Genomic DNA, 72,089 nt, shown 5'->3' on the forward strand with positions numbered 1-72,089 from the left:
AAGGAAACTACCACACTTTCATCTGAGTGCGTCTTCTTTAAAAAGGGGATAGCTGTCACAGGTAAACAGTCTAAATCAAACTGTAACTGAATCGTTTGAAATGCTCAGATAAATCCTTTATAAACGTCTTAATGACTGATTAATGATGCACCGTGCTGTTACGATGCTTGCTTGTTTGCAGCTTTAGAGACTGTGTGCATGTAATCGACAGACTGTGAAGTTAATTATTGGTCTATGAATCAAATACATGTGTTGAGCTGTACCGTTCATTTTAATACAGTTTCCCAGACAGTTAACAAACTAAGAGCAGGAGGATGGACTGTTTGACCAAATTCAAAGACGAGTCGACTGTTTCCCAAGGTTGTGGTGCTTCTCTGGCAGCCGGACTTTACATCTCCATCTGTCATATGACTTTCTGAATAAAAAAAAAAAAAAAAAAAAAAAAAAAAAAAAAGGCTGAGTAAATTAGATAGAGAGCACAGTGGTGACGCAGGTAAGTCAGTAATGTTATGGAGGCAGCTTCTTTAAAACTGAAGAAATAACTATCAAACAGTTTTTTTCTTTTTGCTTTATTAGGAAGTTGACAGCAGAGTGAGGCAGGAGAAATGAGTGAGAGGAAGAGAGAATATCATGTGACTGCGGTCTTATGTTGCATTGAACCATTGAGCCCAGGTTATCTTAGAGAATTAACAGCAGGACAACACAAAAATATAATCCACTGTGAATGAAGCGCTTCATTAAAGAGAAACACCTCCGTCCCGCCAGGAGACAGGGAGCTGCTGTGACCTGCAGCGCTGTGCTGTGGTGGAGCACGATCTCATCCAAAGCACCTTACAGCACTATGAGTGCAAATACTGACAGGAATAATACTATAATACAAGGATATAAACAAATAAAAATACAGCCACAGATAATAAATCTGTAATATGGGACCTTATAGTTAAGGGTGTGAGAGCTTGAATGCCATTATTTATACTTTTAGACAGAAGTTCACAGAAGCTAATATGTTAAATGTTTCAAAATCTGAACATTTTAATGTCAAAAACTATGACAAGGATTAAATATTTCCTCTCATAAATTTTGCTCCTGTGAGGTTGGAAACGCCTCTGAATTAACATGTAAACCTGCGTGGGACTTTAAAACTCTCTGCTCATATCCTGACTTGTGAGTGATGCATCTTAGTTATTCAGTGGTAAAGAGACTCTGGGCTGCATTACTGCCTTTACATAAAACTTACAAATAACATTACTGAGCATCTAAAGGAGACGTGATGAAAACCAAATGTAACGGCAGGTTTTATAGGCTCTTTTATAGCTTTGGTCATGGAGGAGCCTCAGTGGTAAAGGAGGCGGATGACACTGACGTTTAATGGCTCATCAACCTGATATATGAGCAAACCAGTATGCTGGTCTACTCAGATCAAAGCAGTTCTTATTCTGGTGCTAAAAACAAGTGCCATCACAGTCAGCCCACTCAATTGCAAAATTAGACAAAATGATGTCATTTTCTTACTCGTGGCCACCAACCAAAGAGCCCCTGCCTGTGTTTTGTCCCCCAGCGGCTGGTGAAGATGTTCTCCAGGTGGTTGCTGAGTCTGGCTCTGCTCTCTGGCACCCTGACGGGCTCAGCGCTCCCCCAGCGAGGCCGTCTGACCCTCGCCCCAGCCGGCGGGGTCAGAGTTCACCCGGGGGCAGAGCTCACTTTGAACTGTGGGGACGGACAACAGGCAGGTCAATGAAGACACACAGCACAAACACACACACACACAGTCAGACTATTTTAATTTTATATGAGCCTCTCCTCTTTGTTGTATTTTCATCTCTTGCAGTTGGTATTCATCTTAAAGGAACACTCCAATGTTTTGGGTAAAAACCTCTGGACGTCCACAGGAGAAAATGGCGTCCAACACCTGGTCTCAGTCTGTCAGGAAAAGGCTATTTTGCCCAAAATGCTGGAGTGTTCCTTTAACACTTTCACCTGTGACTGGCCTTCCTTTATCCACAGGTGTGGTCCAGTACTGGCACACACCCCTCGGGGACCTCCACAGCCCTGGTATCCATGGTAACCCAGACACAGTTGTGATGCGGCCTGATGGCAGGCTGGTGATCAGCAGTTCCAGGCCTCACCACAGCGGCCTGTATTACTGCCTCCTGCAGGGCACAGAGGGAACGACGCTGTGGCCTTACCAGCTCCAGGTCACGCCCGGCCAGCACACCCAAATCAACCAGCAGGACAGCAGCTACAGCGAGGTCAGACTCAGGAGGGACCTCAGTGCTCTTGGGCCTGAGCACCAGAGGCAGGCAGGCGTCTCCGACGGTCAGTTTGCAGCGGCTGTGGCGGCGTCAGTGGTGCTGACGTTTCTGCTGGGCTTCAGCGCCGGAGCTTTAAGCAGGGCTCACGTCCTCAGGTGGGCTCTCCTCCCAGCTTTTATTTTACCACCAGAGCATGACAGCCAGGTGTTTCTCTAAACGGACAGCTGCTCGTTTGCAGACCTTAGAAGCTAGAGCTAGTGCCCAAAAAATGGCTGATTGGTGGATCAAACAATATTCAGTTTTCGATTAATCTGACTTGGCCCAAAACAGGCAAAAAGTAGCAGCACACAATTCATCTTAAAAAGCACTGCCCTTCAAATGATCATTGCTGCAGCTGCACAAGGCAGATTTGAAAATTGGTGTTCCCATATGGCAAGGGGTAACCACTTGAAAAATTTGAACTTCAATACTCAGAAATCTGTTTACCGACCTCGCAGGAAAGCAAAAAGACAAGAAGAAAGAAAGAGAGAAAGAAATACATAAGTAACAGCCAGAGATAGTGAGTGCATCGTCTCTGCACGCTGCTCTGAAGAACTCAGTCTCTCAGGTTTAAGTTTCCTTTAGTGACTTCCTGTGGGCAGAGAGAATAAACAAACTCAATTAAATTACTTTTTATTTTTGCAGCAGTCACTGTGATGTAGCCTGATCAGACAGCTGTGGTTTTACATGGAAACCCTGTAAGATGCAGCTCTAAATGCTCATCTGGCTGCTCTTCCTTCAGATTCACTGCGAATGAAATGTTGTTGATGTCATGTAAAGCTGCATGAGTGTGGGGCATCCGACTGTGCAACCTTTTGCTGTGACAACCAGATATTTTGGTTCTATATTTTCCAGCTTTGTGCCGTCTACTTCCAGCACAACCAGTCCTCATTTCTTTGACACGGTTACCAAAATGATGCTGCACTCTTTCCTCTCAGGTGCTTAGCGGCGGCTGCTAAGTGGGTGCAGTCACTACGGCAACGGAGACGCCAAACCGACACCGCGGGCCACGGGTGTGAGGTTACCATGACAACCCTGCCGCCCATGCATGACAGCGAGGCCTTCCGGGTGGAACGGGAGGCAGATGATGGCACTGAGGACAGCTCGGCGCTCAGTGTAACCATGGAGACGACAGCGTCGACCACCACCTCCCCTTCTCCTCCCGCCAAGCCTCAGAGAAGTTTCCGTCAAAAGAGGGAGGAGGAGCTGGAGGCCGCCGCTCACCTGGAGGGACGTGACGTGATGGCAGCGGACGAGAGAGGGGAGGAGGGGGAGAAGGAGGCGGGGAGAACACAGGAGGAGGGAGGGAGCGAGTCAGGAGGAGGAGGCATCAAATCTCCGCAGACGGCGACAGAAACAGATGAGGAGAGGAGTGAAGAAAGAGACAGAGAGGGGAGGAAGGACAGCAGCGAGGAGGAGGAGGTCAGGAGACCAGGTGAGGAAGAGGACGAGGGAAAAGAAGGACGAGGTTCCAGCGTCAGCGCTTCAGAAGACGACAGCAGCGACTCCCTGCACTCGTCTGAAGACACAGACGAGGAGGAGAAGGGAAGAGAAAAACAAGAAGGGAAGAAACACAGCAGCGGAGGAGGAGGAGGAGAGGAACCCGAGGAGGCGGCGTGCTCAGCGCCTCCCCGCCCCGAGCCGGCCCGGAGGAGCCGGGTGATTCGCCTGTACCAGTACGACGAGGAGGGCCAGCGGTACAGCCACCTGGCAAGCCCCGCCCCCGACGAGCCAGTCCCCGCCCCCAGGCTCAAACAGCGCTCTCTCTCGCTGACCCGCCTCAACGCCATCATGGCCGCCGCCTCAGCGGGCCCCATGGACTCTCCAAGCGGGGAGGCAGGCGGGGAGGAGCGCAAAGAGAGCCCGCTCTTCCACGTGGAGATATGACACATGAAATATTACAGGCAGCGGACAAAATATTGGAAACACCAGTAGCTGAAAAATGACTTGCATGAAAAATGACTTTTGTGCCCTTTAATTCCCTCTGTCACATCATGCACCCGCTTGACCTTTGACACCAAAAGTGATTGAAAACGTTCTTGTAGCATTTTTAGGCAAAACATTTCAGTTCTTATCTAACAGAAAGTCTTAGGTGGTGACCTCATTATGTACTAGGAGGTGTAAATAAAAACTCAAACCAATAAAGCATCACAGATTTTTTTAACAGCCCTGCCTCTTTCTCTTCCCAACAAACTCAAATAAAACTTCTTTTCTCTCTGGTTTTAACTTCTGAATGATCCACCCCTGCGTTGTGTCCCGCCACAACGTCCTGTTTCAACAGGAAATACATCACGGGGGCGAGGTGATGTCAAACGCCATTTTACTGTGACTTTAAACTGTTACACAGGCAGCACAGGTGAATCATATCAAACTGAGAGCTAATTAGAAATGTTGCCTTTAAGCCTTTGAGACCAGAGCAGGTTGGTTTGATTTCTTTCAAAAAATATGGAAAAAAGACAATGAACAATTTAACAAGAGGTGACTAAAAAATAGCAAAAAGACCTGAAAATTAGCCCAAAAAAAGAAATATTAAAAACAAAAACCAACAAAGGAATTACCTGAAATCAAGCAAATTAAATAAATTAAATAACAAAAATAAAAATACATTTTTTAAAAAATCCTTAAAAACAAGACTGCACTTTCAAAGCTGATTTCCAGATCATTTGCTTGTGACCTTTAACTAATTTCTTGCAAATTTGGGGGGTAATTCCTTGCTAAGTTGCTCATTGCCCTTTGCCCCATGATTTTGAAAGAAACTGAGCCAACTAGCTCACGTTTCACAGGGTTACACGCTTTTGAAAGCATTTAAATACAAAAAAATGGGATGATGATCCATGCAGGTTTGAGAGGGTTAATTTAGAGGTCAGACAGCAACATGAGGCGACAAACTACCAGAGTTCAAAACACGTTAAACCGAGTCTGAACTGCAGAATCCTGAGCCTGGACCGTTCAGCAGAGAGAAACACACTAAAGAGCTGTCTTCCTGTCTTCCTGTCTTCCTGTTTTCCAGTACACTTGGAAATCAGGGGGATGCAGCAGGAGTTATTCCTACTGAGCATTATTAGGGGCCGGGCAGCCTACATAAGCTGCCAGGTTCATCTTTTATTCCTGTGTGTTCTTCTTCTTTCTTCCTTCTTTCTTCTGAGGAAGACCTACTTCCCATGCATGAAAACTAACCAAACTTTGCATAGTCCTGATGGTGGCGCTACAGCAAGCCTCTAAATTTCAAAACTTTGAAAATTTATAATAAATCAACCATATGTGCTACAGCTTTGCAACTTTCATCAAAATGTAGCCCCAATACCGAAGAAACCTTTGTACACTTTACACTTAAACACCAATTTATCACTTATGGAGCAAATCAATCATTGTTAAAAACAAATTTCCATTGTCTCCATGCTGGCTAGATGCAAGATGTGTATTGTCAGATTTTTGTCTTGATGACTGATTTTTTTTTTTTTTGTTTTTTTTTTTTGTTACAGTGGTTTAAAATCTGCCTTTCCATGCATAGGCGGCTGCTGTCATGTGACTGGCTTAGTCAATTTGTGAAGCCTCACATGAATTGACATTTGCCAGTGAGCTCAGTGAGACAGAGCCTTGTCCTTTATGCCAGAAATTGAGTTCAAGCCTCAACTGCTGCAAAATGCACATTGGAATGCCACCTTTCTTTTCATCTTCCTATTCTCCACTTGTTGCTCAGAACTGCCTAAAATTGCCTAAATTTGCCCGGCCCTGACCATTGCTGCGCAGCAGCTATAATTAGATTATGTTATTAATGTTATGACACATCAGTAGGCAAAAAGGTTTCTTTTTCTTTTTTTAAGTGAGAAGAGAAGAAACACCCATTTCTGGAAGTTGACAATACCAAGAGAACTTTCTGAGTTGGTACAACCACAATCCAATGCATTCCTCCTCCACCTGGATGGGAGCAAGAGGACCGGCTCCATCATGAGGTGTGGAGGTGCTGTGCACGGCTGCAGGACCTCTGAGGAACAGGAACAGGTGTGGTCCTGTGGTGCAAACTCCTCCTGCAGCAGGTTCATGCATTTATCAGCAGAAATAACCACAACATCCTGCCACACACTGAAGAACAGAACAGCTTAGTCCTGCAGACTGTTGGTGCATCTGACTAGAACAAGCATCCAGCAGATGGAGCTGTTACATATTTGCAATCAATAATTAGCTTGATCCCACACCCATGAAACACACAAACACCTTCTGAATAATGGAGTGGGGTGTAATAGAAATAATGGAGCCTTAAAATCAGGCTAATGAAATGTGGCAGTAACAGTGTGCTCACTGCACCCTGACCAAACTATCCAGGCCTCTGGTGACACATCAGGGAGGAGAATTCATGCCGTCAATGCTTCCCGATCAGCAAAAAACAATTAATACACAGTTGGTACCTGAGGACGACTGATCACTGCACATATTAGAAATAATGATCACAAAAAAGCTGAATTTACACAACTTAAGCCATCAATGAACTAAAATTCCCGTTTCAAGAAATGTCAAGAAGGTACACAAATTCTACAATGTACACGTGGTTTTGTAAATGTCGAGATTTCATTTCAAAAGAAAAATGAAACAAGTCGTTACAATTCCATTTCCTCTTTCTTTATTTCTCCAAAAACAATACAAGTTAAGACTGAAAAAAAGAATTACAAATAAATTCTGCAGCTGGTCTTAACACTGAGTATAAACTGTGGCCACAAATGAAATATGAAAAAAAAACAGTCCCTCCTCTCACTTCATTTTTTAATTTTTATATCATTTTAGGAACTTTTTTTTTTTAACTCCCCCCAAATTAAAACTGTAAAAAGTCTCTTTGGTGAGAGAAAAAGGGCTCCAACGACCGGCTGAGGATGCAAACAGGCCGGTTCTGCTGAGGAGTGTGTGTGTTGTAGTCCATGGGAATGGTTATGTACTCCAGAGGTGTGTGTGTGTGTGTGTGTGTGTGTGTGTGTGTGTGCGCACATGTTTGCAGTCCAGTAGCGTGGATGAGAAGTGTAACCATTGTTTTGCTTTTTTTCAAATTTAAAAAAACGACAGTGGAGAGTGTGTTTTTTTTTTTTCGTCTCGATCTCCTCTCCCTCTTTCTCCCTCTTGGTGGCGTGGCACTGAGACGCCGTCCGCTACGACACCGACCGAGCCTTCTGCCATTCCACAAACTCGTCTAGCAGCACTGGCCCTGCACAGAGAGAGAGAGAGAGAGAGACGTGCTGTTGGCCTGTCTTCTGTTGGACAGCAGGACCCGGTGGGACAAATTCAAAGTTGGCCTCTCCTCCCTGGCTAAGCTAAATGCTGGCAGCAAGTTTTCATTTCCTAGGATGGCAATGGAATGAAATGACCACCCAAAATGTAAAACATCACTGCCGGCGGTTAATGTCGCCATGGAGGAGGGGGCAACTTTGACTGCTGTAGTTAAAAACCAAAACCGACAAATCCTGCTCATTCTGCCTTTAGATATTTGAATGGCTATTACTACACATCTTTTATCTGACCACGTTACACTATACAGATACAGTGGGGCCTGATTTCTGAAAAATTCTTAATGTTAGACTAGTTGTTACATACCAAATTGCCATTTAAATACAATCTTTTGTCATTTCTGCTTTTTTAATAGGGCCTGGTTTCAGATTCGAACCCGGGCCGCTGCAGTCAGCCCCTTAGCCTTGACAAGTGGCATGTGCTCTATCACATGAGCTGCCAGGGCGTCCCGCAGAACTCCTGTTTAAATGTCAGTGAAATTAGTGAAAATGCACATCATCCATACTCACAAGCTCCGTCTTCATCGTAGTTGCTGAGGTCCTCCTTGATGGTCCTGCTGAACTCCAACACATTGTACCACTGGTCTTTGTTCATGCCCTTGTACTTGGATTGCTGTGGGAGAGAGGAGGGGAGAGAGCGGTGTCTGTAACTGGATGCCAGTTCAGCTACACTGCAGTGTTTACACAACACGATTTATGTGGGAGGGCTGCTCAGCCACATCTGCTCACACTGATTTTAGCCTCTTAGATTCTGCCCAACTTACAGAACAATTCAATAAGAAAATATTCAAAATGTAATGAATATCAGTACATATGCAACACAAAACTGCACTTTTTAAAAACAAAAAAGTGCTTCAATAGTTCCTCCTTGGTGAGACACAGACAGACGGCAGTCAGGGGACAGAAGCTGCAGCAGTGTGCCCGTAAATGACGCCAAAACACAGTACACACCCTCAGCACAGGTTTGTTTTGTTTTTGCTCGGTTTAATAATTAATATAATGGCAGGGAAACCCCTGATTTTTTGAATAACTAGTTACTGATTTTTTTTTTTTTATAAACTGTATCTGACAAAATTCCATAATATTCCATGATTTTTGAAAGTGCTTGACTTTCTCTATCTGGAATGTTCTTCCCTGGACAGGGAGAGGGAGAGGGAGAGGGAGAGGGAGAGAGAGAGAGAGAGAGAGAGAGATACCTCCAGAAACTGCTGGAAGACCGGGAAGAGAGGCCAACTCCTCTCCAGCAGCAAGGCCAGCATGGACTTGGCCGTGTCCATGTCCAAACTCCTCTGGCTTTTATCCTGAAGGGGGGGACACGAGAAGAGGATGGAGGTGGGGTGTGTGTGTGTGTGTGGGTGGGTGTGTGGGCAGGGGGGTTAAAACAACAAGTCAGTGTGAGAGTGAGCAGGAGGCGGGTGGTCAGTCTAATTCTCAGGTTTTCAGGATCTCTGCAGTGTTTGGGCTCTGCGGAGCTTTCCCGGACACTGGACAGATGTGCAGTGAAAAGTGTCCACATCCATTATCATTTTCTAAGAGACCCTTTGCTGAATTGTACCAAAACAGGTAGAAGCACAAAGAGAACGTGTTTGCCACATCACAAGGAGGCCGGATGTCACCACAGGGGTGAATGTTACGATTCATGATCGCTCATGTATAAGAAGATTCACTGAATGTCATTACTGAGAGACTGACAAACCAGTTTAGCTCAGATGAAACGCTCACCCTGGCGAAGTCAAAGGCATATCTGTAGATGTTCTTGAAGACTGCGGAGTCGTTGAGTTCACAGCGCAGGTAGTCCATTTTGCTCCGTAACCTCTCTGTGCAGTCGCACCTGCAGGGCGACCCGGTTAAACAGGTGTCACAAGGCAACAGTTTCTCTCCTGTGTGCTGACAGCTGGGAGGACACCATGTCTGACAGCAACATCAAACTACTGGCTGTCATGTTGCGAGCTAAGCTCAGGTTTAACCCCTTTTCTCCATATGACCCGTTTCAGCCTTAAACATGTCCTCACCAATCCCACTCACAGGTGTGTCTCAGGTCCATCACATGTGCTGCTTCTGTTTACATTTCAAGTCAATTTTCTCACCTTTGACATGGGTCTCAAATCATCTCTCACTGATTTATTTACTGGTCAAATTAACGTGTCATCGACAAACATCCTCATGACATGTGAGAACTTCAAATGTAACACAAACAATGGAGACAAGGGATTGTGTGTGTGTGTGTGTGTGTGTGTGTATGAGGAAGACATGGTGGGTTTCTGATGGACAGTATTGAACCAGATGGTGAGTTAGTCCTCGCTGAGTCAGCTTTATTTCCTCCAAAACAAGACGATCAGACTGAGCTTGTCAAAAGAACAGTTGGCAGGAAACACATGAAGAAGTGTCACATGACCAGAAACGAGGTGGTAAAATAAAGGCTGACTTACTGTAGTAAGGTCATTCCCCTGAGCCACTCCTCTTTTGTGAAGAAACCCATACTCGCTGCTTCTAGCAGCCACGCTAAAACTAACATGATAATCTGCAAGAGAGACAGACACAGGCAGGTGAATTTCATTCTGGCCAAAACATAAAATCAACATCTGGTGTGTGGGGGTGAGTGAGAGAGATTATCATTCACTCCTGGAAAAACATCATCACACTGCCTACTCCTTTCCAAAAGGTTCCCTGAATTGTAAGTGAGCTGCTTTGAGAACATAAAAACAGCGGTGATGCAAATGCAGGAGCAACAGAATGTGATTTGGAGCAACTTGCACATAAATAAATAATCATATTAATTTGATTTCAGAAGACCTCTGCAAACAACAGGATTGCAGAATGCCGTGGATTATATTTCTGGGGGTCATTATCCTTTAGGTGGTCAGAAAAAACAGTGGGCTTAGCAAATCAGAAGTTAAATATAGCAGCAACAAAATCAATGTTTCCTCTCCTTTCATTCAACAATGGTGTACAGGAAAACTACACACACTGCTCAGGACAATGTGACAAAAACACTCACTAATTTCCCCCTCCAGACATATGAAGGAAATCCCCAAAGGGCATGGCTTTAAAGGGTACAACTCACATGATAACCAAAACAGGGTCAGACAAGTAACAAAAAACAGAAGCATTTCGTTCACAACATAACAATACAGTATGGAGTGGACGTGTCTGAGTCAGGGCACTCACGTTCTCTGGTTCCACGCCAATGTCCTCACAGAACTTCTCCATACCCTCTGGACCGACTACATCGTCTGGGCCAGCGTACTCGTGGAACCAGGCCAGGCACTTCTTATTGGAGAACGGCTTCTCTCCGCTGATCAGCCTGGATCCACGGATCTGAGGTCGTGTGAAACTGGAACACAAACCACAGCTTTCATTCCACCTAGAGCAGGGGAATCACTCTTCAGCTCATTTTTGCAAAACAGTTTCAACTATTAGATAAGAATGAGTGATAAAACCAAAACAGACAGGCAACTGCTGCATGTTATGGGACTGACAAACCCTTCAGATGATATCACCAAACATGTTGTTGTTGTTTTTTTTTACCTACCAGAGAGTGTAACATTGAAACTTCCCATTTTATCTGTATTGTTAGCACAGAATTATGAAAATCTTGTCACTGCCATACAGTGTTTCCTATTCATATCAACACAGCAGCGTGGTTGAAGCGGCAGCCATTTTTACGTGCATCGTTGCCACTGCAAAGAGCAGCAGCCATGGAAGTGGGCTAACTTCTGGATTTCAATTGGTGGCAAATATTAATGTTGATTGTTTTTTTTTTTTGTTGTTGTTTTTTAAGCAAGCAGCCACAAGGCAAGGTAAGTTTATTTATATAGCATCTTTGAAACACAAGGTCATTCAACATGTTATACATAAAATTTAGGAAGACAAAGAGACGAGATGTAAAAGACAAAATTAAATGTTGTTGCTGATGTTTTGCGTTCAAATGTACACATGAGCATAAGCAATGGAGCAAAATGCTCTTATAATTTGGATTACTGTCAGGTAAAGAGTTGTCCTGAACTCCCGAGGCATTTCCAACTTATATTCTTTTTAAAATTCATCACTTTCTGCTTCATTATAACAAGATAAGTTGACCTCCCCTTTGAAACAGCACAGCCTGCCTTTAAGAGGAAAAATATGTGCTGAGTGCTGCATTTCCCCTACACCTCAAAGCGCACACACACACATACACACACACATACACATACACACACACACACACACACCTGCCAGGACTGCACTCCTCCCTTCTCCCTGAATGCAATGTTAGCACCGTCTGCTATTCAGACATGTCACACATTCCCACCAACACAGATACACAGACACACACATACACTAGGGGAAAATGAGAAGGTGAGGGGTTGACAACGTCTGCTGCCAGGTGTAAGACAACCCTGCTATCCTAATCAGTCCCAGCCCTTTCCAGGCTACCACATGACTCAGCCAACGACAGTCCCCTCCAAAATTTAGCCTCTATGTCTCTGGAGCTAATCATTAAAAAACGTTGGACAAACATTCTGCAGACCAGATCTGCAGTAGAAAGCACAAATGATTACACCTGAGGGAAAGACAGGATGTAGACTGGAGACAGGTGGACACAAATACAGAGCAGGGGAGGTGTGTGTGTGTGTGTGTGTGTGTGTGTGTGTGTGTGTGTCTTTACTTTGTAATTTTACGCTTCCTGAGCTCTTGGTCATCTGTACCGGGGAACTTTCTCTTCTTAACAGGCACCATCACTGAATCTTCTCGGGGCTTCACTAGCTCGGCTGGACCTGGAGAACAAACACGGGCATGAGTTGGCAGGGAACAGAGGAAAAAAACAAACCCTCTCCTCATCCACTAACACACACCTCTAAGCCAAAAATCAATCAGCTATACACAATTAAAACTTGGGGGGTGTATGCAATACCTGTGTTTTTCTGTCTGTCTTGTCCATTCAAATCTATCAGACTCTATAATGAAAAAGGGAAAATGCAGACATTGTAAGTAAACGTCACAGCAGAACAATTTGATAAAACATCACTGGCAAAGCAATGGTGATGTTTAACATCTACTGCTCAAATGCTTCCTGACAGTAATTTTAACTGATCAATAATAGTGCATTTCTGCCAAAAGTGTAGCAGCAGTACCATAAAAAAAAATTCTGGATAAAGCATTAACCTGCTGAAAGTTAAAGATTTGCAGAGCTACTTACAAATTTGTTCAGCGTTTGTGATACTGCATTGATGTCAGCCAGTCCCGTGTTTGGCCCTGCAGATAAATGACACATAATCAGCCAGCTGTCATCAGCACTGAGAGACTGTGGGGAGAGAATGTCAGCCCAACTCGCTTTATAACAACAACACCAACAAATTAATAAATCCGTCGCTACACTACAGTTAACGTATTGCTTATTTGCAAATGTAGCAGGACATGAAGTGAGACTTTTTATTAAATCGCAGAAGTTAACTTTGCACTGTCTATAAGCCCGAAGTTACAAGAGCGGGCTCAAACACTAAAGACAGAGTCGAGTCCTTTGTAACAGACATGCATTTGCTGGTGAGCCTGGCAGCTTTGTAATGCCAGGCTTTTTAAATGGAGTTCGGTGGCCCGTCCATCCAGACTGCAGAGCGAGGCTGGGGGAAACGTGCGAGCGGCTATCACGCGCCTCGCGTGACTCCCTAAAGGTCAGCCGGTTAATGCTGATATGATAAGCCCCGGCCCTCCACTGGGCTGCGACCAAACGACCTGCTGCTTCATCGTGTAACCGGCAGACAGCTGACCTGCCTGAGGCCACAGCACCGCTGCCTCGGTCCCTGTGAGCCGGAATGGCACCGGGCGGCTCCGGGTCTAAAACGACAGGAGGCCGGCCGGGGCGAGCTCCAGAGCCAGCTACCTGTCCACCCAGAGCGGCGTGTCTCACCGCCTCACTGAGTCATGTCGGTGAGATACATGACGCCATGTCTCAAAAACTAACACAACAATGACAAGTGTGCACCGGCGGCCAGTGTGTCACTCATTAGTTAATAAAGAGCGCAGCAAGAAATAGTCCCATTTAAAAGGACCTGAGCCTGGGTTTACGGCAGAATACTGCCAAGGAGCCGCAGTGGATGACACATGGCGAAGCCCCAACACTGAAATCACATCCTGCGACTTTACACTGATTAAGATTCAAGTTCAAGTCAAGTCGCAGTTCCCCCGGGCGCTGGCTAGCTAGCATAACAAGGACTGGTTAATGATTGATGCTAGTGAGCTAAAACAAGCTAGCGCGTTTGTATTAGCCCTCTACATCATGAACGGCTCTCGCGTTTGTCTGCTGGTTAAACCCCCAACATCTACAAAAACTATAGTGTTATTATCAGGTGATCTCGTCTGCACGTCAATTTTCTTTTGTTTGGCAGCAGGTTAGCGGGAGCGCCGCGAGTGTCAAGCCTGCCGCTGTTGTCACTTCATTCTCAGCTAGCAGGCTAACGCTAGCTAACATGTCAACACACGCGGGAGGCGATTTAAATCCACCGTGACTCGGCTGAAACAGAAGCTGACATACCTAGCTTTTGAAGACTTGGTATTCAATGTGGATAATGTTGCTGAGATGCTCAAACTATTCTTTTTTCAGTCACAACCACTCGGAGAAATCAGTTTCCACTGAGCTTAAACACTGGGGCTGAATGACGCCGCTTCCGGGACAACGCAGGAGCGGACGATATTTATGGAGTGTGTTGTGAACTAATCATTGCCATTTCAACCAAACTTCCTGGGGGATACGTGGTCATTTTTAAACATGAATTTTAAAAAGCATTTTCTTAGCTATTTTCATGGCAAGCATTTCATTTGAGCACAACGCTACCAGATTTGTAAAGATCACCACCGCCACGACCCCCCTATCAGCCCGCAAATGGTACGAGCAGATTTTTAAAGACACAATCTGTTATTTTTGGCACTCACATGGAGCGCTCACATGTCCCACAGAGGACTGAGAGACACGGCCATAGAGCCGAGCAGGTTGAAAATCATTACTATTATAATAAACAAGTCATCCTAATCCGTCCAGCCAGCTGAGTGAATCAGTCACAGCGAGATGTGCGCCTGTTTTTCCTGTGCAGTTTTATTTTCTGACTGATCCAAGTGTCCTGCAGCTCCCCGGCCAGGGGGACAGCTCAGGGTAATGGAACAGCCTGGGTCCAATGACATATCATGACATCTGAAATCCAATCCTGGAGTGGGGCCTCGGTTTTTATTTATCTATCTATCTATTTATTTATTTATTTATTAAACCCTGTCTTTAATTTATTCATATAGTCATTTCTGATAAGGCAACAATATCAATAGCATTCAAAACTTACAATGATGCAACATTTTGCATGAAGCATTTAGTGTCAAGTTGCATGTTTTGATATATCCAAGACACTTAGAGTCAATTAGTGTAATTAGCCAGTGTTTTCTAAGTCACAACTTTGACTTGTGCTTTTTTGTTTATGTATGTATTTATTTTTTAACCCTCCTGTTGTCCTTGGGGTCAATTTGACCCTATATTAACATCTCTAAATGCATGATTGACATTGGGTTTTTTTTTTCGCTTCATATTTCATGACTTTTCTTAATTTAATGGGGACAAGTGGGTTAACATGACATTAACACAATGATACACTACATGGACAAAAGTACTGGGCCACAGCTCTTAATCGGTGAATTCAGGTGTTTCATTCAGTCCCATTGCCACAGGTGTATAAAATCCAGCAGCTAGCCATGCAGTCTGCCTTTACAAACATTACTGAAAGGACGTCTGGTTCTAAAGAGCTCACTGAGTTCCAGTGTGCTGCTGTAATAGTAATGTAACAGGATGCCACCGCTGCAACAAGTCAGCTGCTGAAGTTTCTTCCCTCCTAGATATTCCACCCTCAGCTGGAAGTGGGATTACTGCAAAGTGGAAGCGTTTAGGAACCACAGCGACTCAGCCACCAGGGGGCAGCACCACGTACAGTTACAGAGCGGGGTCGCCAAGTCGAGGCTCACAGTGCGTAAAAGTGGCCGACGCTCTGCCGCCTCAGTAACTGCAGAGCTCCAAACCTCCTCTGGCATCAACATCAGCACAGAAACTGAGCGCCGGGAGCTTCATGGCCGAGTGGCCGCACGCCAGCCTCACATCACCGAGCATGACGCCGAGCGGCGGACAGAACGGTGTAAAGCACGCCGCCGCCGGACTCTGGAGAGGTGGAAAGGGAGAGGGCTGGTGTTTCTGGGCTCAGCCTCGTCCCCTCAGTTCCACTGAAGGGAAATCTTAACACTTCAGCTCACTGAGACACTTTGGACAATTCTCTGCTTCCAGCTTTGTGGGACCAGTTTGGGGAAGGAAGGCCCTTTTCTGTCCCAGCATGACTGAGCCCCAGTGCACAAAGCAGCTCCATAAAGGCGTGGCCAGCTGAGTTTGGTGTGGAAGAACTTGAGTGGCCCGCACAGAGCCCCGACCTCAACCCCATCCGGGCCCTCTGGTCCAACATCAGTGTCTGAGCTCACAAATGTTCCTCAGGATGAACGGGCAGAAACTCCCACAGACATGCCAACATCTGGCAGAAAGCCTCCCAGAAGAGTGGAAGCTGTTCTGCTGCAAAGGACCAACTCCATATTGGTTTTAGAATGGGAGCTCAGAGAAGCTGCTGCAGGTGGGATGTGGAGGTGGACCAATACTTTTGTCCATAAAGTGTATGTGTGTAAGTGTATTCTCTGGGGTCAGTTTGACTCCAGGCATTTTTAGATGCATAAAACATTTAAGAAATAGCAACATTTTCCACAAACTTGCTTTAGTTGTTTTGGATGACATTGAGGACCTATAACATGCCTTTTTATAATCTTCAGAAAACTTCCCTCTGCTTTACAGCCCCAACCAAACAGAACCACACCTGTAGAGGTGTGAGACCCAGTCCAGTTCATTTGACTGTGGTGTGAAAACAACTAGGTTTGGATTTGACAGTTTTTGGGCATTCTGGAGTCTGTTCGGGCCTGAGTGCACAAACATGTTATTGCAGTGAGATGGCTGATAAACCCCATTCAGAGGCTTCATGTGAATCCATACACCTCTGTATTCACTGTCAAACATTTAGTGTGTTATCTCAGACAAAGAGACAAAGGAATGAATAATTTGCATTGTAATGCAGGCATTTATCTGACAGCCCTATCCCAAGTAACCTGAACTTTACATTCTGAATCTCCCAACTAACCAGCCAGTCACTCAATCAAACACTGCTTGGTATATTTGGGATGAAACTGAACAAACAGCTGGCACCAGTGGGAGAAACGATGCCTGACAAGAACACACTGCTAGTCACAGTTGTTTGGAAATGGCCCGACCACATGGGCTCGGTTTTCCAGGTGACACAGTCTGCAGGGGGAGGCTGGCTTGACTGAGGAAGGACAGCCACCACTGCTCTCATGGAGGCTGGGCACTGTAAGAAGAAGTCACATCTGGGTTGGAAAAGCAAAGGATTACAAGTGTGTGACCGAGCAGGCAACAGACACATTACACTGTATGGTGTTACAGCACAGAAAAATGTTGCTGAAATAAAACACATATAGCTCAGCCAGTGTCCAAGAGCATAGAAAGGTTCATTTGAAAGCTATTTTCATGATAAATCTCATCATTTACCTTTTTTCCTTCTTTTTAAATGTGCTGTATCGTGAATTTAACTCCCATGTGGTTGAGGGTTAAAAAAATGAAAACCTCAATAAATCATACAAAAAGACATGAAGATGAGTGGATGAAACCCGTATCCTGCTGCATGACAAACAAGAAAAAAGTCAAACAAAGATGTCTGTCTCTTTACAGTTCAGTCTTTATTTTGCCAGGAAATAAATTATTCAACTTAAAAAATAATTAAAAACAAAAAAACAAAAACAAAACAAAACAATGCAGCACATCAAAGTAGTTGAACCATTCTACTCCCATTTCAACGACACACAGTTTAACGTCTTTACTTGATGCAGTGGCAAACATTCAACTGGTTTCAGGGTCTGATTGATTCGCTTTCTTTCAAGTTTTGTCACCAAGCAAGGCTACGAGTACGTTTCCACCACAGGCCAGGGGGTGACGGGCGGGTACACATTTCAAACGAGCAAAGTGTCTGTCAAAGTTCATGTCACGTAACCGCACACATCCGTGAGCCACCGCCGTGTCCGAGCCCGGTCCTCACGCTCAGAAATCACATTCAGCTCAGCGTGTCAGTTTAGCTTCTTTAACCCTCCATTCAAGACAGTACAACAAGTCCAATCCCACATCTCTGACCAGGATAAAATGACTTGTCATGACAGAGAAAGAAAAAAAAAGTAGCTACAGAAAGAGTTCAGATTCACCAGCTAATACTGCTCATTCTTTAGATGAATATAACAAGTCAAACTATCGTGTAACATGGCTTAAAACGGATGGTATGTAACAACAATAATAATAATAATAATGATAATAGGGCAGTGAAAGAGGATTCCTCCTTGTATTTGAAGACAAGGTCACCTTTAAGTTCAGTGATGCCTTTGTATGTTGTAAATAACAGCAAAAGCGAAACACCTGAACGTGTGCTGTGTCGAGGGCTGAGAGGCTCTGACTCTTGCATATCCTTTGAAATGTTGGTTGTGTGTGACTGAAGCTTATTCTGCTGCTGCACATGTGGTATGTGACTGTGGATGAGTGTGTCTGATCAATGAACACACTGCTTTAAATAAAAAAAAAATAAAAATAAAAAAAAAAAAAGTACTGCTGCTAAGGTCCTTTTTGGCCCCATCAGATTAGACTGTATCAGAAAAACTGAACCACATCTCACTTTCCTTTGTGTCTGCGTGCGTGTGTGTGCGTGTGTGTGTCTTTTGGGTCAACAGACTGACATATGCTTGTGTTAGTTGTGTTGTTAACATATGCTGTGTTGAAAATATCGGTTTCAACTGGGTGGAATCCCAGCATGTGCTCAATGTCAACGTTTCAGGGCCTAAGAAACCCAGCTTTGTTCTGAGTTCATTGCATGTTTTTTTTCCTTAAGGGTTTCATGAGCCCACGAGTTGTAGAACCGTCTCAACTCCTGAAGGAGCTCTACAACTTTTAATTGTAAAACATGAAAGTCATCCAAACTGGAGTTACACATGAGGTTTTCGTGACAACAGCGATAAGTTGTTCTAAATTAGACAGATGGACGTGTCGACAACAGAGTGTCAGAGCTTCCAGACACGGCTGAGGTCTGTCGAAGCTAGTCAGTGCAAAAGTTCATGTCACAACAAACTGTCAAGACCTAGGGAAACAAACAAACAAACAAAAAAAAAAAAACAAGGAGAGAGTGTGTGTGTCAGTAGAGACACTACAGCATGAAACTTAAACCCCACTCACCCTCAGAGACCGAGCTGCTGTCTGTCAGGACAGAGTGAAAATGTACTTGCACAAAGTGTCACAAAGCCTTTTGATTTTCCTTTCCAGGGCGGTGGAGTTTCACCGTGCCAGCTACGATCACAGGAAAACAAACTAAACCGATGCTCTAACAGGTTTTTGTCTTCTAATTCTCTGGCAAACCACTGGTCTGACTCGTGTGCAGGCTAAAATGAGCCATGGAAATACCATCTGTCTCAGGTCAGGGCTTTTGACATGGACCCATTAGTATCAGTGGCATAAATACGGAAATAAAAGCCAAAAAGGTGCAAACTGTTTGACTATTATGCATTATAATAGCAGAAACCCACTCGTTTACAGTTAGAAATCCCCAGTCTGTGATATTCATTGCATTTCAGGAGTTATTTTGCGCTGAAGTGTTACAGTTTACCTTTTCAGAGGATCTATCTTCCCTCCACCCGCCTCCTCTCCATCTACAGGACCTCAGTTAGTGATGCTCCACATTTCACAGAATGACTTTCAACCTGACGCTTTCAGCCACACAGTTTCAGCTAGCTAACTCGTTTGTGAGGACTGGGGCAGAACCCATCATGCATCACGGCTGCACTGCCTGCTGCTCTATCTGTCCTTTTCTACCATGGATTTCTCCCGGTGTGATTGTTGAACATCGGTGCAAAGTGGCGGCTTCAAAAAGAAGCCATAAGTTTTTGATTGTGAGAGACCAACACCAAAACCTGACGTTTACTTTGGTGTTTGAGATTACTGGAGCACTTTCGGCTAACAAAGTCCCCTGCAGCTGTGCTGGAAATATCTGGACATAACATCAAGACGTCTACAATTGGGCCTAATTGGGAATAAGAAAAAAATATCAAACGACAAAATAGACCTAGAAATGCAAAGTACATCATCAGTTCAGTGTGTTAGGGCAGATGTTACCTTTAAAGGTGGGCAGACACCGACTGCCAGGCAGTGGGATGCTCCCTGGACAGACAGACTTGGATGAGAGAAATTATTAGTAGCGTTTGTTTTAACTTGCAGGTGAAAGCACATCATCAAGACATTACAGAGACTGTCAAACAAGCTGCTGACCACTGAAAGTCTGGACTACTGACATTGAAACAGCGTTAACTTACTGAAACTCTCTCCTTTGTCTCTCTCAAAGGACAACAGGCAATTTCAAACAAACTCTGCGAATCATTTCCAAAATAATATCTGACCCAGGTGTGTACACCAGGAAAATAACTGCATAATGTGACTGATGGGAGTTTGCTTTGTCTGAGCTAGCAGGGCTTCACCACACAGAGCTGAGTTAACAGCAAAGAGACACATTTGGCATTTTGTGTGTGTGTGTGTGTGTGTGTGTGTGTGTGTGTTTATTATGTCAATCACTTGAAATAAAACCAAGGACATCCAGGCCCTGTAATGACTGAAATGAACTAATTTTTCATAGGAATAATTTGTTGCTACAATTTTGTCTCTGTGACAGAAAGCTGGGATGACAAGGGATGACTTTCAGTAAATTAAGAACTGCTGTGCATGTCAATGAACAAAATGCCAACACGGCTGTGCAGATGCATTAACTGGTAACAGCGGAAACCCTTACTCTTATATGAAGACGGGATGAAGAAGGGTGAAGACGGGAAAACAAACAAAATATACAACCCTACTCAAAGTGACATTCTGCTGTATAAATATGAAATAAATATGAGAAATTAAAGCCCACACATTCACTGTGCTCTTCTCGTCCCGCCTCGCTGCCTGTCCTGCTCCTGTTTACAGTTCAACTGATTCCACCGCGATTTCCAAAATGATAATCTCTTAATATCACACAGTGAAAAATGAATAGTACTTTTTGAAGGACAGTGTGTAACGCAAGTCCTTGGTCCTCTTTGAAACTCCTCATCTGCAGATTATTATTATTATTATTATTATTGTTATTATTGTTATTGTTATTATTATCATGTCTCAGCCGTTCTCTTCTCATAAGAGTGAATGTGTAGCAAATACCTGCCGCCTGGTTGCTCACTGCAGCTAAACTGAGAATACACACTTTTTTTTTTTTTTTTTAAATTCTCATTTCCAATTCATCAGACCCTGTGTGCCTATATTTGGCTCATGAGGGAAGCTGCTGTTAAAATAATCTATTTAAAGTGTGTTATTCTGAAATAATTTTGACCTCTATGCGCCAATATCGTCAGTGTTAGAGTCCACACAACGCCAGGGCTTTATGAACTTTACTGTTTCTGTGACTCGGTAAAATGTGTTGCTGTGATTCTACTGAAACCCAAGGCAATTTTTTTCCCCCCAACATTTTCAGTTCCTGCCCGACTGCAGAATATTACACGCCACATTTCAAATGACCAAGTTAATTTTCCATGCTATAAGAACTCTGCAGACGAGATGATTTCACTTGGTGAAAAAATAAATAGTGTTGATTTTAAGAATAGAGCATTAGAACATTATAGAATATTAGTGTCTTTTTTGGTCTAAGGGAAGAGTTACATTCCAAAATTGCTACATATTTATTTTGGGACAAATACACTGCCCTAAATTCATTATTCAATATGTTTAAAAACAAGTTTTGCCTTCAAAAACAGTTTATCAGAGTTCTGTAGTTTTGTGCCAGCATTCATAGAGTTTGCAGTTTTGTCAAATGGTTTATATCTTATGTTGGAATAAAACTGATTCTGAAGCTCTGCTCGCCATCAAGAAAACACTTGTGGGGGACCAAAACATTCCAGCGGACAGCCTCAACGTAACCAGGAGAGAATAATATAACCAGAGAATGGGCTAGTATCATAACCAGCCTGACTATCACTGCCGTCTACAACCGCCTGCTTTGATTCAGCCGCGCTCTTCAAAAAGCTTGTGTCATTTTGCTGATGTCATTCAAAATTTCTGTCATGTTGTATTCAAGAGTTAGAACTGACTTCTTTTAGGTTTGTCAGGAAGTAGGCTAAACGTTTGCTGACGTGGTGAGAAGAACGGTGGTGTCTTTTGGATCTGTGGACTGAGGCAGGACAGGCAGAGGAGAGGAGCAACACCCACCCACCCACACACACACACACACACACACACACACACACACGCTCATCATAATGGCTATGTCCAAAAGTTCATACTGTGTACTGCCCTCTAAGTAACAGGAACACACTAAAAAAACAACAGCTCATAATCTTAACCCTTACTGAAATAAATATGTTGTGTGTGTGTGTGTGTGTGTATGAGTGTGTGTGTGTTCTGCATTTGGTTCAGTTTTATGGCATTCTACTAGCGCTGAAACAGAATAAAGATTGATGCTTTCATAAAGGAAAAAACCAAGACAAAGAAAAAGCTCACTAAAGGAGCTTCAACCCAGTGTGTGAGTGTGTTTTTTTTTTTTTTTTTCTCATTTCATAATCAAGTACCTGGTCATGAGGAACCAGGGTGGGAAAGTAGCTTTTTGTTCAGTAATATCCTAAATTTCATAGAACAATTTCACTTACTTTTAACAGCAAAAATAAACTTTCAGAATAGACTAGGGCCTTCAGATAATAGCTGGCTACCTATTGACGAGCTTACCGGCCACAGCAAACAAAACAAAAACAAAAACAAAAACAAAAACAAAATATTACCAGCATCTGAGTGGCGTCTGGTTTCAGTTTCCCACCCTGGTCGGACTTTTCAGACAAAACCACTAACAAACGTGACAGATCCTCCAATGAACAAAAACATTTCAGAGAGCAGCATGCTGTTGAAAAGTACACACAAGCACACACACACACACACACACACACACACACATACATACACACACACACTTAAAAGGCCAAACGCTCCCCATGCACGCAAACACACACACACACACACACACATTTGGCAAAATACTCCTCGGTAGTATCGACTAGTCTCTCCATGTCCTCTCCTCCTCATAGGTAGCTTTCACTGGCGCCTTTTTTTTGCGTTCCCAGTCGAAATTAAACAAACGCTCAATGGGAGGGACGCAAAACGGCCACAGGCGGCAGCTGCGGAAAGCAAAAGATTGATATCAGCTAGTTCCATCTCCTCCTCCTCCTCTGCAGTCTGTCGCTAACAAAAGTAAGGCAGGAAGTATTTAATTGAATTATGTCACTAATCATTTCTTCTGAGCTGCTGGCAGATGGCACGCACTGCCGTCCCTCTCCTCCGCTCAACACTAGAGGGCGTCAGAGACAGCAGCCAGTCCGACGACCCAGCGCCACGCCTCGTCATGACTTCAACAACGACTGCCGGCCGTCTCTCTCTCTCACACACACACACACACACACACACACACACACACAAACACACACACAAGAAAGACACACTTCTCCCTCCTCTTCCACAGGCAGAAATTCTTTTCCTTGTCCCTTCAATGTAATCCCTACTTGTCATTGTCACTTTTCTCTTCCGACACAACTTCCTCCTCCAGATCTCCCTCAAAACGCAACCTCTCGTCCTTCTTCAAAGTGTTTAAAGCTTCGGTCGCGGGCCAGGTGTACAAAAAAATCCAGAGCAGGAAAGCTCTCCCGCCTTCCCCGCCCTCTAGGCCATGTAGATGAAGGTGTTGATGTCCGCCTCGTCCCGCTTGATGTATTTGTGCTCGATGAGCCACTCGATTTGCTCCTTGATCATCTTCTTCTGGGGCAGGAACATGTTCTTCAGGATCTCCACCAGCTCCGTCTGCAGCTGGGCGTTGCTGATCCTCTTCCTCATCTTCATGATCTGGATGATGGCCTCCTGCAGGAGGGACATGGCAGAGCAACACCTCATACAGGCTGCACGCACTCGACATGACAACCTTAACTTTGTCATTTAACAACACAGTGGTCCCTCGTTTATCACGGGAGTTACATTCTAAAAATAACCCGCAATAGGCGGAATCCGCGAAGTAGTCAGCTTTATTTTTTACAATTATTCTAGATGTTTTAAGGCTGTAAACCCCCTCACTACACACTTTATACACTTTCCTCAGACAGGCATTAACATTTTCTCACTTTTCTCTCTTGTTTAAACTCTCAAAGTTCAAACCTTCGTAGAAAAATAAGTCCAGTATTATAGAATGAACGCATTCTGTACTGTACAGGAGACACGGCACGGAGGAGACTGATTGACAATGGGCTACAGTCCCTTAGCCAATCAGGACGCAGAACACATTGCGCTGTTTAAAAAAAAAAAAAAAAAAGCATGCAAAATTGCACTAAAAAAATCGGTGAAACTGCGAGGCCGCGAAAGGTGAACCGCGTTATAGCGAGGGACCACTGTAATCAGCAATTATGATTCGTCAGACAGAATAAAAGCTGTTCAGTTGATTTTTGGAGTGTAAGAGAGAAAAATAGACTGATAAAGAAAATCAAGAGAGACAAAATGTCTCCTGCTGAAATGAAGACCTCATAAATTCAAATTTCTCTTTGATGACTTTTAAGGCCTTATATTTATAATATGAATTATTAACTATTTCCTGTAACTTTACACTGTCTAAATATTAGTACTGTTTTTATCATATTGTTATTAAACCTTTCTTTTACCTCAAAAAAAGCATCCTCATTAACAATGGTGTCGAAAAGTAAAAACCAACAACAGTGTATGAAAGGATAAATTAAAGGACCAGGTGGTAAAGAGTAAGTCAGATCAAAAGCAGTTACAGTAATAATAAATAAAACAAGATCAGACACGGGGTTTTTGACGTCTTATCTCCACACCTGAGTTCTGAGTATTCTGAGCTGAACGATGCCTTCGTTCTCCTCCTCTCTCATTCGCTCCGTGGTCAGCTGAAGGCGACCAATCAAGTTGATCTTCCCCCGCTTCTGGACTTTGGAGTTTTTGCTGTAAAATCACAAACGCAACACAGCACAAGAGATGTTGTTAGGTGCGGCGTCAACTTGCACGAACCCTGTTAATTGGAGCCAGTAAATGAATTCTGGAAAATATATTAACTTTAACAGCCCAAACAAAGTTAGCAGATCTGATAGCAGTTTCTCCGTTAAACATCTACAATCATAAACAAATGAGTGAATTTTATTTCCTATATTTAGACACCTTTAATATGACTAGACATGTGTACTTGAATACATTACGACACAATTTAGGTCAAAAAAAAAAAAAAAAAGAAAAGATGAATGGTGACTTGAATAGGTCCAAACCCCTAAATGTCTTAACTTCTGAAATACAAAGTAAAGCTTAAAAAACTTCCAGGCTGCACTTTCCAGAGAGGAGTTTTTCTGTCTGCTATTCATGTGTTTATCTATTTTGAGAAAGAGGAGTTTGGCGTACATGAGTGAGAACTCCTGGTTGACGTAGAAGAGCGTGCTGTCGGTGAAATCTTTGGGCGAGCTGACCGGGGGGTCGTAGGACAGAACTTGTCTCTTCAGCTTGGGGAAGGCAACCAACGACTGGAGAGAGGGAGAGAGGGGTAGAGAGAAGAGAGAGAGAGAGAGAGAGAGAGAGAGAGAGAGAGAGAGAGAATGCTTCAGTCAAAGCCCTTTTCTGCCTTCTTGCCCTCGGTCTCAACACGTTTACCACAGCCACCAATTCAAGAAATGAAATCCAGCACCACTCTTTTATTAACTGTGATGATGGACTGTGGTGAGAGTGACATTTTTTTGTTGCTGAGCAGTGTGCATGTTGTAAATGCTGGGTCACGGTACACATCTGTTCCCAATGATGTCAGATACAGGTCACATACAAAGATGGAGGCAAACAGTCGAGGCAAAAAGATCAGATCTGAGAAAAAAAAAAATCAGAACTGGGTCACTTTTAGTCATTTTGTGAACGTAGCCAAACACGAATATTCAGCCACAACACTTTATGGTTTGCCACAGTATTGCAGCGGTATTGACTTCATAGAAGCAAAAAGTCAGTATTGGCATCAAAGTGTGTTTGGCTGTACTAGTGTCTGTGTGTGTGTGTGTCTGTGTGTCCACGTTCTGACCCAGAGTGTGCGGCGAAGCTCTGCGTCTGGCAGCTCCGTGGCCAGTTTGAGGTTCTCGAAGCTGATTCGCTCCCTGGGTCTCTGGTTCCAGGCGAACAGCACAGCCAGCTGGAAGGTCGTCACCTCCAGGTCATACTGACCCACCTCGTTCTTAAAGGTGATCTGAGGAGAGGAGGAGGACACACACAGGAGCAGGAAGAATAGGAAGAGACGAGACAAGAGGTGAGAAGAAAAGAGTTGCGAAAAGAAGAGATGAGAAAGGAAGAGAGATGAAGACAGGACACAAGTGACAGAAGACAAACTGTTAATTTAATGAGAAATAAAGCCAAAAAACATTTTACCAGAGCTTTTCTAAACCCCTCAGTGGCTCCAGTTTGAGCTGCCGTTCTCTACTCCAATCCAGAAAAACACAATTTAACTTTTGTTTTGAGCCTCTCCATGGCTGCATGTCTCTCAGGTCCACTTACGATGCCGTTGGACATGAGGTGATGCCAGTGCAGTTTGCGCCCACTGTGGTTCCTCTTGTAGAAGTCCTCCACCTCAGGGATCAGGTCCTCCAGCTCCGTGGGCAGCGAGACAAAAACCTTCTCGCTGCTCCTCGACCATGCTCCGGCATTCAGGATCTTGATGTTCACGCTGTCCGCTGCAGGAAGAGAGGCAGAGGAATATAACACTGATTTTCAGATTGGAAAGATTTTCTTTTGCCCAGAGAAATATTGGGGTTTTTATTTAGGAAGATTGTTTGGTGGTCAGAGAGGTCTGATCTTCCCACCAGTGTGTGCACAGGAACTGATGGAGTTTGTCATTTTGCCAAAATTTTTAACTGACCCTTACTGTAAGTTGCTCTGGATGAGTGTCTGCTAAACAAACGTATATCCATCTATATATACACACACACACAGCTAAATGAAGCAGTTGCTGAGCGCCATACTATAAGTGGTGCTTCAGTTAACGTATTAATGTTTAAATTTGCTGTCACTCAGATGCAGGTGTGGGTCTCGGTACCAACTTATGATACTTTTATGGCACTGACCAAACTGCTTCAATACTATCAAGTTTCGAAAAATGCCATGTTATCAAGTTTCAATACCTAAGGAGTAAATCTCATCATCATCAGTGAGTCTAGAAGCATGCAGCAGGCTTGTGCCCAGATCTAATAATGCTGGTGATTGGCTAATGTTACACATTATAGAGGCATGCAGCAAAAACACTGTCACACCCAGAGAATATGTAAAATATATTTTAAATCACATAATTTTATAAAACTGGTATCAAAAAAGTATCTTTGAGGACCCTGTATCAAAGTCACGGTATTGGAGCTGGTGCCGGGATCAAAACTGTCTGAATGACACACAGCCTTACATAGGTGTGTACTGATTCATTTCACAATGGCTCTTGAAGTGATTCAGTCAATCAGACCTAAAGACCGCAACTATGCGTTATGTAGACTGTATTGTAACACACACCGTGAAATAACTCCACTATCACCTACATGCCATATGTCTGCCACTTGCAAGGCACCATTTCCCCAAATGTCTTACAGTAATTTATTCTTAGGCCACAAACGGCTGAAAAAACAAAGTGCACAGTGCATGAGCAAAAGGGGAGACAAAACATTTTAGGGTTTATCCCTTCATTGGTGTCAAACAACACTGAGCACACAGTGGCTAGAAACACACATCTCAATTTAATACAGTCTATACAACTGAGTAAATGAATTACAATAATAAGGTGACAAAAGGCAACAGATTAACAGCCTTGTATAAAACTTTGGCAAAAATACAAACATAACACATTACACATTAACTCTGCACTTTTCCTTTTTCAAACATTCATGGACCAGGAATAAATGACTTGAGATATTCCAGGAATCTCCCTATTATTTTCTTTTCTTTCAGTGTGACCTCCTTTTTTCTCTCTCCACACACACACACACACACACACACACACACAGTAACAGCAGAGGCACCACACTACCCTAAGTGTTAGAAATGTACACAATCTACAGAACTCTGCAGACGCCCAAATGAACCACGTTATTGTGTGTGTGTGTGTGTGTGTGTATATATATATATATATATATATATATATATATATATATATGTATATACACACCAAAAGCAGAGATAGTTTATTATGTTTAGTGACTCTGTTGCTGAAAGCGAATCTGAGGCGTGTGTGTGTGTGTGTGTGTGTGCGTGCGTGTACCTGGCAGTGCCAGTTTGTTGTGTTTGTGCATCTCCTTGAAGACTTGGTTGAGATCTTCTGAGACTTTGATATCCTGAAACATCCTGGCCAGTTTGTTCACGTAGTCGGCTGGCATTCCTACTTCCTACACATGAACGAATAGACACAGAAAACCAGAGAGAAAAAAAAAAAAACAAAGGAGGGGAGAGAGGAAAGGGAAGCAGTGAAAGACAGAAATGATTTCAGTGCATACTTGCTTCCAAATACATGTTTTTCTTATCAAGTGAATTTTTTAATCGGGTGTTTTTGGGTGTTGTGTCTGACAAAGAGTCAGGGAAAAAAGTGAGTGTGTGAGTGTGTGTATTTGTGTGGATGTGTGTGTAACTTACCCGCAGCCACTCCACCATGTTCTCCTCAATCTCGCTGTCTGCTGAAATGTCCAGGATCAGACGCCTGGTCAGGTGAGCTTTATGGTAACGCATGAATACATCCTTATTCTGCACGTACTTCAACACCAAGAGCTGAGAGAAGGCAAAGTGAGAGGAGAGTTCATCATGATAAGGAGAAGGGGTGTGTGTATGTATGTGTGTGTGTGTGTGTGGGGGGGATCCAGTCAGATGTTTGTGCATCTGTATCGTCTATCAAGACCAAAAGGTTTCACAAAGCTGTGCTAGGGATGGGTGTAAAAGATTCCTTGATTACTCGCAGTTATGACGGAACTCAATTTATTTTAATACAGGCAAACGGCTGCTGTATTGTTTTAATTTCACGAGCAGGCTTTCTCCTATTTGGTGAGTCAATCTGTTGTTTAAATATTATTTAGTTTACTTGGTGCAGTTTTTATTCACAATGTTTACTTTTACTTCTTGTGTACTGCACATTACTGTAGCCCATGCATGTTTTTTGTTTTGATCTCGCTACATTCATCAGTTGTCCCTTTGTGAAATTAATAGGCCTATTATTTAATAATGCTTTTTGTTACAATGATTTGCTAGTCGTGAATAAATTCTTTGTATCAAATAGTACCTGTGGCTGTTTTGATCGAAAATAATGACTATGCATTGGATTTGTGGCTTTACATTGTTATTGCTGCTGCCAAAGATGCATCTAACAAAAGATTTCCCTCCATGAAGAACCAATCCCTCCTTGAGTGATTCATGTGATCATTCGATGTGGGAAAGCACTATCATCTTAAGAGCAAAAGTGACTGAAAACCCTCACAGAAACTCTGACAGCGTGCAGAGTGACGAGCTGAAGACAGGACCTGATGCAATGACTTCTTTGGGGAATTTATACAAAAACAGATGCAGTGGATGTGACAAGGAGGTAGTGAATAGTTAAATGCACTTTGGCCATATGACAAAGGAAAACTCCACGTCCATGTGGAAACCAGCTCTGCCTCTAGCACATGCAGGTAAAATTTCAAAATTAGAGTGTCATGTGAGCTAATAAATAGCCTTGTATGATCAGGTGCTGTGAGCTTTTATATTGCAACTTGTGTTCGTATTTGGTGGATGTGGTGTTTCCCTTTTCCAAGACATTCAAAGTGGATTTTACCAACAATAGCTTCAATCAAGCTTTGTCTGTTTTTTTTCCACATCTATCTATTTTGTATACACTACTCACAAAAAGTTAGGGATATTCGGCTTTCGGGTGAAATTTCTGGATGAACCTAAAATGCATTATAACCTTTACAGGTGAACTTAATGTGACCTTCTGTAAACTTTTGAATGCACATGTCCAACTGTTCAATGTTTCAGTACTTTTTGCACAAGTTGCTGTTCTCTAACAAGGAGTTTAACGGCAAAATTCACATCAGGTGTTTGATGCTCCAGCTCATCGAGGTCGTATCATTAGGGAACGGCTGCTGGAGACTGGGGTACCTCAAATGGAGTGGCCTGCACTTTCTCCAGACCTGAATCCATAGAAAACCTATGGGATCAGCTGAGTCGCGTGTAGAGGCTCGGAGCTCTGTACCCCAGAACCTCAATGTCCTGAGGGCCGCCCTTCAAGAAGAGTGGGATGCCATGCCTCAGCAGACAATAAGTCGACTTGTGAACAGCATGAGACGTTGCTGTCAAGCTGTAATTGATGCTCAAGGGCACATGACAAGTTATTGACACTGACATTTTTTGTTGTGGTATATCCACCACTGTTGTTGGCTTTTGTTTCAAGAAATTGTTTGAGATGAGGAAATCACCAGTGCATGCTTCTACTTAAATGCCCTACTTTCATGATATAATATCACTGTAGCATGAACATTTTATATTTTCCATAAATTTTACCCAAAAACCAAATATCCCTAACTTTTTGTGAGTAGTGTATATTCCAAAAGGAAGACTTTGCATCTGAATGGGTCTCTGTCCAGCTGTGTCTTACCGACTTGGCTAATTTAGGGGGACATTTTATTACATTTTCACCGGTTACATCATCAGCCAGCAGTTGTTATGTTATAAGATCCTACATGGAGCCACTGTCAACTGTAAATGTTCATAGCACGAAACCAGAAGCACATTTCAATGATTTAACACTTTCTCTGTCAATGAAGTAGAACAAAAACCGGAGTGAGCACCGAGTGGGAGGCCAGGCTGCAGCAGCAGGCCGGTGACTCACCACTTCTTTGAGTTTGAGCTCGATTTCCTCTGAGGTGAGTTTCTTGCTGAGAGGAGTTTTCCTCAGCAGCATGTCACAGTAGTTCGCCAACAGCTCGGGACACTTTGACTCCGGCTGAGTCTTCAGGCCCACACTGGATAAACACACACACACATATATATATAAAACATTAATTGGTGCATACTGAGACATTTCAACCAGATTTTATCAAATTAGCATCCAGCATCTTAGTATTCCTGGAGTCTTTTGGCTTGTAATACAGAGCATTCGACTCACCCTTTCTGTTTCATGGGCAGCTCCAGTTTGAATATTGTGGCGTCGTTGACAACAGCCTTGTAGGCCTGAGAGGAGGGGGATTGGGAAAGAGTGCAAGTGATCAGACTCGTCACCATGGGAGTTTGGGACTTCAAGTACAAACTAGAAACTGCGAGAACAAACGTAACACCAGTGGGAACCGTCAGAACCCCTGATTAACAAATATTTGCTACTAGAGCTGGGCAATATGGCCAAAAAATTAAATCTCAATTTTTTTTTAAGTTCTCACGTCTTTTCCTGTTTACCCAATAACTACAACTACTGACTAATGACTAGTGATTCACACATGCATTTCTGGGCATACACAGTCTGTATAAATTTATTCTTACTATCATTATGATTATCATTATTATAACACTGGCAATTAACAATTACTTCAGTAATAAAAAATTTCAATGCATCTTGTTAATGATGTTGATTTCAACAGCTATCAACATCATTAACAAGACGCAGTGAAATTTTTGATGTATTTATCTTGCAATCTGTGTTTTATGTCCTGACTGTGGTTCTTTGTGTTTTGGTTGTGTTTTGACTATTTTGGCTGTTTTTAACCTTAACTCTGTTAGATTTTATTTCATGAGAGTCACATCAAAGATGAATTTCCACTGCTTTGCAATGGACAATAAAAGGTTTTCTGACTCTGATTTCTGATTCTAATCATGCATTAAATTAACGCTTGTGTTTTTTTTAAATTCATGGACACCCTGCAGTACTCCAATGTACCTGTAGGGCTATGTGTACCCCTATTTGAGAATCATTGGTCTAATAAACCACTTTATGTTATTAGAAACACCTCATCATTTTGCATTCTTCTGAACCAATCTATCAGCAAAATGGAACTACAGTAGCACTGTAACAAACTCAAATGCATTTTAAATGATTTTTTTTTTTTTTTTGTATGTGTGTAGGACAGACCTTGTCTCTGGCAGTGAGGAAGCGCGGGTCATCCTGGAAGGCTTCCTTCACCAGTTTACTGAAGCGGTTAAACAAAGTCAGCAATTGCTCCACGTACTTCTCAGAGTCCTGCGCGCACACACACACACACACACACACACACACACACACGAAAATTATCTACAAAAACTGTGAATGCTCACTTACTAATATTAAATTTGTTCTCCCAGAGTTGACTTTCACACTACACGTCCTTGTTGTGAGTTTCAGTGTAGCTGGCCCACCACTAGAGGGGGTCTGAAACACCTCCGACACATGCAGATGTTCTGGATCATTTTTGCTCATTTAAAAACAATAATCCAAACAGCTCAATCATATCACAAGATGCTGTGATCGAGATTATTTATCACAATTTTTAGAAATGATTCGAGGCAAAAATGATCCTACTGTACTTTCAGCATCTGCCTTATTTTCAACTGCAACCAGGTATTACAAATTAAACTGACAGCTTTCATATTGCAAATACTGGAACACATGCAACCCTGAAGTAAAATGATGCTAGTGGTAAAGTCTGGGCATCAGGTTATACCAGAGAAACACAACCAATGTTGACACAAATATTGTTTGATTCATCATTTGTCAAGCCCAGCGTTAAACTTACATAAAAATCACTGTAGCACCACATCTCAGCTTGTTGGGTGAATAATAAAGAGTTGTTGGTTTGAGTCCCAACAGAGCTGTAAACTGTGTGTATGTGAGTCTGAGGAACTGGCTGAGCTTATTACTTATCGTGTGTGGGTGTGTACATACAGTAGTGATAGTCTCAGCAGCAGCCACCATGTCTGCCAGTCCAGCGTTGACTATGTGATCCTCCAGGTCTTTCAGCATGGGCTCGATCCCGCTGGGAACCTTGTCCATCAGAGAAAACATCAGGTGCAGCTCTGCAGCAGGGGGGAAGGAGATCAGTGTTACACACAGCACAAGAACAGGAAAGGGGCAAGAGAAAAGTCATTTTCACATGTTTGTGATGAAGCGCTACATAAAAAAAAAAAAACAAAAAAAAAAACACTTGGTCTGGGAGGTGGTATCCTGACCGGGGATAAGGCATTCTGTTGTTATAGCTGCACTGCAAACACGGCCTGCTCCTGCTGTTACATTTAATGCCTTTTAAGATATTTTAAAACAAATATTAACTAAATCAGAGACTGATTTTTTGGACCAGTCATCTTATTCAAATGAGCACATCATGTAAGTATGCAAGTGAATACGACACATTTGGTCCAGTGCAGAGGTCAGTTTTAGGAATATGGCTGATTTTTAACTAGATGAATACATGAAATGCCTTTTATGGCAGTTTCAAGTTAGATAGTAAAATGTTACTGTAATAAATCAAACCATAACTTTTTCCCCTGCAGAACCTGTGACAGGTAAGCACATGGATTTTCTAGGATTTCTCTCTACAGTATGATAATGAAGTAAGAAACAAGGTGGATTAATCTAGAAGAGGCATTTCCCCAGCAGTTCAGTGTTAGACCTTTTACTGTTTAATCACAGCAACTCTGATGCAGCAGAACTTGACTCATTTTGACATTAAAAAAAAAAGATGAATAAATGGATATAGGTACAAATGTTTATGTTGAAACTAAGACCTCATTAATTCAATCTAAGACCATTTAATAACTTCTGACTTTTAAGGCCTAATATTAACAAAATAGCATTTAAGACATTTTAACTGTGTGTTCAGACCAAACACAAAACAAGTTTCGTGTCATGAAGTCACATCAATATGGCCTCAAATTTTTCACTCAAGTTGAACATTTTCATCTCGTGCAAATATACAAGTGATGCTAATTTCACATTTTCGAGTCATTCGCATCTTTGCATTGGCTTTGTATGTAATTGTGCTGCGTGGAAAAACTTGCTTTGGCACGAACACACAGTAAGAGTGTTTAACAAGCTGCAGACACGCTGAATAACACACAGAGAGAAGCACTCACTGTCTGTCTCGTTACGTTTGATCATCCCCGGACATTCGGCCAGGATCGTCTCTTTGAACGAAGTCACCAGAGCATTCACACAACATTCCATAAGCTAGGAAGACACACACATACAGAAAAGTTATTTAACAGTGCATTTACACCAGGCATGCTTGGAGTGGTTTATTCAAACCCTGGCGTGTTCAAGGCACAGTTCACCCAAAATATAAAACAAGGAGAAATTTTTTTAAAAGATATTTTCCCACATAACCCTTGTGCAATCTGACATTCAATCTGAGATCCAGTCAAGATACTTACTGCTTGAACAGAGTTACATTCACGACGTGTCTCTAGATATCTAAGTGCTCGCTTCTCCTCTTCTCTCAGCTTGGCATCTGCCTGCAGGGAAACACAGTGCACAGTTAATAAGCACAAAACACACATGCATGCACACACACACACACACACACACACACCACACACACACACACACACACACACACACACACCACACACCACACACACACACACACACACACACACACACACACCACATATACAGTGCATACACACTAACACAGAAACAGACACTCGTAGGCACTTACTGATATTTCAGCCACTAGTCTGGAGTTAATGACCCTGAGCAGGGTTTTTAAAAATGGCTCCTGTAGAAATCGGCCTACATTTGTGTGTTCTCAATCACGCTTAAAAGAGAAAGATGGTTTATTGAGAGTGTCCTTTCAAAAGCAAAACATCCCAAGGCAGGGATATTATTCTCTTTGTCTGCCCATGTAGAACTTTGATGAGGAGTCATTTCTTATATACTTGCAGAGGCAGCCACAGACAACCTGCTCCGTTGTATATTTCCTCTGTTTAGCAAAGAGCCACTGCAATCAGTCAACAACTGGCCACTTTGTCCACTGAGCACGTACCACTTAAGGGAATACTTAAACATTTTGGGCAAAATATTTTTTATACAATACATTTTTTCTGACTTCCCCAGACTGAGACAAGATGTTCGATACCACTTTCACCTCTGTAAGTCCAGTGGTTCAGTTCCTATGGGTAGCATTTCCTGTTAGCTTAGCATAATGACTAGAAATCTATGGGAGTCGTTAGCCTGGCTCCATCAAAGAGAAAAAAAATAAACATTATAGCAACTCTGAAGCTGTCTTATTGACACAATGTATCAATTTGAAATACATGTCTCGCAATTTTCTCAGATAATGAGATGCCAGAAGTTGGAACTCTAAACGCTAAACACATTTATCCTTCTGTCTATCGCAGTGATCGGCACAGGTATAGGCAGATCTGGCAGAAATCAACTTCTTCTTAAATGATTCTCATTCTATTTTTTAATTCCAAGACATGTATTTCAAATACACATGATACACTGGGTAAATCAGACAGCTTCAGAGCTGCTGTAAGGTTTATTTTTTCACTTTGGCATAGCTAGGCTAACAAATCCCAAAGACATCAAGTCTTTATGCTAAGCTAACAGGACATGGTAATAGGAACCAAACCACTGGACGTACAGAGGTGAAAATGGTGTCCAACATCTGGTCTCAGTCTGGGGAAGTCATTAAAAAGGGTATTTTGCCCAAAACACTGGCGTATTTCTTTAAGGCAGTGTCCCAGAGTCAGTTCCAACCCAGGCCCGCTGCTGCATGTACAGCCCTCTCTCTGCCTCGTCGCTCCCATCTCCCAACACTTTAATGATCCAACGAAGCACGAACACCACAAAAAAGCCTGACCCAAAAACAACAACAACTGCCCACTAGGATGGGTGCAGAGATGCAGTTAGAATGGAAGTATTCACGTGTGTGCAGCATTTCAGACAAGGTGCTTCTACCTAAAACACACGACACAGCAACACGCATTAACACTGCACTGCAAAACCTGAACGACTCTGAAAATCTGGTTTTAGGAATGTGTCGCCAGGAAACTGAATGTTGAACTGTATCTTAACTTCAAGCTGCACTGACACAGATTTATTCCAGTCATACCGACTGACATCCTGCAACCTGAAGAGACATGTAAACCATACTATTACAGTGTCACTTAACACACTGGTGTAAACCACGTGTGGTTTTAGGGAGTTGTTCCTCATCCGATGTGAGGGTCTAAGGACAGAGGATGTTGTATTTTCCTGTAAAGCCTTTTGGGACAAATTTGTAATTTGTGATTCTGGGCTATACAAATAAATACAATTGAATTGAATTGAATTGTGTGTGTTTATATACATAGTAGTGATAGTGAGGATAGTGACTGTTCTTTTTACTTATTTCTGTAATCACTGTTATTATGCGTACATATTTCATGTAGTTCTGGACGCCGTTCTGTTGCAGGTAGGACGGTGCCTGGGTTCGGTAAAATCTCTCTGTGGAGTCCAGGTAAGCCTTCTCAAAGTTATCCCTGTAGATCTGCAGCTTGTCCTCTGGGTTAGAGCACAGGTTCACTACACACAGAGAGGGAGGGGGCAAGAAGAGAGCAAAAAAGAGGAAAAGGGCAGGGTTAGAAGGAAGAAAGCAAACGGGGACATGGAGAGGACAAAGAAGAAAAGGGAAATAGACAAGGGGAAGGAGGAAGGGACAGCGGAAGAGAGAAGAGAAACATTTCAAAATGAGTAGTCATGACAGGAGAGAGAGAAGGAGGCAGCAGCCTGTTAGGTTCAGCGTGTCACTCTGAAGTCGGCCTGGATGGCTCCAGCCGGGAGGACCATGGCTGCTGTGAAGCTGTGTCCACCTGCCTGCATGTTTGTTTTGTGTGTCTGTCACTACCGCTCTGGTTCTGTCTTTTGTCTTTTTGTTGTGTGCATTTCTGTGTTGGTGTGTATATTCAGGATATCGGCAAGATTTATTGAGTTACGTTTTTAGATTTTCAAGACCATTTGAAAATGACAGGTAGAATTAAGAATAAGGCCAATTTCCCAACTGAAATGAGTGAAGATAAATGAAAACAAGTGCAGCCCTACATGGCTAGGCTTTCTCCACACAAAACATTTTTCAAGTAGTAATGCACAAGGATGTCCTCCTTTTGATTTTGTCTCCATCGCTGTGTTGCTTCTGCACTGTCCTTGCCAGAGACCATTTGTCAATCAAACGGTGTGGGCGGGGCTGTGATGTGTTTCTCATTGGGTTTTTATGTTGATGGAGTCTGAGGTACTTTTTTCTTTGTCTGTTCAGCCATGGTAGCTATCGCTGCTCATACTGACTACCTAGCACTACCTCTTCAGTTTGCCAACAAAACACTGTTGCCTGCTCTGGAAATATAAAACTTATCACTTATTATGCAGAGGAGCATTTGTCCAAGAAAGAGCTACGAGACAGCAAAGCAAAGCTTCCATGAACTCTTTATGGTAGACATTTATTCATGTGCAAATGAGGATAATTATTAATTAACTGTATTCAAGACCTTTTTAAGGCCTTGAGCTTTGATTATATGACATAACATTTCAGGATGAGCAGGCATCCTGATGTACAGTGTATTTGGATGTGTTTACTTCAGTCTCTGTGTATGTCTCTCCCTCTCTTACCGTAGGACTCTCGTACTCCTATCACTAGCTGGGAGTCGAAGGCCTCTCCCAGCCTCTCGGCGTGCACGAGCTTCATGGCGCTGTCCTGCAGACGGCTCTTTATGTTGGAGAAGATCGACTCGTTCCACGTGTCCAACATCAGCTGGAGCAGGGAAGGGAAAAGGGAGAGGGCAGTAATAAAAGAGCATCAAGTGTGTGACATCGCAGTCTAAATTCTTCAAATAAAAAAATCTCAGCTGATAAAAGTTATCTTCCATTTCCTCCCATCTGCAAGAATAGTCATGTCAAGTCCATTTTATTTATGAAGTGCTTTTAATAAAACCTCTTCCCTCTCTACTGAATTGTATTTCCTCTCACACATTTTCCTCCCCTGTTCACTCTAGTTTGCTCTCAACTCAACACATTTTGCTCTGGGGCTCTTAGCTAATTTTTAAGAGATGTTCTCTGCTTGAATCAACAAACTTGCAAATACATGACTTTTTTGGAGCACATGGAGGTTAATGGGACACTGTGGCTCGGTCCCTCACACTCTGGACTACTGTCTGTATCTGACACTGAAGATCTTGGATTTAAGGCTTATTTTCCTGTTGCACTGATTTTAAGTCTCTTTGGACAACAGTGTCAGCTACATGGTTAAAATGAAATGTGAGTTCATCTTAAAGTAGTTTACGGAGCACCAAATGTCAGATACAGTGCTGTCCTCCATGTTGGTCTTTTGATTCCCTGGATCTTTCAGTCTCAGATCCTCAGTCTTTCCACCACCTCTTGAATCTGCAGCTGGCAAATTTCTTTCTTCAAAACAATTTTATCAAATGTGGTGTAATGCCCACTGTATACTGACAGGTATAATTAAAAGTAGTGTCTGTTGCTGGGCTGTATTCTGATTTGTCAAAATCCATTTGTCTCACATGAAAACACCCAATCACAATTAGAAGGTGTCCCTACTTTTGTGTCAATCACATGCGTGCCAGTGCACAAACAGGGCAGCTGGCCTCTGCTGTGTGCACTCTAGCTCAGCATTACAGTGGAGGAAAGGCCATCAGACAGCGAGAAACTTCCTTTCCTCCATTGCAAAAGACAGCTAACACAGCAAAACAGTAAAAACAAAGGAAGGAGGAGAGGAACAAAAGCGACAAAAAAAGGAGTCACATAAGCAAGCATTCTAACTGGAAATGTGTTTCAGCAGCACTGAGAGGTGCAGGGATTTGAATGGCTTCCAATGTGAAGAATTTATCATAGACAGTAGAAATAGCTTTGCTATATTTGAGTTTATTGTACTTGAGAATATCAGTCATCTTGCATGTGTTCCCATTCACCAAACATTCACCTTGCCCTCTCTCTGACCTCCGGCCTTGCAAACCACCAGTCCACCTTCTGTGTTGGCCTTCTAGCTGCTGCCTTGTTTACCTTATCTCTCTACCTTTGAGCTTCCCTCCTCTTCCTCTCCTCTGGCATTTATATGTCCTCTCTTTTCTTCTCTCGTCTGACACTTTGCATATGATGTTGTCCTCCATGTTGGCTCCTCCTTGATCCTCACATCTCACCTCCGCTTACATTTCTAATCTGTTGTTTTCTTTGTATACTCACACTCTCGCCTCCTCTTATGTCTTATGTCTAATATTTTCACCTCTCATGCTTCCTCCTCTCTCTCTTTGCTGCACACGATGCTGTTTTCTACCTTTCCCCCTCTACATCCTCCTCATTTTTTCCGTTCCTTGTCGTGACTCACCTTGCGTACGATGCTGTCCTCCACGTTGGTCTTCTTGTTGCTGCCTTGTTTGCCCATCAGTGTGATTTCCAGCTGGCAGAAGGGCTTGGGCAGGATGTCGCACTGGGTGAAGAACTTCCTCCACTCCACGATGTAGGCCTTCAGCAGCGCTGTGTCGTCCTGGTGGCTCAGCACCCGCTGCCATGGCAACAAAGCAACAGGTCAAAAGTTAAAACAGCAGGACAACAGGAAAATCCTGCAACACACCCTAATTAGTTACTGGCAGCGTTGATTGTAGTGTTATTTTATTTAATCAGGTGGTTCCAGTAAAATGAATAATCACTTTTTCAAGAAAGAAAGCAGCATCCTGACAATTTCTGATGAACAGATACATTTATTTAGGATATCTGACACCCTGGGTAGACCAGGTGCCTCATTTAAAGCTTGCAGAGCCAAACAGATACAGAGGCAACCAGGGCTGGGACAATATAGGATTTTTATTATGATCTGCAATTTCCATTATTGGGATAATTGTAAATCAGGATAATCATTAATATCCTCACATGATTGACATGAAAATGCTGTCTAGCTCGCTAAACTACAGTTCTATATAATTGCATGGTTGGCCAGAGTCTGAATCTGATCTTATTAGTTTTTCACTAAAAAGGGTGGTCACTAAAAAAAAAAAATCAATGTGTGTACTATCTGTGATGCAATAAAAATATCAATATTAATACTTAAGGTGTTTATAGTATGTTTTAGTGCCACTTTTTAGAGTTTTAAGCATATTTTGATGATTATCGAAGTAATATCATGAGTCGCAATTCTTTTGGCTGAAATCATCCCGTGCCTAGACGTAACCGTCACAAAAGTTCCTCCATCCTGTATGTATTCTCCACTAGCACTGTGTTTCTACTAGGAGTTTTGTTTCCTATAAACTGTGGACCTGTGGTTCTACAGACCGCTTTAAGTCATGAAGGACTATAAATACACTTTAATTTAAACTAGTTCTTGAGCAGCTGCAGCCTGTTCTCTCTCAAAAGTTGTAAATACAACAGAAAAGGCTTATTATAAAATAGAAGTCATCTTTAAAACTTTCTCATGTATGAAAAGGAAAAAAATGAATCTCCAAACAGTTCCTCTAAAAAGTTGAACAGCCATGCAGCAGTAGTGTAGCAAACATGCAATAAAATGTAAGACTTCCTCAATGGCTACAGCTGTAAATGCACTAAGCGCTGTTTGTGGCTGCTGCCGTTACTTTAGGACTCCTCAGGCCTGTTTTATGTCCAGCAGCCTTTCACAAAAAGCTGTAATGTTTTGAACTCATGGCGCTCAGCTCAAAAAGAAGCCAGTGTTATAGTGAAAAGCTCCCAACACCAACACATGCAGCCTGAGGTTGCTGAAAATTTTAGATCTAGTAACAGTGAACCAAGAGCCTTCACCCAAGAGAATTTATCCAGTGCGGTGTGCTATTATTGATCTGTTTTGGTTTTATAATCTATGTAACATAATCATACTGCAAACACTGTCTGCTCTCTCTCTCACACACACAAACATGCAGATAAAAGCAGAATAAAATCTCACACACACACACACACACACACACACACACACACACACACACACACACACACACACACACACCACACACCACACACACACACACACACACCCACTTACTGCCTGTGCTTGTTTGATGAAGTCTAGGATGTCCTCTTTGAGAGCCTGGTGGATCTTGGCTGGGCCTTTGTCGTCCCACAGACACACAGCGTGGACATCTCTGTAAGACACAGTAAAGTCATGTGAATTTGCTATTTACAGCACGATGTTGGTAGAACCAAAATTGAAACAGAACTTGATGTTTTTGCTTCGTGTACAACAATACAGGTATAAGTGATGTCGCCTTTAAATAAATGATTGTGGTAAATGTTAGATGAGGCTGCAGACATCTATACAGAGTTCTGCCAGTGAAAACTGAAGCGCTCCAGGAGTTCCTGGTACTTCCTGATAGAATTCTCAATAAGCTAATGTTGCCAGGCAACAAATACAATTCTGGCCAATCTGAGGTTTTTTTTTGTGATATTTCATAGCAACAAAATTTAATTCAAGGACGAAAAAAGCAGAATCTCTGGAAGATTAAAATAGTTTCAAACACCATTAAGTCACAGCCTGCACAGAAACAAGGCGCTGAGGAGGACAGCAGGCAGGCAATAAAACAGGGAGTTCAGGACGAGGTTTCTACTGCAGCACAGTGATATAGAAATCTTCTCAGAGCAAAGCTTTAACATTTTGAGGCTTAGGGGGTAGCGTAACGCCCTGTGTAGTGCAACGTACAGCAAGCACCTAACACCACCAGGACTGGCCAGTGATCACACAGGATTCTCTTCTGAATGCAGTCATTGCTTTGTTCACTTATTTTCAATAGTTTGCTTACAGCGGGTGCACACCTCCCCCAAACTATGTGCCCTGCATCCTATCGTGCATTACATCCAAGCAAAAATAGAATCTGAAATGGATACTATCTAGGTGGAGCTATTGGCTGTGATGATGAAATATCCATGACTGTGTTTTCCTACATCCTTCATTTGGAAACGATCTTCCCATCCTCTTTCACAGGAGCAGGCAGAGAAAACACTGACTTTCTCACCATTTTATTTTCAGCAACACTGTCCTCTTTCTTATTTCGGGTTAGCTAGCTAAAACTAATTAGACAGCTTACAAGTTGTTGTAAAACTTCATGCTGCATAGCAACAAGAATGATGTAATGCTCCTTGCAAAGTTTGAAAGGAGGAGGAAAAAAAGAAGTTGATATGATCGCAGCTTTAGGTCTCTGTCTCCTGTGTAGATAGCCAGAAGTAGGGGTTCAATTCCCACCAATGATAAACAATGTATGTGTTGGACAACAAACTCCACCAAATGGCAGATATCATGCTTGAACAATGAAACTGGGCGCCAGCCATCAGAGAGCTTTAGCATGCACATTTTAAACAGACTGTGGATGCCAGCCTTCTATTATGAGAGGCACATGTACAACAAGTTGTGTCAGTTATGCTATGGAAACAAGATTGACTTCCACCCCACCTCATGAGCTTGGCACTCCACATATTTCTCTCATTAATCTCCACACATTGTGTGACAGTTTTATGTAAAGCACAACACATGTCAAATCTAAGCCATCTATTCCCAGTGCGTTTGCAAGGCGCTGAAATAGCATGCTGCGGCAAGTGAGCAGACTGTTCTCGCAGTCTCTGTTCAAAGTAATGAAACTTTGTTTGAAAGACAGCAGGATCTGAAACACCAGCAGTAGTAGTATTTGTTGTAGTACTGACCCCTGCAGTGGGAAATTCTTCTCTCAGTGAAATGCAACAAATGAAGCAGTGCTGATGCGACAAGAAACTTACTCTGTAAGAAACAAAGGACGCTTTTAATCCATGAAGTCATTCTGAGAAGAATAAAGCTATTCCTGGAACAACTATATTGCAGACAATGCAAGCAGAGCTCCTAAAAGACTTACTGAGAAACAAAAAAAGTAATCTTCTTCTATTGGGTAGTGAGAGGGCCTGGTCATTTCTGAGTGAGACACGACACAACTACACCAAGGAGAAATCAGATCAGTTTCCTGAAATTCATGAGATGAGAGGTAAACTGAAAGTTGTGGAGAGAACAGGTTTGTGACTCAAGCTGTTTTTCTGTCTTTACGACATGAGGATCACAAAGGAAACTCATCAAACACTGATAAATAAACATCAGCTTATTGCTATAATTCTAACCAACAAATAAATATAATCATGGCTGCTGTGAAAGCCTAGGTTTGTTGGTACAGGTGAAGTCAGTGAGAAATACTGTCACACAGCCCTTGACCACTGCCAGGAGATGAGCCTTTCATGGGGTTCAGCGGATTAAACGCTTCTGCTCTCCCGACGGCAAAGACTGACGTTTGTCCTGGACAAAAACTACATGTGAAATTATAAACAGTATACATCATCTATTACTCCGTGTCTTGACATGTGGACACTTTAAGGCCATTCAGGCATTCCAGCTGATGCTTGTAAACCTCATATGAACTTCCTGTGAGTCCAGCGAAGCTCTTCTTTCAGGTATTAAATCCCTGACTGTGACAGCCTGGACGTGGCAACATTAGCTGGGACACAGACACATGATCACAGCTCATCTCATTTTATTGTTGGCTTTCAGTCTAAACAAAGTCAGTCTCTTGTGTAACATTCTGAATATTTGTTTATATGATGACGTGATACTGAGAATTGGGAATTATGATGAGTAGAGAAGTATGAAAACAGCTTATCCCAACTGTGATCACAGCAGAAAATTTCAACTGATATTAGCAAATTTTACTTGTGACTACTCTGTTTGGGTTCACTGCGTGCTGGTAACCAGCCTTCATTTAGAGTCCTTATTCTATTCCAACAGTCTGGCTGGAAGGTAAAATAGTGACTGGCATGTGAAAGCTTGAGTATTGGGTAAAGCCCAAAATACTTTGGGGATGCTACTGTAGCAGCACCAACATTTTGACTTTGATACCAATACCTGCCCAGCTATCAGTTTTGATCAGTTTTGACTCAACAGGAGAATGTGGGTTCAACAAAGCATCCAAACTGCTGAAACGTCATTCAGCTGACACCGAATCCCTACCAGCTCCAGGACTCGATAGCAAAGTCTGACCTTCGACCTCCTTATGGAGGGAAGTGAGAGAGAAAATGTATTCTCTTTTGAGAGATGATAAACTACAACATTGTGACATTATCATTAAAGCTACTTAAACTCCATTAATTATAATTTCTCATAATTAAAAGTTCTTTTAGTTATTGCCCCACTGCATAGTTGTGGATATGATAGGGCTGAGCAGAGGGAATGTGCACTGTAAAAAGTGGTTGCCATGGGACATATTTTGCTGATGCACAACAGCCTCTGCTCTCATACCCTCGCAGCAAAGCAACACAGTCATGTGACAATAATCACAATCATCTTAAATCCTCTTGTTGATGACTTTCTGGTAAAATGTAAGAATGCACCCAATATGGATATATAGATAAACAACTTTTTGGTGGAAGAATTAACACTGCAAGTGTGTTATTCTTATACACATAAATGCATCACAAAACTCAACAACAAACTAGCCTACCACCAGCCTCTCTGTGGAGACTGTAACATAAGGCTGCTTCCTCAAATCAAGCAGCAAGGTGTTTCATGAAGTGCTGGCGCTCTGTGCAAAAGTAGTGGGTTGCAAAGGCTTTTTGGTAAGAAGAAATGAGGTGAAGGCAGCAGGAAAATGAGGGTTGCAATGAAGAGCAGCTCTTACGAGAACAAGTCGAACCACTGTTGCTTAGTGACGGCCTCCTGTCTGAGCAGCTTGAGAACGATGGGCCGCATCAGGTCCCACTTGTCCTCAAACTGCAGGGACCCCTTGTTCTGCAGAGAGAGAGAGAAAATCAGTAAAAGACAGGCAGGGAAGAGAGAGATGCAGACACACGAACGGGAAGAGAGAGGCAGAGGGGGGATGATGCAGAGAGACATTGGGATGGACAAAAAGAGTAAAAAAAAAATAATAATAAAAAAATAAAGGGGACACAGAGACACAGATAGAGGAAAATAGAGAGACAGAGGGGGGCAGATAGAGAAAGGGAGACATTCAGAAAGAGGCAAGAGAGAGGCAGAGAGTGGGAAGATGCAGACACATTGGGGTGGACAAAAATAGAGTAGAAAAAGAGAGAGAGGGGAGAGTGAGAGGAAACAAGCAGATGGTGGAAGCGGGACAGGTGGACAGGTAAGAGAGAGATGGAGGTGTACAGAAGGAGGGCATGTTTATTTCATACATACAGACCACATTGTGCATATGAGAGAAAGAGAGAGAGAGAGAGAGAGAGAGAGAGAGAGAGAGAGAGAGAGAGAGAGAGAGAGAGAGAGAGGTGATGAATAGTCATAGTGCACATGAAATCAAACCATATTGTTCAACATTCCTCTATCTGTTCTGAAATAAATGTTATCAGCGCTGCAGTGTGAAACCAGGAGTGTCTGAAACAGAGGCTCCAGCTGACCGGCAGAGTTGGTGGGGCTGTCAGGAGGAGGAGGAGGAGGGGCGGGCCGGCTGTCAAATCAAACTCCCTGTTAGCCTGGAAGGCACCTGGCTAATTATTTTGCTAGCTAATCATTTTAGCACCTGTTTGGAGAAAACCTGCATTCCCAACTTCACATGCAGCCAAGTCGTGGGCGCTGGCAGATAAGCCTTGTACAAAGACGATACACAAACCCGTCTTGACAGCACTGACGATTTATTTAGCAGGTTTATTTTTAAAGAGAAGATACGTTTGCCGGCTCTGCTAGCCTAGCCAGCAAACGACGCTAGCCCGTTAGCTTGCTTTAGCCCAGAGAGAGACCTTCTACATGTCTGCTGCGGCTCAGGCTCTGCCCGCCGCCGCCGCCGCCGAGAGCGGCGACGACCCGCTGCGGCGCTCACTCCACCGGCTTCGTGCAAAATATGGGACGGTAAAGTGTGTGAATCCGTGCGCCAGTGTGGAAAAACACGATGCAATTACACTGCTTCTTACCTTTAACAAATTAGACGTCGCCATGTTTCCTCAACTTATCACCTCGCAGAATCTCGCGAGATAGGTGTTACATGTGAGGGGATTAGGTAATGCCTGTTCTCACACACACATGCACACGCACGCACGCGCGCGCGCACACACACGCACACGCACGCACACACACACGCACGCACACACACACACACACACACACACACACACACACACACACACACACACACACACACATCAAGAATTCTTATGTTCCTACGGACTGCAGTCTGCCGCTGTTATTAATAAACAAATCAGTTTTATGTAGCACATTTCATACATCTGCTCAGCCCTAACAACTTCACAAACATGGCTAAAATATGGTACCAAGTGTGGTAGAAAATACAGCTATCAGCAAATGAACTTGAGACCAATAAAGGGAACAAGATAGAAGACAAAAGTTCAACATGCCAACAAATCAGTCAAGTCAACATATTATTGGTATTAAAAGACACACACACACACACACACACACACACACACACACACACACACACACACACACCACCTATTGATGCCAATCCACTTGATGCTTTATTATCATTTTCTTGACAACATTTTATTTAGGAGAGTTGACCCTTGTCATTGTCGCCCCCTGTCCCAGAGCAGTCTCCATTAGGCAGAGTTTGGTTTTTATTTTAATGGAGGTATGAACTCCAAAATAAGAGCTTGGTTTCCAGTCAGCATGGTTTCTAATGCTACAGCAACTTTTTATTGGAGTCATTTTATTATTAACAATCACTGAAAAAAAGTTTGGTCCTTATGCCACAACAATTCCCTCTAACAAAAAACTCAGTTGAAGGAAGTGGAACAATACATGTCAGCAACTTCTTCCTCACAAAATAAAAAAGCTGTCAAAACAATGAATGAATGCAGTATTTTCAAAGTGTTTATCTGAGTTAAGTGTCATACACTTGCATTTGTCAATTAAAAATTTCTTTTTTGTTAGGTTTGTTTGTTTTTGCTGTATTTTCTAATAATTTCTCAGTTTGGGATCAATAAAGTAAATCTATCTATCAATACATTTATTTTCCTCTTTTGCACTATTCACCTGCAGGTTTTTTTTTTTTTTTAATCTATTTCTGTTTAGTCTATTTAACTATTTTAACCATTCCCCAGCCTGTGGAACACCCTGTGAATAACATGAACGTTATTCTGGGAATCACCACTTTAGACTAAACACTTGATAGCAGGCTGACTCTATCCAACCATATGCTGCCATAAAGTTAGAAATCAAAAGTCACAAAATTATTCATACATTCACTGCTGGAAAACTACCTGCATAGAAAAAAAAAAAAAAAAAAAAAAACACCAAACAGAACAATTGTAGTCCTATAATTTATATATACACTATATTGGTTGTGTGATTTTATTGTATCCTGCAGACGTTATTTCACTCACTGCTGCCCCCTGCTGGAGACACGGAGAGGAGGTGGAGGGAGAAAGTCATGATGATTTTGGTTAACTACTTTGTTGAAATGTGAGAAAACAGATGATCAGTGGAGAGAAGCATTCAGAGACACCCATTCCCATTTCTCCTCTCAAAGCCCCTCTGCTCAGCCTGAGCAGTGACAGACTCAGGCTTTTTGAAGGGCAGGAGCGAAAAAATAAAAAGGGGTGCCTGCTGCAGGACAGGCACTCCCACCAACACACAAGAAACTCTGATGCATCATGTCTGATGAAATAGTCTTCATCCAGAATAAATAACAATATTTATGTTATAATAACTGAATGTCATTGTACTGTATAAGGTTGTGTTATAGGTGTATTACAAATGAACACAGCACTACCAGCAGCCCTCTTGCCTTGAATGGAATTATGTCACCTCAACATCACGCAAACAAGATATGTTGTTCTTCAATTTAAAGGTAGAGTTCACCTTGTTTTTTTATTCCAATTATCAAACCCAAATATAAAAACTAGGCAATGCCTTTATATGTTAAAGGCGCTTTTTAATGAGCATTCTTACTGACGCATATGCACTAGACTCCCAGTGGTAATCTAAACTAGGGCTCTGCAAGACAAGCCAGTAGAAAACACTGAGAGGACTTCCAGCTGTACGTAGCTTTATCTGTATCTCCAGCACTCCTCCTGCAGCCTGCAGCTGTGGAGCCGTCCCATCACAGACGAGCCGCCTCAGGCTGCAGTTTTCAGCTCCTGGTGAATCTGTCTTAGTTTTCTCTCTCCTTGGCATTCTGTAACCACAAGGGAGCTCAACACTGAACCCACTCTTAAACTGAGTGAAAAAACAATTCACACCAAACCTTAAAGTTCTATAGGTGCAAATTACTCTAATATAATTCCCCTAGGGCAGGATTTTTACATTTCTGCTTGATTTCAAACTGAGGTTAGCACAGAATCGGCTAAGCGAGGTACCTGTGAAGTTAGCTGGCTCCTTAGCTAAGCAGCTTGGCTAAAAATGTGATCGAGCTTTCTATAAACACACCTGCAGTATACAGACCTTTGTCTTTGGTGATTGGTGATTGGTAAAAACTGACAACTTGAAGACAGTGAGCTGTGTTCCCACACTGCAGCAGGATGCAGGTTTACCGCTCAGACTGTGGGAGCCCTCTGACAGCTAGTCACTGCAGACTAAACACCTGTACAGGTGGAGTGGATGGAAATTTTAACCACTAACCTAAAGAGGACTTTGAAAAATAAAACAACAGGGACAATGCAGATTACAGCAGAGATTACTTCAAAATGCTATCAAGATATGAGCCTAACTTATTGGCTCTTTATAAAAATGTAAAGCAAACCTTCTGCAGCATGCTTGGTGGCCTCGGCGCGCCGGCTGTCCCAGCCTCGCTGTGGGACAGCCGGCCTGCACCACACCTGGACCGGAGGCTAGAGAGAGCTGCAGCTCTGGTTGAACACTAGTATTTTTTGTCTCTGTTGTAAGGGCTCTTCATGGTTTTTAACTTACATCTCAGAGGGCACCGTCTGAGTTTTCTCCATCAGAAAGGCTCTTGGGGAACCTCCTGTTTCTCCCATCCTGAGGCCTCCTGGCCTGCAGCAGCACGTCACATTTTCTCCACTGGAGGCTCATCCATTAAGAGACTTCAACAGTCTCACACATGCAGTGACAGCCTTTACAGCAACACATCACATTTTATCCCCTGGAGTGGTACTTCTCCATTAGAGGAGCACCTCATTTATCAGATTTTATTATTGTTATTTATTTATTACATGAAGGGGAACCCTAAAGGGCATACATTTTTTTCCCAGGTGAAGGGCAGACAATGGGGCTCTTCCTCTCATCTTTGGCACTATCGAGGGCATTTTAGCCGTGCTTTTTTAAACAAAACAAACAAACAAACGGCACTGAGATAATGTTTGCTGTGTATTCTTATTTTCATTGAGGAAAAACTACTGCTATCACTGTGCCTCCTCCAAGTTTCCAAATGCAGGTGAATCTATTGTTTGATTTTTTCCCAAGTGGTAACTACAAGTGTGTTCCATCACATTACATTGTCATTTAACAGGCATGCTGTAAGTATATTATATCACGTTATACCACTGTCTGTTGTTCATTAATGAAGTTGCTAATTGGTAGCACATGAAAGTGCTAGTAGTGTAATACAAGTAATCCCTTTTCTACAGTACTTTTGTCACGCTGAGTACTTGGTGAGTGGCCATTCACGCCCAAGTCAAAGCACTGATGAAGCACATCATCTTCCTCCCTGAAAGTGACTGTGTCTTATCGGATCACATCAGCTGTTTGTCAGCTGTTTGTCACAGGCGGTTTGATATGGAAAACCAGAGGAAGCCTGACAAGGACTTCTTTAAGCTCCTCTTTCATCATCACTGCTTATCTTACGGTCTGTTTTTACTTGCCTGAAGGCAGCACACAGATGTATCTGCACAAAGACACCAAGACAGGCGGTGATCTTTGCCCTGTTGCTGGGCCACTGTTAATCATTCAGCTCAATCACTGTAAAGGGAGAGGAGTCAGCAGGTACATGGAAGAGTGTGAGAGGATTCCTTCATCACTGGCGCGCAGACATGGCAGGTAAACAGGCTCAGGATGCATCGAGGGAGACGGAAACAAAAAATCGCCAAAGTGGACTCCTGGGCAGGATCAGGAAAGTGAAGCTGAGAGAGGTTTTCACCTGGTAAGTTGATAGAGAGGATGAAAAAGAGAGAAATTAGTCTACAGCATGTATGCGCCCTTGGACCTGTAGCTTTTATTATAAATGACAATAATGACATAACTTATTTAAATGGTGCTTATTTAAAAGCAAACATTACAAGGTGATTTACAGAAAATGGATAAAAAAAAAAAAGGAGCGGTAAAACATAGCAAGAGGAAATAAAACAGGAAATAGATAGATGTTCATTGAAAAATGGTATGAATTAAAAAAAAGACAAGAACAGCTTGAAGTTGAAGTGGGTCAAATCCAAAGCAATTTATATAAGGTTTATACTAACAACGGCACTTTTTTAATGAGAAAAACACATTTTCTTCAAACAAAATATCAATATTTACTCCTTAAGGACAACTGATGTGTCACTGAAGGTGCATGTCAATCATTTGTACCCTCCAGGACTGAAATATACCACCTGCATACATTGTGATGGTGCACATGGCAGGAATATGACACATGTCCTTCTGTGTGTCTCTAATCAGACACGCAGCTGTGAGTTAACAGTTAGACAGCACTTGTACTCTCAGCAGATTCAGACATGGCTGAGAAGGTCTCACTGTGTTGTCCGTGACTTATTACCTTTTTAAAATCATGATCAGTAGTGTAAAAACTGCACACTCATTAACAAAGTTTACTTACTTTAATTATGGATTAATGTTCCTCAAACCTCCAAATCAGATTTACATTGATTGACATTTCATACATCTGCTCAAGCCAAAGAGCTTTATAAACATGGTTAAGAAATGACTGAAACTGGTAGAAATGACGGTTGTCCTACATACAATCAAGTATTCAAAAAAGACAAACAAACAGCACAAAGGCAGTGCAGATGAAACAAGTTTTGCAGAGCTACTTTAAAGGTTCAACATCCCAACATATCAGTTCAATCAACATATCATTGTTGTTAAAGAAATATTCCAACGTTCTGAGCAAAATCCCCTTTTCCCAACTTCCCCAGCTTGAGACCAGGTGTTGGACACCATTTTCTCCTTTGGACATCCAGTGGTTCAGTTCGTATGGGTAGCATTTCCTGTTAGCTTAGCATAAAGACTTGAAGTCTATGGGAGTCAAAAAATACTCCGAATCCATTTAACTTCTCCTGAAACCACTTTTCTTTTTTTTTTTTTTTTTTTTTTGTTAAATCCCAAGATGAGTATTTCAAATGCACATGATACACTTAAGACAGCTTCAGGAAATGCTTCCCACAGGAACTAAACCAGTGGACGTACAGAGGTAAAAATGGTGTCCAACATCTGGTCTCAGTCTGGGGAGGTAGGGAAAAGGGTATTTTGACCAAAATGATGGAGTGTTCCTTGATATGGGGCACCTTGGTATAATTACTATAATCCACAGCTACAGCTGTAAGTGAGATATTGATGCCTCTGTCTCACCCCAGTGGTGTTTTTAGTGCTGGTGTTTGTCAAAAAGACTACATTTCCCATAAACATTGTTGCTTTTCTCTGAGGAAACAGTAGATTTCCCACCAAATCCAAAATAGAGGCTGATCTTCTCAGCGACAGTCTCATTTGTTCATCGTGTCACTTTACAGTGTTTTACTGCTACTTTACAGTTTTAAACCATGTGCTCTCCTGTGCAACAGGCAGCTGGCCAAGACAGTGGCCATGGGTCAGGGTCTGGCCGGGCTCATCTGTGGGACAGCCATCACCTCACAGTACCTGGCCGCAGACTTCCATGTTAACACTCCCATGCTGCAGAGCTTCCTGAACTACGCCCTGCTGTGTGTCACCTACACCTCCATGCTGCTCTGCAGAACAGGTAAACCAGCGCTCCGAGCCGCTGCTCCAAACACACACTCAGCACTGAGCACATATGTGCAGCGTAATGCTGCTGTCACTGCCATTTTAGACAGACCAGAGGTGGAAGTAACTAATCACATTTACTCATGTCACTGTAACTGAGGAGCTGTTGTGTACTTGAACTTTTTGGAGTATTTGTTAAATTCGGTAATTGTACTTTTACTTCAGAATGTTTTGCTTGAGTTTTGTCCTTCACTACATTTTAAATCAGCTCCATTACAAAGAACACATGATCAATGACAGATTGTGGAACTTTTCACTATAAAAGCTCAGTCAGCAGAGATGAGAACAGGAACCTGCTTCTGCCTTTTGTTATTTCTAAATTTCACAATAAAAGCTGCAACATTTATACTTAACTGGCAAATAAGTGGAATAAATGTGGAAAAACAGGTGAAAATATCAATATGTAGACTCAACCATCACATAATGTGGTTATTCCACATGTGTAAGTTGAGTCTACAGGTTCCTCACTTCAGTTCAGTCTAATGCCCCTTTAAAAGAATGTAGTTTGCAGAATGTTTCTTGGAAGGAAACCCATCTTTTATGTGTTCAGTCTGACCACTTGTCACCTCAGGTTAGAGATGGGAGGTGATGCAGTCAGGCTGAAGGTGTGTGGAGACGCTCCGATGACAGTTTAGTGGTCGACTAACTTCATGGATTTGAAGTTTTGGATTAGGCTGCATTCTGGAGTATTGCTAAGGGTTTTGAACTCTAAAACTTGTAGAAAAAACTTCAGGATGCTTATATTTTTGACTTTTATGACGACTATCCATGTTTTATTGCATGGTGTATCTCTACATGATTTTTAAGCTGTAAAGCTCTTTGAGCTTTTTTATATTTTGTTGAAGTACTTTGAGTTGCAGTTTGTGTCAATGCTATATAAATAAAATGGATTATTATTATTATTATTATTATTATTATTATTGTTGTTATTATTATTAGTAGTAGTAGTACTATCATCATCATCATCATCATTATTATTATTATTATTATTATTATCCTCCTCCTCCTCCTCCTCCTCCTCATCATCATTACATCACTGTTTTCCATTTAATTTCAGTGGAGCCACATGTTGCTGTATCATGTCTCAGCAAAGAAGAAAACTGCTCTCATCTCCAGTTATGAATTATGGGAAAGTGATAATCTCACCCCCGATGCATTAATAAGATTATTATATATGCGTGTCAGATTAAAAATGGATTCTATTTACAAATGTCTACAGATGATGTTATGTTATTGCCCTGTTTATTGAAATGTGATCCACAGCAGGTTATGTGTCATAGTCCATGCAGTCCATGAATGAATGAATTCAGCCACCAGGTGCACTTTGTGTGTCTTTTCCTCTCCATAGTGGCCAGCAGTGAATGCTGAGCAGTGTGACCTGAATGATGTACTCAGGCAGCGGAGGGTCAGTAAACACATTTGAATACTGAAGTTCTGGGTTGTTCCCCTTTAAAACGCAGGGGATGCCAATATTTTTCAGATTCTGAGGAGCAGGGGGTGGAAGTACCTGCTGCTGGGGCTGGTGGACGTCGAGGCCAACTACGCTGTGGTTAAAGCTTACCAGTACACCACACTCACCAGCATACAGGTGTGTCCCGCCCGGGGTTTGTGTTGCTTCCATAGACTTTGGATATGCAGACAGAGCTGCTCTGGAGGCAGAAATAATCCCAGTGTTGAGTTCAAACTCAGTGGGCAGAAGCGATCAGCCTCATTAGCTGCCTGCTAACCTCTGAACTCTGGTCAACAGCTTGACTTACTGTCATGCTGTAAGTTGCCTAATTAGAGCAGGGGTTCACTCTTCAAATTGTGTAAATCATATTTTGAAATGCAACTCTTTATGTGCACATGGGGTTTGTGTGTGTGTGTGTGAGAGAGAGAGAGTGTGTGTGTGTGTGTATACCACTGCACATGCAGAGATATACAATTTTATATGTGCTCCGTTCACATACTCGTGGTAAATAACAGAGTCTCTGGCTGTGTTTGTGTCTCCAGCTGCTGGACTGCTTTGTGATCCCCGTCCTGATGATTTTGTCCTGGTGTGTGTTGAAGACGCGCTACAGGCCTGTCCACTACGTAGCCGTCTGCATTTGTCTCCTCGGGGTGGGGGCCATGGTGGGGGCTGACCTGCTGGCTGGACGAGACCAAGGCTCCAGTAAGTCAAGTCCACTCTTAAATTCCTCATCCAAAAACTACATATGCTGCACCATTTACTCTTACCCTGTGTCGTCTTGAATTTCAGATGAACAAGTTTTAATCTCATGCAAAAAAAATTAAAGGATTACAGTTTTTGGAACACTTTCGTCACCGGACAAGACAACTTTTTGTGTGAATATGATACAATTTATATAGTTTTAGGGTGAAGTCCTGCTTTAATTTGTTCAGGAGCTCAGTCCATAATTAAAGGTGATTTTCCGTCTCGTCTCTGCTCTCAGCCTCTAACATCCTGCTGGGTGACGGCTTGGTGCTGGTCAGCGCCACGCTGTACGCCGTGTCCAACGTGTGTCAGGAATACACGGTGAAGAACCTGAGCAGAGTCGAGTTCCTGGGGATGGTCGGCCTGTTCGGCACCATCATCAGCACCATACAGATGTAAGTGTGGGCGAGTGTGTTTGGCATCAGGTCTTACATTTTATCAGCACATCTTGAATATGATTATGATTATTTTCTTTTTCTTTCTTTCTTTCTTTCTTTTTTTTTTTTTTTTTACCCAGGGTGATCCTGGAGCGCAGTGAAGTTGCTTCCATCCAGTGGAGCTGGCAAGTTGGCAAGTTGACTTTGTGTTTTTGTTATTTAAGTTTTTACTGAGTTGCGAAGGAACGTAAGTACAAATAAACAAGTACAAAAGACAAAAATAAACAATAACCAAAACAGCACAGACTAAACTAGCAAGTTGACTTTGTTGTATCATTGATTCCATTTTTTCTGATGCATATCAAAATGCATATTAAGATGCTTTTAAGTTCCAGAAAAATCTGACTATGACTTGACTGAAGATGATTAGTGTTTTTAAGAGTTCAAAACCAAAGATGAACATGATTAAAGTGGTATTAAGTAATATTTCACAGTCATCAAAGTCTGCAGGTAATCAGATTGGGGATTGGGGATTGGGGATTGGGACAGTCTAGTAACTCCCAATAGGTGGGGATTTCGTTCTTTCCTTCTTTTGTTTGTTCCTAAACAAAGCAACAAAGTGAGTTATGAAAGTCAGAAATCTCAGCATCTTATGAAGTAATCAGTATTCAAGTAATCGTTGGTATTGATTAATAACCCTATTAAATATTACAGAGGTTTTGTGCTATGAAACAGTAAAAATAATAGTTAGTGCCCTTTCAAAGGCACTATAGTTTGTCTCCCATATAGCTTTAATTCTGTAATACTATCCCCATTCCATTTCCATTTCAAATTTTCAAATTTCTCTGGAGGCAGGAGCCTTACAGGCAATGTTTGGGGTAAAAAAAAAAAGTACCTAAGCCTATTTTCAAATACTTGTCTCCACCAGACAAAGCAGAGAAATTGGGGAAATCCTGGATTTCAGCTTGAGCTTTAACGGTGTGGCACTCTGTCTCCCTGCAGGCGTGCTGTTCTCCGGTTACGCCTTGTGTATGTACACTCTGTACAGCTGTATGCCCATTGTGGTGAAGCTGACCAGCGCCACGTCTGTCAACCTCTCCCTCCTCACTGCTGACCTCTTCAGCCTCTTCTGTGGCCTCTTCCTCTTCCAGTACAAAGTGCGTAGACACACACACACACACACACACACACACAGATGGACATACACACGCACACACTGGTGGATTACTGTGCAAATCATAAATAAATGTGTGTTATTTGCCTTTATGGCCTGAGAATTAGTGTGTTCAGGTGCTGGGCTGTCACTTGTGGTAAATTCCAGAGAAAACTGGACACACCAACCTTAAAATGTCCCTGTCTCTCATACCTGTGGCATGAAACATCACAGAGCAGCTGCTTTGGTTAACACGAGCGCACTGAGTGCAGGTTATTGGCATCACCTTAAAGGACCTTTTGGGTACGGAGTTTCAAACAGTTCAAATTGTTCAAACAGTTATCACCTGCTGTGATTTGGAGCCGATGATGTGTGGAGTTGTCGTGTGCAGCTTTAGTTATGATATCTGAAGACTCTCTTACACACATACACTATCTCTCTCCCTCTCTCACACACACACACACACTATCTCTCTCTCACTCTCACTCTCACACACTCTCTCTCTGGGTCACAGTGACCCTGATGAATGTTTGTTTTACTGGGTGGTGTCGCTGAGTGGATATCAAGGTTAAAATGTAAGCTCTTCACACTCATACACAGTTTACATGCTCTGGAGTAAACAGGTGGGAAAATGTATATATATATATCTATAGATATATATATAGATATATATAGATAGATAGAGATCTATATATATATATATATATATATATATATAGAGAGAGAGAGAGAGAGAGAGAGATCTATAGATATATAGATATATAGATATATAGATATAGATATGTACACACACATACAGGGCCGCCCCTCCCTACACGCAGAACACACAGCTGCATAGGGCCTCACGATTCGTGGGGGGCCTCATTTTGCCCGCGGGCGACACGGGCAAAATGAGGCCAAAAGTTTGGACACACCTTCTCATTCAATGCGTTTTCTTTATTTTCATGACTATTTACATTGTAGATTCTCACTGAAGGAATCAAAACTATGAATGAACACATGCGGAGTTATGTACTTAACAAAAAAAGGTGAAATAACTGAAAACATGTTTTATATTCTAGTTTCTTCAAAATAGCCACCCTTTGCTCTGATTAATGCTTTGCACACTCTTGGCATTCTCTCCATGAGCTTCAAGAGGTAGTCACCTGAAATGGTTTTCACTTCACAGGTGTGCCTTATCAGGGTTAATTAGTGGAATTTCTTGCTTTATCAATGGGGTTGGGACCATCAGTTGCGTTGTGCAGAAGTCAGGTTACTACACAGCCGACAGCCCTATTGGACAACTGTTAAAATTCATATTATGGCAAGAACCAATCAGCTAACTAAAGAAAAACGAGTGGCCATCATTACTTTAAGAAATGAAGGTCAGTCAGTCCGGAAAATTGCAAAAACTTTAAATGTGTCCCCAAGTGGAGTCGCAAAAACCATCAAGCACTACAACGAAACTGGCACACATGAGGAGCGACCCAGGAAAGGAAGACCAAGAGTCACCTCTGCTTCTGAGGACAAGTTCATCCGAGTCACCAGCCTCAGAAATCGCAAGTTAACAGCAGCTCAGATCAGAGAGCAGATAAATGCCACACAGAGTTCTAGCAGCAGACCCATCTCTAGAACAACTGTTAAGAGGAGACTGTGCCAATCAGGCCTTCATGGTCAAATAGCTGCTAGGAAACCACTGCTATGGAGAGGCAACAAGCAGAAGAGATTTGTTTGGGCCAAGAAACACAAGGAATGGACATTAGACCAGTGGAAATCTGTGCTTTGGTCTGATGAGTCCAAATTTGAGATCTTTGGTTCCAACCGCCGCGTCTTTGTGAGACGCAGAAAAGGTGAACGGATGGATTCCACATGCCTGGTTCCCACTGTGAAGCATGGAGGAGGAGGTGTGATGGTGTGGGGGTGTTTTGCTGGTGACACTGTTGGGGATTTATTCAAAATTGAAGGCACACTGAACCAGCATGGCTACCACAGCATCCTGCAGCGACATGCCGTCCCATCCGGTTTGCGTTTAGTTGGACCATCATTTATTTTTCAACAGGACAATGAGCCCAAACACACCTCCAGGCTGTGTAAGGGCTATTTGACCAAGAAGGAGAGTGATGGAGTGCTGCGGCAGATGACCTGGCCTTCACAGTCACCAGACCTGAACCCAATCCAGATGGTTTGGGGTGAGCTGGACCGCAGAGTGAAGGCAAAGGGGCCAACAAGTGCTAAACACCTCTGGGAACTCCTTCAAGACTGTTGGAAAACCATTTCAGGTGACTACCTCTTGAAGCTCATGGAGAGAATGCCAAGAGTGTGCAAAGCAGTAATCAGAGCAAAGGGTGGCTATTTTGAAGAAACTAGAATATAAAACATGTTTTCAGTTATTTCACCTTTTTTTGTTAAGTACATAACTCCACGTGTTCATTCATAGTTTTGATTCCTACAGTGAGAATCTACAATGTAAATAGTCATGAAAATAAAGAAAACACATTGAATGAGAAAGTGTGTCCAAACTTTTGGCCTGTACTGTATATATATATATATATATATATATATATATATATATATATATATATAGATAGATAGATAGATAGATAGATAGATAGATAGATATATGCTGCTTGTTGTGTCGATAAATTTAACCAAACTAACAAAGATTAAAACTAAAGATATTTTCTGTATATAGAACGCAATATTGTTTCAGTTAGCTTTAGTTTTTTCTATAAAGTGTCGTTTTTACTTTCAGTTCTCTAAACCGTTTTTTGACACCTAGTTTAATTTTTCTTTCATTTTAGTTAACTCTAATAACTGTCAAATGGTATCAAGCACATTTTCAAACTTGTTTTAAGAAAGATACAGTTTCTTGTTTGACCTGCTTGAACTAGCACATCACTTGTTTTGAAAAAAAAAAAAAAAAAAAAAAAAAATCCTTCAAACACCTGCCAGTACAGATGTGCATGTAAAAACACATCTACTAAATAAAGTGCTGTGTCTTCTGCCCTGCCTCAGTTCTCTGTGCTCTACCTGATCTCACTGATCATCATCCTCATCGGCTTCATCACCTTCAACGCCGTGGCAACGCGCTCCTGCCCCACTGACCCCTCCCTTTCTGTCACCGGTGATGAAGGTTGCTATGACAATCACACAGCCAATCACACTTACAACACCGACCATGATGTGGCAGTGAGGGTCACAGCTGAGGAGGAGGAGGAGGAGGAGGAGAGGAAGAGGAGGATGGGAGGTTCAGGAGGGACAGTGGATGTGGATGTCATTACGGTTGGACTCAGCACTAAAATGTGAAACTTTTCATCTCCACCAGTTATTTTGTTATGAGTGCAAGTTGCCAAAGAAGAAGCTGGATGTGGTCAACTCAGAAACCAAAGAGAACAGAGCAAGCCTCCAAAAACAAACAGCTGCTGCACGACGTCCCACAATGCATTTGGTCTGATGACTGTATTCCTGCTGGGTGTGAAAAGAGGATTGTGGGAGTTGTGTAAAAACATTATAGCTGGGGTGTGAAGACTTCATAGTTACAGTCAAAAGGACAGCATGATGCAGCTTTCACTTCCTTTTATTACTCAGAGAAGAAATATTAAAAACGGCAGGAAATCACTGCTGCTTTTTGGTGAAAACCTTGTATGTCCAGTATAATCCAGTTAGGACTGTTTCATCACACCAAAGGGCACCAGGCCTTTGGTCAAGCTACAGAAGACCTGCAACTGAAGGTAAAATATAAAAATCAATCTGGAGGTGAGAACAACTGAACTTTAATGACAATAATCAGCACCCTTTGAATCAAATCTATATGCAGATGCTGACGATGGCCGCACAGCTTTAACATGTTTATGAAAAACTGCTGAGGAAAGGTCCCGTTTGCCCATTTTCAGTGGTGGCTGTGTTTTCAGGGATTGTGCTGGCCCAAATCTTCTCCACCCAGTCAACAGGTATTCAGAAGAGGTTGAGATGATCGCTCCCTGAACATCTGCTATACAAGATCAATCAATGTAAATGTCCTATTTTACAAGCTGTTGTTGTTGTTGTTGTTGTTGTTTTGTCCACTAAAACACAGTAAAGTGCTTTAACTGAGGCGCATCTGACTTTCATCACTGTTACAGTTTAAATGCAGCATGCTCTGATCTGGATTTTGGTGTCAGTACTGATCGCTGTTTTCTGTTCTCATGATTAGCTGATTCCAGGACTAATTTAAAATTTTTGTAATTTTTTTTTTTTTTGTAAATTAAGGGACATGTTACTCTTTGATATTAACTGTGGCTGTGGTCTCTTTTAAAGAGTATTGTTTCCCATTTTATGGTACGGCAGACGCCTAAACATAAATCTGCTGCAGTTTTATTTGAGTGCAGATTTCCGTCCTTTCACCTCCCCATATTGGTCTCATATTATTACACTGTCTTTGCATAAGCCTATATGTATTAAATTCCCTTGTGTCTTTGAATGTTGCTCATTATTAAACACATTCATGTCTGGGCCCTCCAAATATATGGCATTGATTATTCTGTATAAATACAAGTGATATGCTTACTCCAGTATATAGCCTTAGCCTGCACTTGAAACAAAAACAAGTCACAGTGGGCAGTGCAGCTCTGATGCTAACAGTTTAGTCTTGCTGTCTAACACAGGTTGGCACTGCCCTGCCTGTAACTGGTTGTCATTTACAAGTCTGTCAAGTGACCCATCCTCTTTTGAGCTCGTTCACACACACACACACACACAACAAATGTGTGACAAACATATCAATACAAAAAAGCATGTCACACTCAGGCTACTGCACACACAGATTCATCCTTGTGTTGCCATATTCAGCTCAACAAGGCTATACTGCCACCCTGTGGATTCAGGAGGAACTGCCAGATTCAAATGATGGATTAAAAGTGTTTTTTTTTTTTTTTCCTGTTCTGTCTGAAATCAGCAAGATCATTTTGTACTGATTTAGTCATGAGACAGTAGTGTTTTACTAGTCGAGTAGGTGGTTACATAACCAGGAGTCCAGCACTTGTTCCAATCGCCAGTGAAAAACATCTGATCAAGCCATCAACAAGCAATACGAGCTTCCCTCTGGATCACTTCCAGTGATGTGGCTCGCTTGATTTCATCTCTGTCATGTTGCTCCAGACTCTGTTTTGTTGATTTGAATTGTGCAGCAGTCTTTGTCCTGATGATGTCACATTGTTTTGTAAATAAAGATTTCAGATTGGGGATGTTACTGGTTTACTTTTCAGATCCATTTTCAGCACACATGTATATCACCTCCCGGTTTCAAGCTGCGTGTCCCGAGTACCGACAAATATCTGTAAAACACTTAAATGTCCCGGTTTTCAACATTCACCACCACATTGTCCCGGTTTGTCTCTATTCACACCCGCAATTCAAACCGAACATACACACATAATATAGCGCTGATTTCTACTGAATCTACTGATGCCAGAAAGATTTCTACAGTCAGGACATGTGTTATGTTACACCGATGCGATGTTTGTGTTTTCTGTTGACTTTATTGTTCAGTTTTCTGATAAATCAGGTTTGGTTTCGGTGGATTTTGGGAGACGAGCCAGTTTTTGGTGCGATGAGGCGCTGTCCATGGTGCTGTCTGCCGTGCTGCTTAGAAGTCTCACCACACACACACACACACACACACACACACACACACACACACAATACATGTTTATAGGCAGCGAAATATATCAATCTTTTATGTGCAAACAGTTTATTTTGGTGATATTATGCGCAACATCTTCCCTCCGGCCATTAACTGACGCACACAGGGAACTTTACATGTGAAAACTGGGCTCAGTTAATGTGCGACTGCAAAATAATGAGTTACCTTGTTGAAGTCAAAGTCAGTGAAGCCTGTGCTGAAAAAAGAATACGGCCATCAGCTCATAATGCCATGGGTTATGACGTGGCGTGCATGTCTCCATAACGTCACAAAGACAGAGTTGGTAAAAACTGTCAGCGGTTCGTACAGGCTCTCACTCACAAACTCCTCATCCACGATGGAGCCCGAGAAACACAAGACTCCGCCTCCACACCACCAGAACCACCAGCCCAAAGCAGGGGGTCCAACACCCAAGGGCCAGAGGCGCCCTGCAGGCCCTGCGCGTGAGGACAAAGCGCACGGGCCCCAGCCCCGCCTCCGACAGCCCAAAACCCCAGCTGAGATCATGGTGACGGTGTCAAACCCCAGGAAACAGCAGGCTGCCGGGCCTGAGGGACGCAGAGTCCCAGTGACGCCTGCCAAAAAGCAGACGCAGCTGGCTCTGACCGCTCAGCCCGAACACCCGACCCAGCTCGACGGCACCACCCGGCCTGAAGACAGCACCCAGCCCGAGGACGCGACGCCGGACATTGTCTTCCTGATTGATTCCAACGGGAAATTCCTTCAGGAAGACAGGCTTTTTCCCTCACACAGGGTGGAGAGAAGATGGTGTCCAAACATCAAAGTAGCCCTGGACATACTGTCTGAGACTTGCCTTGGCTCACCGAGGCACATCCTGATCCACACAGGCACAGACGACCTGGTGAAACAACAGGATCACGTGGCAAGCTCTTTCAGGGGTGTCATCAGAAGGGCTCGGCGCAATTTCCCTGCGTCCAAGATCGTGGTGTCCACTCTGCTGCCAAGGACAGACGTGGACCCACAGATCATTGAGCGGGTGAATCAGAGCATCGTGGCAGATTGCAACAAACTGCAAAATGTCCACGTGGTCTGTCACCCCTCTCTGACGGCAGAGGACCTGTTTGACCACGTTCACCTTCACAGAAAAGCTGTGTCTGTGTTTGCCAAAGCGCTCAAGGACGTTGCACTCGACAGACCAGCAGCGAGGGTGAACGTGGCTCTGGAGCAAAAGAACGGCGCCTGCGAGATCGCTGCAGAGCAGAACATCGCTCAGCAGGACGATCTCTGCAAAGTCGCTGAGCGGGACATCACATCTTCTCCCCCTCCTCTCCAACAGCCAGCAACCCCAGCAGAAATCCAAGAGCCAAGCGCTGGAGGACAGCAAGCCCAGGAGGACGGTGGCTGCAGTAACAGCCAGGCCGCTGGGAAGAGCATGGAAGAGCTCCAGCTTGAGCTTGAAGGAGCTCTCCATGTTGTCAACCAGCAGGCCATTAAGATGAAGGCTTGTGAGGAGGAGTTGGAGGCGCTTCGCCGTTCAATGACCCAACTCAAAGAAATGGCCCTCATACAGAAAGCCGAAAACATCAAAGACGCAGCCACCTCTGAAGAAACCATCCTCAACCTCCAGATCCAGGTCATGGAGAAGGACCTGAGTGAGAGGAACGCTGTGCTCAGAGCCAAAGAGCTGGAGGACGCCCTCGACCAGGAGAAGAGAAACGTCCAGACCATTCAGGACAAACTCCTGGCTGACAACAAAGAGAGGGCCGTCCTCAATGAGGAGAAGACACAGCTGCAGAAGCAAGTGGTGCAGCTCCAGGAGGAGAAAACCTCCCTCCTCAAGGCCAGAGAGCACTTTGAGCACGCCCAGCAAGAACAACAGGAGGAGTGGGCCAAGAAGGAAGCCAACATGTTGGAGAGGATCGTCGAGCTGGAGAAAAAGAAACAAGCGGGTGCAGCCAAGAGATTCTGGAGGAGGATCACCAGGCCCTTCAGAGCCTGCTTCTCCTCCCGCACAGATGACTAACAGCCTAACGTCTGTGCGCACACACACACACACACACACACACACACACATACACACACACACACACACACACACACACACACACACACACACACACACACCTGCACACACACACCTACATCAATTTCCAATCCCCCCACCCCAACCATTTTCCCTTACACACACACACACACACACACACACACACACCTGCACACACACCTACATCAATTTCCAATCCCCCCACCCCAACCATTTTTCCTTACCTTTTCCCTACTAAAAAAAAAAAAAAAAAAAAAAAAAAACTATCTGTTGTGTTTTCTATAGAATTAGAGGCTCAAACACTTTCAACTGTGAGTATGAAGTAAACTATCAGTTATGGTTCAATTTGTTGGTTACATATATATATATATATATATATATATAATTTTTTTTTTTACTTGATTCATTGATTACTTGATGCATCTTAAATTCTATGATGTGCACAGTGTTATGCCTTGTATTTTGAACCATCTCAAAGTGGAATGTGGGCTCATGAATAAAACTAGCCAGGGTGTTCAACAAGCCCCGTTTACTTCAGCAGGCCAGCAGTAAAACAAACATAGTTCTCAGTGGCGGCATAGTATTGCACTTTCATTGAGAGCCATCTTGCCTTTCCTGCTTTCTTACTTATGACAGCGCCCCCTAGTGGTATAAAGTGGTATAAAAAGGAGAGAATGCCAAGAGTGTGCAAAGCAGTAATCAGAGCAAAGGGTGGCTATTTTGAAGAAACTAGAATATAAAACATGTTTTCAGTTATTTCACCTTTTTTTGTTAAGTACATAACTCCACATGTGTTCATTCATAGTTTTGATTCCTTCAGTGAGAATCTACAATGTAAATAGTCATGAAAATAAAGAAAACGCATTGAATGAGAAGGTGTGTCCAAACTTTTGGCCTGTACTGTATAAATGATGGCACACAGCATCTCCTCATTGTAAAACATGGCACTCTCAAATCTAATCAGTGGCAGCAGTAAAGAGCAGATTATAATTCTTAAAGTCTTTCGATAATAATGTGAAACTGTAATTATCTTATGGGACTTCACTAAAATATACACAAACACTGTTGTGGTACAATTAGGACAGGACAATGGGAATAAGGTAGCTGTACATGAGGCACACTGAAAAAACAGTGCACATGAATGTGGAAACTACACTCTAAAAACTCTTGGGTTAAAAATAACCCAATCTGGATTATTTTGGTAACCCAGCTCTGGGTCAAAAAGGGACTGACCTTGCACCGGGTTATTATCAACCAGCAGGGTCGGGTTATGGGTTTGACCCAACATGCTGGGGTTTTGTTTTCTACCACGAATTGGGTAAAAATGACAACATTGTTAAGTTCCCACAAATTGGGTTGAAAAACAAATGGCTTTGACCCTGTTAGAAAACATATCAACCATGGCCCGACAGTATTTTTCTTCACTGGGTGTAAGCTCAATAAAGTCCATCATGACATGCTCAAATGGTTTTGTTAGTTGTGGATGAGTTGCTTGGGGAGGGGAAATTGGTCTGCCTGCATCATGTTTCATGCAAATTTCACAGGTTTGGCAAAATTTCTGAGCATGGGAAGTGAATCCTTTTGTGAGCACTGCACTCTGATAAATCAGGGAACAGCTGAGTGGTGTGGTGTTTGTTTGTGTGTTGATCTGTGCTTTTTAAAACTTTAATCACCTTGGAGCTTGTGTGGAAACTTTCTTGACAGTGAGGATCATTTCTTTTTGGGTTTTTGAGGTGCTTTGGATTCTTTTACGCCGCTTGGCCTGGGGACTCAGTGTTGGCAGTGGTGCAGCAGATGTTGTGTGGAGTTTCGTTTCCCTGTCGAGATGTGTTCCCCCCAGCCCCGCTCCCGTCCCAAACGGTCCCAACGGCGAAGAAAGCACGTTCACAAAAAAGCTCGCCCCCCAGGTGCTGTGGTTCAAAACTGACTTAAAAAAAAAAAAAAAAAAAAAATCTGGAGGTATTGTATTGTGGAAGTGAAATGCAAATGTGCTGTTACTAAACTGTAGTAACAGCACATATGTTTGTGTTCTTTATGTCTTTATTAACACAGCCCACTTCTGTTATTTCTATCAATAAATAATTTTATATTTATGACAGAGTTTTCATATTGAATATTGTTGACTTTTGCAGGAAATGTGTGCTCATTCATTTATATGCTAAATATGCTTTTTAAAGAGGCACAATCCCTGGACGTATTGATTGCATTTCTCTTTTCCCCCCTTAACCTCAGTAAATAGCTTCTTGTAGAAAAGCAATTGTGTGATTTTGTCACAAGAGAGTCAGTTGTCCACTTCAGTTCAACTGTTTAGAGTAAACTATATCTGTTATATATGTTTTTCTGTCTCATTCCCAGCAAGTCAACTTGTACCACAATTTACTGAGAAAGGCTCAAAATAAATTGGAGATCAAAATCATCACACAAAGTTTTAGGTTTATCTTTGTCTTAAATCCACCTCCATTACAGTGGGGAGAGTGCATCCTGACAGCTTAGATAATTACTGTCAGATACTGTTCCCCCTCTGCTCAATATTAAAGGAGGCTCACACATCTTTCAAATTCATACTGCTGACTTGTTTGCCTACAACTGAGAAAAAAGGATCTCCATCTCAAAATCTGTCCTGGTAAAAATAAAGTCTAAATAAAACTATAATGCATCAGACACTTGGTCTAATGCATTGATTGCTGCAGCTTTAAGAGCGTGTGCAGTAAAGCTGCTGAGAGATAAAGCTGTTTGAATATGAAACGTCCTCGTCACTCTGCTGCTGCCATGTCACAATCAAACACCAGCTCATTTCTGAACTGGCTGACAGTTTACATTCCCACAGCGCCCACACTGCTTTACCAGAAACAAATCTGATGGGCTTTTGCTTTTTTTAAGACGTCAAATGTATATTTTTGAGACATTTTTACAGGTTAATATTATAAAATGGAAAAAAGCTAACAAACTGAAAAAAATTCTCATTTCATGCTGCAAATAATCCACATTTTAAGTCATTTAGTTGAATAGTTAGTGTTCAAATCTTCCACCAAATTAAACAAAAAAATAATCTGCCAGAGGATCCCACCTGTTTCTAACACTAATTAACTTGTTTCCACAATTTTCTTCAATCAATTCAAATGTGATTTTCTTGATCCTGGTGGCTGATCTGCCTCATCCTGCCTCGTTTCCACACGTGTGCGTGCGTGCGTGCGTGCGTGCGTGCGTGCGTGCGTGCGTGCGTGCGTGCGTGCGTGTGTGTTTGTGTCTGTGTGTGTGCTGATGAAATCTACAGGCTGGAAAGTGTAAAGGGAGTTTTGACGTGCATTAATCTCACCTGTGGGTCAATAATCATTGATTGATCAGTGTACTTATCACCAATACTACCTGATAAGCTGTGCTGTGGTCAGTTTGTGCACAGGAGCAGTAAAAACCTGACAACATGTCTTCCTCTTCGTCTCTGTAAGATGTAAACACGGGCAGAGGAAGTCGTGGCCTCTGCTAATAAAGTGTGGTCTGGTTTGAATTCCCAGGATGCAGCGGGAGGTTTGGCTCCAGGTGTATATAAAAACTGCAGGTGTGAGATGATCTGTGTGTGTGTTCATACAGCAGCTTTAAGAGGCTGTCTGTCACGCTGATGATAGATACTGTGATGCTGGTTCTTCTGCCTTCTGCTCGCCACTTTTCATACAAACACAGCTGTCATACAAGAATGTAGGTTATAGTTTGATTTAGCGTGCTGACTGAGGAGTGCTCATCTATTCCTCAAGCCTCCAGTTATCCGGCATCAGTGATGAGGGACTGAGAAAAAAACGCAGAAACCAGAGGACTGAGAAGCTTGAGAGAAAATGCTTTCATTTTACATTAAACAAAAAAAAAAAAGAAAAGGGTGTGTGTGTGTGTGGGGGGGGGGGGGGGGGGGGGGGGGGGGGGGGGGGGGGGGGGGGGGGGTATAGGGGATATATTTTTTTAATTCAACATTCATATTTTGTGTTATTCAATGCAAGAATCAATTAAAGTTTTACTCAAAACAAATCAAAGTCAGAAATGTCTTTTTTTAAAATGTGTTAATACACATTTTGTAGGTTATAGTTTGATTTTGCGTGCAGAATAATGTCTGCATGCAAAATCACACTATAACCTACATGGTGGTTCTACAAAGAACCACATCAAGAACCAGCCCCTAAATAAAGAAGTTCTTCAGCTGGTGATGGTTCTTTAAAGTACTAAAGGTTTTTCATGTTTATTGAAGTTATTTGGTGCTGGCATTTTCTGATGGTTCTTTCTACAGGAATGGTTCTTCTATAGCAGGGATACTCAAAGTCCAGCCCGCGGGCCATTTCTGGCCCGTGACACAATTTGGATTGGCCCCCCAAGCAATCAATCAAAAATACAAAATAAAATGATAAAATACAAAATAATAATATTAAATTGTAATAAAGATATTATCTTATCATTACTTACATTACTAGTATATAATTAATAATTCATCTAAACAGGCAAGACTGCCCTCACTCAGAAAAGATTTGTGTTGAATGTGGGTCAAGTCATAAATGACTCTTTGTGAAGCAGCTGAAAGAGATGTGCTCAGGTATCTTCAGTGTTAACCCACCTGACAGCAGACAGACGGACAGAAAGCTATTCATGTACATTTGTTGTTCATGTATAAAGTTGTTTGTGTTGAATGTGCAAATTGCACTTACAGAATTATTCCATATTGAGGAAAAATGTGGCAAATTCATGTGATGGCTGTATGTGTCCAGGCTGGTTTCCATACCAGCCTGGACACATACAGCTCTCCAAACACGCTGTGACGTGTGTGTGTGTGTGTGTGTGTGTGTGTGTGTGTGTGTGTGTGTGTGTGTGTGTGTGTGTGTGTGTGTGTGTGTGTATGTGTGTGTGTGTTGCACACCTCTGAACATCTCCATGGTGTCCAGGTTCCTCAGGACGCCGCGAGGAGAGCAGGCAGCCAGCAGAGCGGCTTCTTAAGTTAAACCAGGGAATTTTGGAAATTTTGTTTTGTCTTAAGCAGACGTGTGCAGACTAATACACATTTTGAAAATGACATTTCTGACTTTGATTTATTCTGAGTAGAACTTTAATTGATTCTTGCATTGAATAACACAAAATATGAATATTGAATGAAAAAAAAACTGTATGCATTAACACTTTCCAGCCTGTCATCCAGCCTGCCATTAGCTTTCATCAGTGCACACACACACACACACACACACACACACACACACACACACACACACACTTTTATAGGAACAAGTATAAATGTGTGGAAACGAGGCAGGATGAGGCAGATCAGCCACCAGGATCAAGAAAATCACATTTGAATTGATTGAAGAAAATTGTGGAAACAAGTTAATTAGTGTTGGAAACAGGTGGGATTATCTCATCCCACTGGGAGATTATTTTTTGTTTAATTTGGTGGAAGATTTGAACACTAACTAGTCAGCTAAATGACAAAAATGTAAATTCTAAAATGTAGATTATTTGCAGCATGAAAGTGTTATAATATCAACCTGTGTAAAAATGTCTCAAAAATATACATTTGACTTCCTTTAAAAAGCAAAAGCCTATCAGTTTTGTTTCTGGTAAAGCAGTGTGGGCACTGAACTTACTGAACTGTCAGCCAGTTCAGAAATGAGCTGGTGTTTATGCTGATGATATTTTATTAACATTATCTCACCCTCTTCAATCAATGCCACATTGATCATTAACCATCACACTTTTGCAACCCACCTTGGCTCTGCACCCTTTATTTGGAAACCTCAAGGCATGAAATATCTCAGCATAAATATCATATCACCAGTTAATAAGATATCTGATTTAAATGGCCCTAACATTTTAAGAGGCATTAGAGAAGATTTAAAGAGATGGACAGCCCTGCCCATATCACTGTGGGGCAGAGCGGAAATTATAAAGATGAATATTCTACCCAGATTATCCTTTGTCATATCAGCCATACCATTAAAGTTTCCACAGCAATGGTTCAAAGAAATTATTTTCAAACTTTCTCTGGTGTGGCAAGAAGCCCAGATTTAACCATAAAAAAACTGAGCTGTACCTGATGTTTATCTTTATTATTAACCCTTTATAGGGCACTTGTTGAAATACTTTGAAATTTAAAAAAAAACAACCCTAGACTGTTATTAGTGAACATGACAGGACTTTATTATTTTTCTAAATTTTTTCTAAAATTTTCATTTTCCTATAGAAAATCAAAGCCAATGAGATTGGTCAAATGCTACAATCATGTGACCTGGGATGTAGAGCAATCTTTGCTGATTGGCTGGGTGAAGACCAAATGATTATTGAACTAACTGAGACAGGGGATGGGCCTGATATGTAAAATTTCTGAAATTACCAAAAATAGTCACTTGCCCGATAAAGGGTTAAGCTTACAATGCAAGATTTCCACTGTCATGGGCATATAAAAATAAAAATCAATATATTGAGGGTAGCTGGGAGTGGCTGGAGGAGCGGACCATATCTGCATATAATAAATCAATTTCTATATCATCTTTATGGTAACATCACAAATATAATGTCAAAATAAATAATTCACTTATTTCGTGTGAAATTGTAAAGGCAGTACATAAACAAATGTTAATACATGGATTGTCTCTGCCATCTTGCCCTATCTGCCCTATCTCTCTGATGCAGTGTATTCTGGAGGAGCTGGCCCCCCTCCAGTCTTCCTCCTCTCATTTTTTTCCTGTTGGCTTAAAATAGTGGTGATATTTTAAAATGGGATACAGAATATTATCCACTGACTGACAAAATTAATGGGTAGTTACATACCACTTTGGATGATATTTTTGTGCTTTGCACGTATTTGCTGCCAAGTTCTTCTTGTACTGCTGGTCCCACATCTAAAACCCAATATGAAATATTAAATTGGCCTAGTCTACTTATTTATGTCAGATAATCAGTGAAATTTATTATTTCACTATGATGTGGCCATGAATGAATTGATTTCAATGTTTGGCCTATTATAGGGCAGATCCTGAGAAGGTCTAAGCTATTTTCACAGTTTAAAAAAGGCATTGTCATATTGTAATTGTACAGAGACAGTATGAGATTTGTCGTACAACATCTTAAAGAAACACTGTATATTCACGACACACATCCAGCCTCACTCTCTATAAAACAGACGCTCACATTCTATAATTGAGATAGGCCTGAGTAAAATATAAACAATAGCTATAAAAGATCATCCAAATATACAGTTGTTGCTCTAGTTTATTTAGTTTAAATTGACAAAGATTGATTTTCACAAGTTGCGCAATGTTCAGCTGTCAGAAATTAAAAGATAAAGAAAAAGAGAATAGGATTGATAGAATATAATGAGAGTCAGTGTTGACTTACGCATTCACTCCGTCAGCAATTTTCTGCCAGCATTCCTCTCTCGCCTTATTTGCCACCACAGTGTTGCTCTTAGTTATTGTATTTTTAAAGTTTTCATACCCTTGCATGAGGACAAGCTGCTCCTCCTGTGTGAAATACGCAGCCCGTGAACGGTCCATTATTCACAGAAGTAGAATCATATGATGCCAAAAGGCCCACTTTTATGTGAACGCGCACAGAGCACAAAGCTGACAGCCGGACTTCACAAACCTCGATGATAACCACCGTCGTGATACCACTTAACTTTGACTGGAGCTTTAGGTTTTGTTGAGCCTGATAGTGAACACAAAGCCTGGGTATGTTGAGCCTCCTTCGTAGTACAGCCCTCAGACTTTCAAATAACAACATATTCATTTATTTACGAATAATTAGCTTATTATTTTTTAGTATTTTCACTTTCTTACAAAATGAATACCTGTATCAGTGTGAGCAGGCTGCTAGAAAACATGGCAAATCCATAATAATAACTAGATACTGAAGTAGAAAAAGCTCTCAGAGCACAAGGAGCCAGTTCGGTAACACTTTACAATGAGTACAACAATTAACGTTAGTTAATGCCGTAATAAACATTAAGTAACAGGTAATAAACATTAAGTAACAGTTAACTAACCGTTAACTAATGTGTCTAAGAATCATTTACTAATGCTGTTCATGCTAAGGTATTAATTCATATGTTATTTAAGGGTTATTGTAGATATTATTAACATTAGTAAATGCCATAATAATCATTAACTAACAGTTAATTAACCATTACAGCATTAACTAACATTAACTAACGTTAATTATTGTACTCTTATTGTAAAGTGTTACCAGACAGGAAGTGGTTTGAGCTTCACCTGTCAGGCTGCTGCTAATCAGTGACAAGCAGCCAGTGAGACGCAGCTCTGTGAGTGAGGCCTGCCACAGATCTGCACTCTTCTTTTCTTATAGTTGTATTTTTTATTCTTCTTTTAGACTGAGAGACTGCAGCTTGTCAAGGAGCTGCTGTGCTTCTCTGGCCTCGGCTCTGAAGTCCAACCCCCATTTGACAGAGCTGGACCTGAGTGACAACTGGAGGATTCAGGAGTGGAGCTGCTGTCTGCTCTGGTGGAGAGTCCACACTGCAGCCTGAAGACTCTCAGGTCAGTAGAGGGGTGGAGTCAGTCCTCTCAGGTCAGTGGAGGGGTGGAGTCAGTCCATGCTGAGCAGCTTGGTTGGTTGGTTCTTGTGCTGGACACAGTCAGTGCAGTCAGCATTTCCTGGTAAACATCCAAACTGCTCAGTGGCTGCTCTTCTCCGGCCTCAGGACTGGACAGAAAGACAGAGAGAGAGCAGCCAATCACATCAGCCACAGGTGTGTTGTGATCATGTGCTTGAGTTGACCTGCAGATGATTATGATGACGATGAAGAGGATGATGGTTTTGTGTTCATCCCTACAGGCTGGAACATGTAAAAGACTGGATTCCTGCTGGCAGCCTTAGAGGATGTGAGTACTGAGACAGTATGAGCAAGCACACACACACATACACACACACACACACACACACACACACACACACACACACACACACACACACACACACATACACACACACACACACACAAAGTACAAATCCAAACAAGGCTTTACAGAAAATGTGAGCGAGCTCAAACTACGGTATATTTGTGTGTATTTACAAAAGCAGCTAAAATCAGCTAACATGATAGAGAAACCTGGGCGCCCGG

The 72,089-nt window shown here is 42.4% G+C and overlaps 3 protein-coding genes across 4 annotated transcripts; 1 reads left to right on the forward strand and 2 right to left on the reverse strand.

Annotated features, from left to right (window-relative positions):
- Window positions 1-7,086: 7,086 nt before the first annotated feature.
- Window positions 7,087-14,227, reverse strand: dcun1d5 (DCN1, defective in cullin neddylation 1, domain containing 5 (S. cerevisiae)). The gene is made up of 10 exons (XM_030067708.1): window positions 14,073-14,227; window positions 12,741-12,796; window positions 12,456-12,498; window positions 12,210-12,318; window positions 10,730-10,895; window positions 9,991-10,082; window positions 9,284-9,392; window positions 8,758-8,862; window positions 8,072-8,174; window positions 7,087-7,482 (listed from the first exon to the last, which is right to left on the reverse strand). The coding sequence occupies exons 4-10, from the start codon at window positions 12,278-12,280 to the stop codon at window positions 7,427-7,429; spliced, it is 702 nt and encodes a 233-aa protein (XP_029923568.1). The 5' UTR covers window positions 12,281-12,318; window positions 12,456-12,498; window positions 12,741-12,796; window positions 14,073-14,227; the 3' UTR covers window positions 7,087-7,426.
- A 3,103-nt stretch (window positions 14,228-17,330) lies between these two features.
- LOC115369979 (cullin-5) lies at window positions 17,331-45,652 on the reverse strand. Of its 2 annotated transcripts, XR_003929210.1 has the most exons (20): window positions 45,601-45,652; window positions 44,355-44,464; window positions 40,718-40,817; window positions 39,059-39,235; window positions 37,330-37,471; window positions 36,107-36,252; window positions 34,113-34,193; window positions 33,816-33,909; window positions 32,629-32,759; window positions 31,840-31,947; window positions 30,886-30,950; window positions 30,610-30,742; window positions 28,386-28,517; window positions 28,018-28,141; window positions 26,277-26,452; window positions 25,810-25,971; window positions 25,152-25,270; window positions 24,581-24,704; window positions 19,818-23,618; window positions 17,331-18,789 (listed from the first exon to the last, which is right to left on the reverse strand). XR_003929210.1 is itself a non-coding variant. In XM_030066743.1 (19 exons), exons 1-19 carry the CDS (start codon window positions 45,622-45,624, stop codon window positions 23,424-23,426), a joined length of 2,343 nt encoding a protein of 780 aa, XP_029922603.1. In that variant the 5' UTR covers window positions 45,625-45,652; the 3' UTR covers window positions 17,331-23,423. The 2 variants fall into 2 exon arrangements, 1 of the variants encoding a protein (XP_029922603.1); XM_030066743.1 differs by having other exon boundaries at window positions 17,331-23,618.
- Window positions 45,653-49,635: 3,983 nt separating this feature from the next.
- Window positions 49,636-58,607, forward strand: slc35f2l (info solute carrier family 35 member F2, like). The gene is made up of 8 exons (XM_030067471.1): window positions 49,636-49,745; window positions 51,379-51,554; window positions 53,059-53,186; window positions 53,591-53,750; window positions 54,031-54,187; window positions 54,310-54,362; window positions 55,172-55,326; window positions 58,317-58,607. The coding sequence occupies exons 1-8, from the start codon at window positions 49,636-49,638 to the stop codon at window positions 58,605-58,607; spliced, it is 1,230 nt and encodes a 409-aa protein (XP_029923331.1).
- The last annotated feature ends 13,482 nt before the right edge of the window (window positions 58,608-72,089 follow it).

This window comes from Myripristis murdjan, chromosome 13 (assembly GCF_902150065.1).
Source record: "Myripristis murdjan chromosome 13, fMyrMur1.1, whole genome shotgun sequence".
Classification (NCBI taxonomy): domain Eukaryota; kingdom Metazoa; phylum Chordata; class Actinopteri; order Holocentriformes; family Holocentridae; genus Myripristis; species Myripristis murdjan.

Coding starts and splice junctions, on each gene's coding strand:
- dcun1d5 (XM_030067708.1), bottom strand. CDS start 12,280: ATGGTGCCTGTTAAGAAGAGAAAGTTCCCCGGTACAGATGACCAAGAG. Junction 10,896..12,209: donor AGGAAGCGTAAAATTACAAA/GTAAAGACACAC, acceptor TTTGTGTTCCAG/TTTCACACGACCTCAGATCC. Junction 7,483..8,071: donor CTACGATGAAGACGGAGCTT/GTGAGTATGGAT, acceptor CTCTCTGTGCAG/GGCCAGTGCTGCTAGACGAG.
- LOC115369979 (XM_030066743.1), bottom strand. CDS start 45,624: ATGGCGACGTCTAATTTGTTAAAG. Junction 32,760..33,815: donor CAAACGTAACGAGACAGACA/GTGAGTGCTTCT, acceptor CCCCTGCTGCAG/AGCTGCACCTGATGTTTTCT. Junction 28,142..28,385: donor ACATGGTGGAGTGGCTGCGG/GTAAGTTACACA, acceptor GTTCATGTGTAG/GAAGTAGGAATGCCAGCCGA.
- slc35f2l (XM_030067471.1), top strand. CDS start 49,636: ATGGCAGGTAAACAGGCTCAGGATGCATCGAGGGAGACGGAAACAAAA. Junction 51,555..53,058: donor CATGCTGCTCTGCAGAACAG/GTAAACCAGCGC, acceptor TTTAAAACGCAG/GGGATGCCAATATTTTTCAG. Junction 54,363..55,171: donor CCAGTGGAGCTGGCAAGTTG/GCAAGTTGACTT, acceptor GTCTCCCTGCAG/GCGTGCTGTTCTCCGGTTAC.